At 36.3% G+C, this 72,089-nt stretch overlaps 1 pseudogene; it reads right to left on the bottom strand.

Moving 5' to 3' along the window:
- Positions 1 to 32,557: 32,557 nt before the first annotated feature.
- Positions 32,558 to 52,005, bottom strand: LOC100971510 (E3 ubiquitin-protein ligase RNF14-like; annotated as a pseudogene).
- Between the last annotated feature and the right edge of the window lie 20,084 nt (positions 52,006 to 72,089).

The following is a 72,089-nucleotide window of genomic DNA, read 5'->3' as shown; positions in this document are numbered from 1 at the left end:
TAGATCTATTTCCACTGGTAAACCTTCTTGATTTTTCAAACATGGGTACTTAATGGTTTTAAATTATTTTCCACTAACTGAAAAAAAAATAACGTTTAAAAGAGATTATTGTGTATTACTAAAGAAATATGTTCATTTTCTAAGACTCTATTTGCAAGCAGATATTTTTATTTTAAAAAGACAAATTTTACACACCAGATACAGTGACTATAAAGCTCACTGATTTGTAATTAGTGACCTACATATGCAATTTACCATCTCTGAGACCTTAAACCTGTCCTAGGTGTAATTAAATGAGTAATGTATGTAGAAGCACCATAACTTTCAAGCGTCATATAAAATGATAATTTTGTATTATTTATACACATATTATTAGCATTCATTCATTCAACAAACATTTTATTTAGAACCCTTATTTAGAAACTAGGCATTATTTTCTTCAAGTGGCTTTTCCTAACCTTTTCCTGCCTACCTCCCCAGACTAACTCTGGTTCATCTTTATAATGCCATAATTTAGCTCATGATCTGAAACATAGTAAGTACTCAATAAATATTTATTAAATAATTTCAGGCATTCTTAGCCTTCTACTCTCTTCTACTTCCGACAGTATTTTCTAAATTAGGTTGTGTTAAAGTTACCCGATAACTCCCAGTTTCATTCCATATGACCTGTAGTCTTGAACATTTTCATTTTGAATCAGTTTAAACTTGGCAGCATTATTAAGGTAATTAATGCGCATTCATACTTTGAGTTTTATATCTTCATTTAAACTCCATCTCTTTTTAAAAATTTAATTATGGAAGGCCCACCATATGTTTAAAAGCCATCATGATTGTTTAGATAGGGAGAGACTGGTGCTCCCTCTGCTGGCTCTGAAGAGAAAAAAGATAACTGGAAAACCATTGCAGAGTTAGACTGACATTCTGGCCAAGGCTTGCCACCCAAAGGATGATTTTAGAACTCTGAGATGCTTTACTGAATTGACTATATAACCTGAACTACACTAAAATACCACACTAACACCTATGCTTGTCAGACATGAAAGAAATTATAGAAAGTGGTATCTTAAATTCAAGGTTAGAAAAGCTTTTTATTGAAAATAAATCTATATTCTAAAAGCCCTGATTTGATTATTATACAATTTATGTATGTAACAAAATTGTACTTGTACCCTATACATTTCAATAAATAAAAAATAAATAAACCAAGAAGAATAAAACAGTAAAAAGCATAAAATAAAACTTGACAGCTGGTATTAAAATAATAGGTGTATAAAATAACAATGATAATTTTTTCTAGGTGTGAGTAGTTGTTAACTTTGCAACTCCAACATATTATGTGTGTAGGGTATTTTACAGTTGTGACATAGATTAATGAGTATTATGCCAATTGATCCACACAAATAAATGCTTACAGTTAATAGGCCAATAATATTTCACCGTTGTTCCCTCCATTTGAAAGAGAGGAATGTCACCAAGGATGTATAGCTCTTCTACAGGACCAGCAAAATAATCCCATGACCACTTCAGATACTGATAGCTAAACTCTAATGAATGCTTACTATGGCTAGACACTGTAACAAGGAGTTTATAAGCAATGCCTTCTTTAATTCTCGTAACAGCCCTATAAAGGAGGCATGATTATCATTCCCATTTTATAGATAAGGAAATTAAGCCACAGTCACTTTCCAGCCCAAAATTCAGGATGACACCCCAACATCCAAGGTAAATCATGTGAAAACTCACAGAAGCCAACTCAAACACAGGTGATAAGTTGCATGGAAATCACACACAATGTGGAGTACCATGAAATATTGACATACCGAAGTCTATTTTATCGACTAGAAACAAAATTTTTAGTGGTGAATATTACAAAAAAAAAAAATATATATATATATATATGGGTACCAACCAAGGTATATTTGTATTGCATATGTTTAAATATAAAAGTAATATATACATAGACTCTAGATTTGAAGGAGGATCTTAGGTCCCAGAATGTCTTCAGCTCTAATAAACATGGACACCTTATGCCTTGCAAAATTATTATTCACTTATTAAATTTAACAAAAGCTAAAAATTCTTCAGATTATGTTTCAACTCTTTTCAAATCAGTCCTGGAAGTCTCCTCATCTCCTTTTACACGATAAAGATTGGCATGAATTAAAATCTTTTGAACCCTCCCCTCACCATTGGGTACAAGCTTTGTATTTAGGCTCAACATGTTTTCTCTTTAGGTCTTCAAACAGACTTTGCTGAAATCTTGGCTTTTCAAATGACTTGAAATATCATGAGCCACGACAGTAAAAATTTACATGGTAACAGAAACAACATGAGACTGAAATCAAAGACCTCTTACTGATCTTAATTTTGGGTCACATCATCCACTTTGCTTTGTAGGATTTATCCACAAACTCATGAGTTTCTGTAGGAAATGCTAAATTTCTTTAACATCTCTAAAATGATACAGATCTCCACATTCTCAGAATACACAGAACTTTTCAGAAAAGGATATTTTACAAAGTTAAAACTATCTACAATGAACCCAATTACCTTATGAGGTGGTGAAAGGGCTTCATTAGCTGTCCAGATTGCCATTTTTGTGCTCATTGTTTATCTAGCTGCATACACCACTGAGTAAACAATCAGCAGCAGTTACCAAACTATTAAAATAACAGCAAATTATGAGGCAAAAACTTCAAATTCGGAAAATTCCACTCATAAACTTAATATTTTCTGAGCTTCTGAGAAGATACCAATGTGGTTAAATGTTTTAGCAATACCCCAGTGTTCTAGGGGAGGCTCATTTGAGAACCACGTCTTATGGGATTCATACTTTGATCCTCCACCATCGTCTTTCCTTCCATTGTTTCCCCAAAATAGAATCCACAGGAATTGTCATCACAAAAAAAATGCCATGTTGAATTGCTTTTAATTTTATTTTATATTTGAAGGAAATTGAATTAAATCAAGCACCAGTGGATTGGCTCAGAGAGGGCAAAGCATGGGAGAAAAAAGGCACTGGTTGCCATACAGTTGGCTGAGAAAGAACCAGCTGAACCTTAAAGGATTGGTGGAGGTTGAGTGTGGGCTGCTGTGACAGTGTAGAATCCCTGGCAGCCCCAGACATGGGAGGAGCTGCTGCTCACCCCCAGGCTCATCTCCAGGCACCTCCATGAGGTACTCATAAAAAAGATGGGGGCACAGTGGGTAACTGGGGAGAGTCCCTCTTAGATGATACAGGCCAGGAGAAGGGGAAAAGCAGCCACTATGGGGAAAGCTGAACCCCAGCCACCCTGCCCAGATCATCCTCTCAGAAAGAACAAAAGCCTTGAGCCTCTGTAACAGAGGCAGAAAACCTTGTCACTCCCAGGCACAGGTTAAAAACCTATTGTTGATGACGGAATAAAAAAGAAAAATTATCTATCCCTGGAGGAGGGCCAGGAAACAGTCTTGGGCCCAGCCTCAGGATCTTATATTCATGCCATTAGAAGTGAGCTGTCACCACTGGGGAAGGCCAAGAAACTCTCTCCTATACCAGGACATCAGAGAATGCCCTTTCCCCTTCCGCTACCACCCCACAACCACACCACCAACATACGATTATCATACAAGACAGCAATTTCATTCCTATGTATTTACCCAAGATAAAGGGCTAAGTGCCCACAAAACATGTACACAAATGTTTATAGCAGCATTATTTATAATTGCTAAAAAGAACCTAAATGGCAACAACCTAAACTTCCATAAACTGGTGAATGGATGACAAACTGTGTTTTGGCCATTTGGTGGAATACTATTCACCAGTAAAAAGAAATGAACTATTGTTTCACGCATTAATGTGGAGGAATCTCAAGTGCTTTATGTTAAGTGAAAGAAGGCAGATACTAAAGATGATATGATATATGCTTCTCTTCTTAAAATATTCTAGAAAGGCAAAACTATAATGACAAAGACTTCAATGGTTGCCTGGAGGTGGAAGAGAAGGAAATTGACTACAAAGAGGCACAAAATAACTTTTGGAGGGGATGTGAATGTTTTATATCTTAATTCTAGCAGTGGTTACATGCCTATATACACTTTTCAAGTCCATAAACAAGGTGAATTTTATTTTATTTATTTATTTTGAGACAAGGTCTCACTCTGTTGTCCAGGCTGGAGTTCAGTGCTATGATCATGGTTCACTGCAGCTTGACCTCCTGGGCTTAAGCTATCTTCCCACCTCAGCCACCTAAGTATCTAGGACTACAGGCACACATCACCATGCCTGGCTAAGTTTTTAACTTTTTTTTGTTTTGTTTTGTTTTGTAGAGATGAGTTCTCACTATGTTGCCCAGGCTGGTCTCAAATTCCTAGGCCCCAGCACTCCTCCTGCTTTGGCCTCCCAAAGTGCTGGAATCAGGCATGAGCCACCATGCCTGGCCTGATTTTATTATATTTAAATTTTCTCTCAATAAACCTGACAAATTATCAAGAGATATAGATCTAGCCTCATTTCTGTCATAGTCTGAGTGATCTTAAAAAAACTTTAGTTCACTTCAACAAGCTTTTTTTTAATTATTGTTTTACTTTACGTTCTGGGATACATGTACAGAATGTGCAGGTTTGTTATGTAGGTATGTATGTGCCATGGTGGTTTGCTGTACGTAGCAACCTGTCATCTAGGTTTTAAGCCCCGCATGCATTAGGTATTTGTCCTAATGCTCTCCCTCCCCTTAACCCCCACCCCTCAACAGGCCCTGATGTGTGATTTTCCCCTCCCTGTGTCCATGTGTTCGCATTGTTCAACTCCCACTTATGAGTGAGAACATGTGGTGTTTGGTTTTCTGTTCCTGTGTTAATTTGCTGAGAATGATGATTTCATGAAGTAACTACTATGTGCCATGCCAGGTTATGTCAAAGAGATAAGCTAGCTGTGTCTCTCTAGGAACACAGAGTAATAAAATACTTCTTAAAATATTGTCAGCAATTTACAGATTAAACATGAAATCCTATGCAAAATAAAAACATTTAGCACTATATGGTAATGAATTACATCATTCGAGAACCTGTGCGCTGTAACTCAAAAGGATTTCAGAGGAAAATTTATAACCTAAAAGGCATTTATTGAAAAACAATAAAGATTGAAAATATATGCAGGAAATGCTTAAGAAGCAAAATGAAAACAAACAAACAAACAAAAAACCCTCAAATAAATAAAAGGAAAGATATGAGCAAAACAAAAGAAACTATGCATTAAATTAAACTTAATGAATTAAGTTATAGATTCCTTTATGCACAAATATCTCAGTCTTCAGTACATAATATATACTGCTAATCACCAACAACTTATAGTATTCATCTTTTCCTAAACTAATTTGACCACTAAACCATGTGTGTGTGTGTGTGTGTGTGTGAGAGAGAGAGAGAGTAAAACGCCTGCCTTATATCTAACTGATTCATAGACAAAAATTCAGAAAACATTGGTCTAATGGCTTAATTAAATCATGCAACTTGTCTGAGCTCAAATTTACCACTCTAGAAAAAAACTGAAATGTAAAAGTCTCTCATTTCTATTTCTCAAAATCTAATTGGTTGTACAGAGGAGAGAAGACAGTAAAACCGGTATAAGAGATCCACAGATAAAGTTACATAAAGTGGCAAGGACATCAGCAGGATAGTGGGCTAGGACTCTCCAGTGCTCATCTCCCTGCAGAAACATCAACTCATTCAGCTATGCATGCACAAAGATACTTTCACAAGAGATAAGAAAACCAGGTAAAAGATTACAATGCCTGGGTGTAGCACAGAAACAAGAATAGACATATTGAAGAGGGTAGAAAGGACAGTTTTACATTCCTATGTCATCCCTTTCCCAGTCCTGGGCAGCAAAGCATGGAGAGAGCTATTCTCCAAGTGGGGAAAGGAGAGAGAATTAACTCCATATTTTGCTTCAGACCCAAAACCAGGCCTGCCCCAGTAAAATCCAGCACCAGGTAGGCCTCCATGCCCCCAGACCCCAGGGTAGTAGCTGAAGATGGAGGTTCTAGGCCCACCCTGGCACCCTGGCACCAGCCCCAAGGCCCAAGCACGCCAGGTAGATTCAGTCTCTGGGCTGCCCCACTACCACCCCAAGCTCAGTAGTCCCAGGCTCCAGACTGCCCTCAGCACCAGGCCAATCTAGGTGACCCCAGGTCCCAGACCACCCCCAGCACTGAGCTCGCCCCCATGGGCACAGGGTTCAGGCACCTGCCCTGACATGAGGTTGCCCCCTACATTCCTAATAATCAGGCCAGGACCCAAGGATTAAGCCTCCAGGCCATTCCTTACAGCCCCAAGATTCAGGCTGGTACTGGCAGACTGAGCCTCCAAACCCACCCAAGCATCAGGCAGAAACCTATAGCTCGAAGTGTCAGGCCTGCTCAGCAGACTTAGTTTCTAGGCCTTCCCTAACAGCAGGTTAACCCCAGCAGCCCCAGGCTCTAGGCTGACCCTAGCACCAAACAGCCCCAGATACGCAGGCACACCCAGGCTTCAAACCCATCCCAATGCCAGGACAATCCCACAGAATCAGGTTCCAGGCCCACCCCAAGACCAGGCCAACCCCAGGTGGCCCAGGCTCTGGATTTCCTCTGGCACTGAGCTGGCCCCTATAGCAACCCTAGATTTCAGGCTTATTCAAGCACCAGGCTGGCCCCCACATCCCTGGTAATCAAGATGGTACACACGGACTCAGCTTCCAGGGTAGACCCTGTAAATACAGAATTCAGGCCCATCAAGTACCAAGCTAGCCCCTGTATTCCCAGGTGTCAGACCTGCTCCAGCTCCAGGTCACAAAAGCTATGCAAAGTAGATATGCAGGTCACAAAAGTGATATACAAAAGATAAAAAGTAAGAAATCAAAGGACAACACTAGAGAAAATTACTTAATCACAAAGGAAGACAGTAAGAGAGAAAGGAACAAATTATCTACAAAACAATGAGAAAACAGTTAACAAAATGGGAGTAGTTAATTTCTGACTTAATAATAATTACCTCAAAAGTAAATAGATTAAGTTCTCTAATCAAAAGACATACAGGAGTTGAATAGATTACCAAAAAAGACTCAATTACATGCTGCCTACAAGAGACTTACTTTGCCTGTAAGAAGGCACATAAACTGAAAGTGATAAGATGGAAAAATATATTCCTATATTCCATGCAAATAAAAATGAAAGAAAGCAGGAATAGCTATACTTAGATAAAATAGACTTTAAAAAAACCATAAAATGGGACAAAGGTAGTTATTATATAATGATAAAGGGGTTTGTTTATCAAGAAGATATAACAACTATAAATATATATGCACCCAACATCAGAGCACTTAACTATATAAAGCAAATATTAATAGATACAGAAGGAGAGATAGATTGTCACACAATAATATTAGAGGACTTTAATACCTCACTTTCAGCAGTGAACATACCATCTAGACAGAAAATCAATAGGAAAACATTAGACATAAACTACACATTGGATGAAATGGACAAAACAGATGTATACAGAATATTTCATCCAAAAGCAGCAGAATACACATTCTTCTCAAGCACACACAGAACATTCTCCAGGAAGGGTGATATATTAGGCCACATAATAAGTCTTAGAAAATATAAGTAGATTGAAATTATATTGAGTGTCTTATCTGATCACAATTTCTAAATCTAGAAATAAATAACAAGAGAAATTTCAGAAAATTCATAAACATTTGAAACTTAGAAAACATGCCCCCGAACAATCAATGGATCAACAAAGAAATTTAAATAATATCTTGAAATAAATAAAAATGAACAATATCAAAATTTATTGAATGTAGCAAAAGCAGTTCTAAGAGGAAAGATTATAGCAACAAATGACTACATCTAAAAATAAGAAAGACTTCCAAATAAACAACCTAGTGTTATACCTCAAGGAAATAGAAAAGGAAGAACAAAGCCCAAAGTTAGTAGAAGAAAGAGAACAAGAAAAGTCAAAACACAAATAAGTTTAATAGAAACTAAAAAAAAAAAAAAAATAGAAAAGAGCAACTCTTACAAGTTGGTTTTTTGAAAAGATACAATCAATAAGTTGTAAGATAGATTACGAAAAAAGAGGGAAGGCTCAAATAAAAAAAATAGAAATGAAAGAGTACATGAACAACTAATGTCAAAGAAATTTAAAGGATTATAAAAGCTTAATATGTACAATTATGTGCCAATAAATTGGATAACCTAGAAGAAATGCAAAAATTCCTTAACCTATACAGTATACCAAGACTGAATTATGAAGAATGGAAAATATGAACAGACAATATGAGTAAGAAGATTGACTCAGTAATAAAAAGTCTCCTATCAAAGAAAATCTCAGGACCTAATGACTTCACTGTCAAATTCTACCAAATATTCAGAGTAAATACCAATCTTTCTCAAATGCTTCCAAAAAAATTGAAGAGGGAGAACTTCCCAACTAATTTTACAAGGCCAGCATTACCCTGATGTCAAAGCCAGACACAGACACTACAAGAAAAGAAAATTACAGGCCAATATCACTAACGAACGTAGATGCAAAAATTCTCAACAAAATACTAGAAAATAAAATTTAACCACACATTAAAAGAATAATTCACATGATTAACTGGTATTTGTCCCAGGTTGCAAGGATAGTTCTATATATGCAAATCTATAAATGTGCTCCAAAACTATCCATAGTAATTTACAAATTCATTGCAATCCCTATCAAAATTCCAATGATATTTTCCACAGAAATAAAACAAATCCTAAAATTCACATGGAAACCAATGACCCTGAAGAGCCAAAACAACCTTAAGCAAAGAGAAAAAGGCTGAAAGCCTCACACTACCTGACTTCAAAATATACTGCCAAGTTTTAGTAATCAAAATAGTATCATACAAATACTAACAGAATAGAGATCCCAAAAATAAATCCACACACTTAAAGTTAATTATATTTGACAAAGGTGCCAATAACACACATAGGGAGAGGACAGTCTCTTAATAGTGTTAGAAAAACTGGATATTTACATGCAGAAGAATAAAATTAGACCCTTATCTTGGAACATATACAAAAATAAACTTAAAATGAATTGAAGACTTAAATGTAATACCTGAAACTGTAAAAGTATTCAAAGAAAACATAGGGGCAAGTTCCATAACATCAGTCTGGGCAATTACTTTTTGGTATGAACCTGAAAGCACGTGTCACAAAAGCAAAAATAGACACATGAGATTATGTCAAACTAAAAAGCTTCTGCACAGCCAAGGAGACAGTCAGTAGAGTGAAGAGTCAACCTGTGGAGTGGGAGAAAACATTTGCAAACCATACATCTGATGAAGGGTTAATATCCAAACTACATAAGGAACTCACACAACTTAGTAGTAAGAAAATAACCTGATTTAAAAATGGGCAAAGGCTATGAATAGACATTTCTGTTCACAGAAAGAAAATGTACAAACGGCCAACAGGTATATGAAATAATGCTCCATATCACTAGTCATCAGAGAAATGCAAATTAAAGTCACAATGAAATATGACCTCATACCTGTTAGAATGGCTACTACCAAAGGTGAAAAATAACAAGTGTTGGTGAGGATGTGAATAAAAGGGAACACTTATACACTGTGGGTAGGAATGTAAATTAGAACAGCCATTATGGAAAACAGTATGGAAGCTTTTCAAAAGACTAAAGAGAGAACTACCATATGATCTAGCAATCTCATTTCCAGGCATATACACAAAGGAATTGAAATCAGTATGTTGAAGAGATATCTGTCTTCCCATGTTCATTGTAGCATTAGTCACAATAGCCAAGAAATGGAACCAAGCTCTGCACTAGGAAATAAAAAATCAACCTAAGTGTCCATCAGTGGATAAATGAGTAAAGGCAAAGGAAATGTGTGTGTATATTATATATATGTATATACATTTACTATATATATACTATTATTATTATATATAATATATATTATATATTATATATAGTATAATATATAATTATATTTAAATATATAGTATAAATATACTATACTATACTTAGTATACTAAGTATACTATACTAAGTATACTATACTATACTAAGTATACTATACTAAGTATACTATACACTATACACAGTATACTAAGTATATACTATACACAGTATACTAAGTATATACTATACACAGTATACTAAGTATATACTATACACCGTATACTAAGTATATACTATACACAGTATACTAAGTATATACTATACACAGTATAATAGTGTATATATAGTACATAATATATATAGTAAATGTGTGTGTATATATGTATATTATGTATATATGTACATATATGTATATATGCATATTTTTTCTCTTTTATATATATATACATATATGTGTGTTTGTATCTATATATACACACACACACATTTCCTTTTCCTTTACCCATTTATCAGCTGATGGACACTTAGGTAGATTTTTTTTTTCCTAGTGCAGAGCTTGGTTCCATTTCTTGGCTATTGTGACTAATGCTACAATAGTGTATATATAGTATATATGCTATATATACTATACACTATATATATACTATATATACACTATATACACTATATATACAGTATATATACTATATACTATATATACACTATATATACAGTATATATACCATATATACAGTATATATACAGTATATATACCATATATACAGTATATATACAGTATATATACCATATATACACTATATATACACTATATATACACTATATATACTATATATACACTATATATACTATATGTATATACACTATATATATACTATATACATACACACACACACACACACACACACACACACACAAAATGGAATACCATTCAGCCATAAGAAGGAATGAGATCATGTCATTTGCATCCAGGTGGATAAACCTGGAGGAAATTATGCTAAGTGAAATAACCCAGGAAAAGAAAGACAAATACTGCATGATCTCACTTATATGTGGCATCTTAGAAAGTCAAGCTCATAGAATAAAGAGTAAAATAGTGGTTACCAGGGGGTGAAGGTGGGGAGGTAGGGAGATGGGGAGATGTTAGCCAGAGGATCAAAATTTTATTAGATAGGAGGAATTAGTTCAGGAGATATATTATACAAACTGGCCTCTATAGTTAATAAGAATGTATTTTATGGCAAAGAGTAGATTTTTAAGTGTTCTCACCACAAAATATGTGAAGTAATGCATGCATTAATTAGCTTAATTTAACCATTCTACAATGTGTGTATGTATATATTTCAAAACAATATGTTGTACATATTAAATATATACAATATTTGTCAATTAAAAATTACATAAAGCAACAGATAAATCATCTTAAATAAAAATTTTAAAAAATAATAGCTGCATTATATGGAAACATTCCACAAATGAAAAGGAAAAACTGATCCACTAGAAAAGTGAGAAAAAGGAAATAATTTGGGGATTCACAGGAAATAAGCATCAATTACATTCATATTTTTTTAAAGGAGAAAAAGGCAATGCTGGTAGACTCCAGTTCACTCAAATCAGAAATATTCATCAAGCACCTAAGAACAAGTATATGTCAAATGGGCTAAATTTGGTCTGTTTCCCTAATCACAACTTTACCAACTTGTGAATCAAGTTCATTGTTACAGTCCCTCAACAATAAGAGTCAAGCTACCATAATTGTTTATTATTTTAAACTCATTTTTTCTCATACTGTTGTCAGTAAGATACCAGGTGAATTGAGCAGTGTCATTTTAACTAAACTAGTTCTACATATTTAGGAAATTCACCTAAAAATCAATTTTTAACCCAACACTAATTGAAACATTTAATAGATGCTGCTGCCTCTAAGAAAAAAATAATTCATAGTTAGGTAATAAAAGCATATTTAATATGACTTTGACATGTGCTAAAAAAAGAAAAAATAGAGAAACTATTCACTCTCTAATGAAAATGGCTTCATAAAACTAAAAAGATTTGGTAATACTGAGCAACAGTCCATGAGAAACTGGTTATTAAGCAGTCAGTGCCTAGTTTGCTAGTTAATGAGGTGAGAAGAAACCAAGAGTGGTTAATAATCCCACAAACTGATCATAATCAAATCATTACAATGTTAATTATGGAAGTAAGAGGATTGTACCATGAAAATAAGAATAAACATAAAAATCACTGCTTTTGTCCTATATGTGTTATAATAAAGCATATTTTTCTAAGGCTAGATGGGGCTCAAAAAGATGACACTTTCTTCTGCAGAGTTGTATTTAAAAAAAAATCAGTTGAATGAGTTTATTGATAGCACCTAAAATATTTCCTTATTTTCCCACCTAAGAAATATGTTTTTGAACAATTTTTGAGATATTTTGTTTCCTAGACATCATATATATTCACAGGGCAAGTCATTAGTAACACAAATTATCCTCCAATCGTGTTGGAAATTTAATTTTCTTTATTGGATTTGTAAGTTGGTTCTTATTCTCTGACTTATATTTTCAAGAGATAAATGAAATGTTTTCGTTCTATAATGTTGATAGAAATACTCTTGTTTGTTCATGTGGCCCCTATGGATTTGTCTAATTACACATTTTAATAATAAACTAATCTCAGAACAATTGCCTCATCTGTCAATCTCCAGAGCATTTTTCTTTTGGTGAGCAGACTATGTTACTAAGACTTAACTAAATAAAGATAATATATTTCCACTATGCTCTGAGAAGATAAAAAGCTCCACAAATTTTTAAGTTCAAATTTACTTTTATCTGAACGTAAGTCAATTCATTCTTGTTAGAAAAATGTAAAAAGCCCCAAAAAGTATAGAGACCAAAAAGGATGATTATCATAGTCCCACAAATCAGAGGCAGCTACTATTAATCTATATTTCTTCTCATTCTTTGTATTCACCTCCTTTAAATGGTTAAAATTATAGAAATATTCTAATTTGTTTTCACTATTTTTATTTAAAATGATTTAAGAGTAAGCATTTTCCATACCATCTCTGGCTGCATGGTATTATATGAAAAGCATCAACTATAGTTTATTTCACCATTACGTTATTAACAGACTTTAAAAGTATTTCTAAATTTTCACTTTTTTTTTTTTTCTTTTTTTTGAGACAGGGTTTCGCTCTTGTCACCCAGGTTGGAGTGCAATGGCGCCATCTCGGTGAACTGCAACTTCCACCTTCTGGGTTTAAGCGATTCTCCTGCCTCAGCCTCCTGAGTAGCTGAGATTACAGGCATGCACGACCACACCCAGCTAATTTTTGTATTTTTAGTACAGATGGGGTTTCATCATGTTGGCCAGGCTGGTCTTGAACTCCTGATCTCAGGTGATTCACCTGCCTCGACCTCCCAATGTGCTGGGATTACAGGCGTGAACCACCGCACCTGGCCAATTTTCACTATTACATTATGAAAGATATCTTGGGTAAAATAAAATTGTAATAAAGAGCCCACGCAGAATCTGAAACAGACAGATTCAAATCCTCACTCAGCCATTTAGAAGTTTTGTTGAGAAGTGAAAGTAAGGTAAGTAAAATGTGCCATGTGCTAGACAAACAATGAATTAAGGCTATTGTTATAATGAAGCTTTTATAAATTTTATAATATTTTGCTATCATAGATGACCTGAGATTGGATTTCTAAGTTTATCAATATAAGCATTTTTAAGAGTTTTCCTACGTATTGCAAAATTGCCTTTCAAAATGCCATCTACTTTAAACTCTCACCAATATTACATGAGCTGTGCATGAAGCCTGAGCCTTAGCAACATTGGGCTATTCTCATATTTTCTAATTCAATAGGTGAATATCTTATGTCATTTTGCCTTTTATCTTTTCAAGCTCTAAATAACATTGTATGCTTTTATAATAAATTATCTGTTCATGTCTTTTGCCCATTAACATTATGGAGTCATATCAATACATGTAACTGCTTTAAATGTTAAGATAATAATTTGGTATATATGTAGTTAATTAACTTTTAGTTTTTCTACCTTTAAATTCTGTTCATAATACCCAAGATATTGAGAATTTTCATATTTTTCTATAGTTGAATCTATTATTATTTTCTTTTATGAATTCTTCCACCCTGATCCAGGAATTAGAAAATAATCACTTCTTATTTCTACCGGGTCTAATTAGGTTTGATATTCTACATTTACCTTTTTAATCCTAATAAAATATTTTTTGGTTTATGCTGTTAAATAAAAATACAAATTGAATTTTTCCCCAAGTAGCTAAACAATTGGCCAAATAAGATTTACTGAATAATCTTTCTCTTTCTCATTGTTCCACATCTCCTTTATGATGGATAAAGCTTTAGCACATAATAAAGCTTAATTTTATAAGGCATCAAAATTTATCAAAGATATGATCCATTATACCTGATCAGCTTTTGGAAGCAGATCTCTGATTAAAGATCCTTGCTGCGACCCTCACCCAAATTATCTCACATACCTACTGGGTTCAAGTGGTTTTCAAGACAATAAAGGAAGATGTACAAAGAACACAGAATAAAAGAATTCTACATTTTAATTTATGGTCTGATTTTTTTCTTTTACTTTGCCCACATCAAACTTACATCATTAATGAAATGGAATGAGACAGAAATAGGTAACAGTTGCCTAGCATCTATAGTGTTCCAAGTCCCTTTAGCCCCTCAAACTTCATGAGGTAAACATTCTTCTCCTAATTTTGCAATTATAGAAACCCATTTAGTAGTTTTAACTAAACTTCCCAATACCACACAGTCAACAAGTAGCTAAAAATGGGATTTAAACCTGGATCACACTGACTAAAAAATTATGTTGGTTGAAAATGGCCTTTAGTTGGAAAGAAAAATACACACACAAACACACACTCAGACAGATACTCTTTTTTCCCATGGTGTATAATATTAATCTTCAGAAATCACTCCAAAGGGCTATTAAATATTTGTCCAGTAGCATATACTGCAATTTAGAGTCTTTATACTTTTCAAGAGTAAGTGTATATTTGAAGCTGGAAGGATAAAGAGGGAAAAAGCTCATGGTTGGGATGAGGGAATCTGCAACAGAGAGTGTGGAATGTCCCATGGAAGGTTAATCTGTTGGTTAAATCTCAACAGATCACCAGTGTCAATGAGGACTATGTTAAGACCAGATAGTATGAGTTATAACTTAAAGGATGCAAGAATAGTGTGAAACAGAGTACTAATGAGCAATATTTCCTCTTTACTAATGCTACCAGTGATCGTTGCTTAAGGCCTTCAGCAACACAACCCAAGACGAAGGAGTCCAACAATCCTGATTATGACAGTTTCCAACATGAAATGACTGACTAAATTAGACTGAATCTTTAAATTTTATTTTCTGAGTCATGAAGAATAGGGATAGAGGTTCAGAAATTTAAATAAGCTACAGAAAATCATGTCAAAAATTATAATAGACACACACAGAGCTGAGCACCATGAAAACTAGATGAAAAGAGATGACTGTAAGGAAGGCATAGCCAGGCTACAGGTGTACTAGAAGTAAGAAGAGGAAATCAGAAAATCAGTCTTCTCTCTGTATCTCACAGGGACTTCAGATCCTTTCTCTTGGCTTCTCCTTAGGTAGCTGCCTGCTGCTGTCTCTCCTGGCCTCATCCTAGAAAAGGATGAAGAGCTGCTCTGCTGCTGACTGCAAAGTCACAATGTCATTCAGAAGTCTCCAGCTCATAATACCAGTGGCCCCTGCCACTTCAAATCCCATTTCCTCATTCCCTGCTTGGCATTTCTGACTTACGCACTCCTACCGATTTCTTACTCATCTCATTCTTCCTCTCTGCCAGCACTTTTCCCTCTATTTTGTATGCTGATGGAAATGTCATTTATATTGTATTTGGTGGAGATGAAACTCATGAATTCCTTGTCAGAATGGGGTGTGTGTGCACACATGTAAATGTTATACATAAGACTGGACATATGGACTCTTGTTGTAATCCACATAATATAATGGATCTATCTTATTATATGAGGTGGGTGCAATTCTCAGTCCAAAACTTATGTTTTGCAAGAACCGTAACATATGTCTTTTTCTACGACTCAGCTTAATTTCTATTTCGAGTTCCCATGCTGCTGTAGTGGTAGAAACTCAATGTTAACCAGTTTGTTCCCACACCCCTCTCTTTCTCCAGGATTATGCCAAAGTTGTAGAGGCTTGTACAGTGCCAAAAAGTTTGAGTGAGGCTCTTCAAAATCTTCCATTTTTCTACTCCATGTCCATACTAGATCCCTCCACACCAGTCCCTGCCCTGGGGCGTGAACTAAATAGATCACATCCATGAGGTTCCCTTCCCTGTGGCTCCCAGATGGATTCAGCCTTCTCTACCTGATTCTTTTCTTTCTAATTTCCAGAATCACACCCTCCTCTCCTCATTTCAGGCCTAGCAGTGGCAACAGCTCTGCTGCTACAAGCCCCAGGTTCCTCAACTCTACACTCTTGCCTACACCTTATAATCAGTCCCCTTTGTAAATAATTTCTCCTCAAATTATCCAACTATGAGGGCACCAGCTTTCCTGCTGTGACCTTGACTGATTCAATTCTAGATGTTCATTGTCCACATAGATTCCCAGATATCTTTTATTCTGTCTGGTACCTGGTTGTCAGACCTCAAGATTTACAACATCCCTTGTGTTTGTCTACCTCCCGCTGCAGGCCTTGTCACTCCCCTGCTGCTTTGTCCATGCCAACTTTGGCTCAGAAATATCTGTTGGGTTGTCAAGGCTCTATCTGCCTGGACCTGTGTTACTCTCTCCCTCTCTGAATCCAAGGTTGTAAAATACAGTGAGCTCCCTGTCTCTAGGGAAGATCCATTCTGCACACTTCCCACCCCTGCCCTGTCTACCTTATGCAACCCATACTAGGTGACAGGTTTCACTGGTGGGAGATGGGGAGAGGAATGAGGTGCATAAAATACTGGGAGAGGCAATATATATGTCCTAACATATAGAAGTTGTTAATTTAGGTATTTAAACATCACCACCTTGTAACAAATCCATGAAACCCAACATTTACATAGCCACTAGAACCATACAGCTTGTGGGTTCTGAGAATAAGAACTTAAACAGTTCTTTTGCCAAATGCCAGGCTTTTCATTCATATAGCAAATTATACTTTGAAAAGCACATTGCATATAAAAACTTACTGGATCCTCAGACAACCCAAAGAGGGCTATAAAGTGTACTTCATTCTATAGCTCAGAAACTGAGGTTTAGAGAGGTTAAATGGCCTGCCAAAAACTCACAGGCAGCTTTCCAGTAAATTATTTACTGTGAGTTATTACAATTATAATCCTAATACTTGAAGTCAGACTGCCTCCCACCCTATATTACGGCTCTCATGAGATGACTGCAAGTGCTCTGTAGCTGCACGATATTATTGTCATATGAGAATATTCATGAGAATATGTGTATAAACTTCTTCAAAGTCAAGCAATGCATCTGTGGGCTTAGGCCACCAGGTTGTGGCTGCCTCCAGGCTGTTTCCAGACTCCCCACTTCCCGCCCTCCCTCCACTCCATCTGCTGCTTTTCCACCCCTTTCACACTCCCTGTCAATTTCCTGAATCACAGGTCCATTCAGAAGACTGTACAAAGAAGGAAAGAGGTAAGGAAGGGACCCTGGAGCAGCAAGTGAACCGCACCGAAATACTATGAGGTACATAAAGGAGAGGACGCTACTGGGGGCATTGAATTCCCACAATGGAGCCAGGCTGAAGAAAATGAAGAGACAGCAAAAACAAAAGGAATTTCAATTTAATTCTGAGTCTAAGCACAGAAACTTGAGCCTGTGGACTGCAGTAGGGTGGGTGGGCTAGGTGGAAATAAGAAACCCTGGGTTATGGGCTCAGATCTATGGCTTGCTTATAAGGAACCTTGGGGAAATTAATTACTGGGCCTAGGTTTTCTTACCACTGAATGACTAGGTTATATTTGCAGTTTCTTCTAACTCTAATATGTGGTAAGATGTCTACCTGACACTGTAATTTTGTGTTTTTCATTGAAGCATAAAATTGCTTCATATGGTTCAGCTGCCATTTGAACTTCAATGTCAAGTTTTGATGCTCTTGGGGAGTAGGTTTTTAAAAAATAGTAAGAATTTTAGCTGTAAAAGTATTATTTTGAAGTTAATCTTACTCCAATTTCAATATAAGAGGAAAAATATGACTTGACTTATTTCATTGTGATCACAGCAAATATTTCACTCATTTCCTTATTCATTTAGCCAACACTGAAGGAACACTTACTGTGGGCCGAGTCCTTACTGTACTTATCCTTAGGCAATCTGAGTCTTTTTAGTTGGGGGACAGAAACAATACAGAGTGGATAAGGCTGTGGGTCATTTTAGAATATAGGTAAACCCAGGATGGCATGGCAGGTATAAAAGAGCAAAAAGGGCAACTAGCCCGACTTTCCCATGAAGAATGAATAGGAGCCCATCCGAGACAAATGGAGTAATATGTACTGTGTCCCAGCAAGGACTGGATATAGTCAAGGAATCTTAGGGAAGTAGGAACAGTCTATCAAAAGGGCTGGATATTTTGATGACTAAATCATGAAAGTCTCTCATACACTGCCTGTAATTGACCTTATACAATTCCTTTGCTATTTGTTACCCTTGTGAGGTTTCCAAATGATGTGAATCTTATGGCAGTGCCTAGTATTTGTTACATCCTGACTTGTTCTTAGAAGCAAACATGCCTAAAGTCACAGAAAATCAGATACGAAAAGGACCTAATAAATCAACTATTCCAACCCATTCACTCAGAGAGATAAACAAATTGCTACTAGACTTCACAGCAGCAGGACCAAATCTAGTTACCGAATATCTGGGCACCTATTTCAATGATTTTGTATTTTTTCTACTGAACCTCCCTGCACTTCCTGCCAGCATTTATGTAGAAATTCCAGGGAAGGAAGTCAAATATTCTCTGTCATTCTGTGAATCAGCTACCAATCATTTAGGAAGTATGCCAGACCATAGAATCGATCATGGCTATATTTCAGTTGTGCTACCATAAACAGAATTGTGTGTCATATAATTGATATTTTGGTCAATGATGGACAGCATGTGCAATGGTGATCCCATAGGATAACAACGGAGCTGAAAAAATCCCGTTGCCCAGTGACATCATAGCACAATGCATTGCTCATGTGTTTGTGGTGATGCTGGTGTAAACAATCACACTGTGTTGCAAGTCGTGTAAAAGTATAGCACATACAATAACATATAGTACATAATACTTGATAATAAATGTCTATGTCACTGGCTTATATATTTACTATGCTAGCTTTTTAATCATTATTTTAGAGTATACTTCTCATTCTTCTTATAAAAAATGTTCACTGTAAAATAGTCTCAGGTAGGTCCCTCAGGTGATATTCTAGAAGAAGTCATTGTTATCATAGGAGATGACTGCTCCACGCATGTTTCTGCCCCTGAAGACCTTCCAGTGAGACAAGTTGTGGAGGTAAAAAAACATTGATACTGATGTTCCTGACCCTATGTAGGCCTAGGCTAATGTGCGTGTTTGTGACTTAGTTTTTAACAAAAGAGTTTTAAAAGTCAAAAAAATAAAAATTTTAAAAATAGAAAAAACTTATAGAATAAAGATATAAAGAAAGACAATATTTTGTACAACTGTAATAATAGGCTCATATTTTAAGCTAAGTGTTATTACAAAAGAGTTAAAAGGTTAAAAAAATTAAAACTTTGTAAAGTAGAAAAGTTACATTAAGCTAAAGTTAATTTAGTATTGAAGAAAGAAAATTGTTTTTATAAATTTAGTGTAGCCTAAGTGTGCAATGTTTATAAAGTCTACAGCAGTGTACAGTAATGTCTTCAGACTTCACATTAACTCACCGACACCCAGAGCAACTTCTAGTCCTGCAAGTTCCATTCACAGTAAGTGCCCTGTACAGGCGTATCATTTTTATACTGTATTTTTTATACTATATTTTATACTATATTTTTACTGTGCTTTTTCTGTGTTTAGCGATGTTAGATACGCAAATACTTACCATTGTGTTACAGTTGTCTACAGTACTCAGTATAGTCACATGCTGTACAGGTTTATAGCCTAAAAGAAATAGGCTATACCATATAGCCTGGGTGTGTAGTAGGCTATACCATCTAGGTTTGTATAAGTTCACTCTTATGTTTGCACAATGATAAAATCACCTAATGATGCACATCTCAGACTGTATCTCCATCATTACGTGGCTGTATTTATATGTTCAATATTTTGATTTTTTTTTCATTTAAAACAGTCTTAGCTGAAAAGACTTATAAATGCAGACAGTGAATGAATATTGCAAAAATTTCATCAGAGCTGACTAAAAAAGTGAAGTGGCAGATGACACTGAACTCAGATTCCCTGATCATTTGGCAAACATTTAATGAGCACCTAATATGTGCCAGGCACTGTTCTAAGAAGTGAAAAAATGGAACAACTGTAATAAGGCAGTGTCCTGGGCCACATGGTGCTCATCTACCGAGTGAGATAAAGCATAAGCAATGAAATGCACATTATGATGAAGTTGAACAGTAACAACCGTATGACAAAGATTCAAAATACAGAAAGCGAAGAATGTTCTTTAAATTCTAAAGGAACAAAAAGTGCAATAAGAGGAAACTGTATTGACTCTTACTTCCAGAAAAGACACTTGAATACACTGAAGCCTTTTGCATTCACCTTCCTCTGTCACAAAGTCATTCTTAGAAACATAGTGGGAAGAGATAGGAGGCACTGTCAAATTTCTTCTGGAGTGTCAAGAACCACCCTCCTATTTCTTATCAGTTTGGTTTTGAGAGATATCAAGCCTCATCACTTTCTCCTCTAAATACAAGGGAGATCTTGTGTTTTTATATTATTTGGGCAATGGTTCTTCTTTGCAATACCTGTACTGCAGTTTCTTCAGGAACACAAAACAGAAGAAAACAGTCTACCTGTTTTGTGGGTTATATGTGAAGTGTAGGGGCCTCTTCTTTAACCATTTGATCCTGGTGACACATGGCTAGGGCATTTTCCATACCTGTAGGGGATCCTGAAGCTTTTAGATGCATTGGTAGCCTGAGGTCCATGACTGCACATGGGCTCCCTTCCTTTCCCAAAACACCCAGGTTACAAAATGTTGCATTAAATTTCAGAAAGTTCATTGAAGACCATCAATAATAATCTTCCTGAAGACCCCTTCAAAACACAATCGTGTTTCTCTGCATTATGGAGAATGAGTTCTAACTGGCTTAGGCAGGGAGAATTGCAATCCAATAATGCACATGTTCAGAGGCCTCTTGGCAAAAGGGCTTTGGGCCACCAGTCTGCACTGTTCAGGGAGCAAAATTCACAGGGATGACTAGTAGTACTATTAACTGCTGTTATTAAAAACAAAAGAAGATACCAATTTTCTTAATTTTAAAAAGGAGCTTTAAATATATATGTAAAAATGGTTGCTCCTGAAATTCATAGAATAAATACAATGGAATCCTTTAAATATTAATTCTCAACTCTACCCATATATTAGGATTAGAAAACCCTACAAATGAAATTAAGAAACTAAGTAAATAAAGAGATATTCTATGTCTACGGATGGAAAGACTCAATATTGTTAATATGTCAGTTTTTCCTGACTTGATCTACAGAATCAATGTAATCCTAATCAAAATTCTAGCAAGTTATTTTGTGGATAAACACAAACTAATTCTGAAGTTTATATGGAGAGGCAAAAGACCCAGAATAGCCAACACAATGTTAATGGTAAAGAACAATGTTGAAGGCCTGACATTAACCAATTTCAAGAATTTTCCTGTAAAGTTACAGTAAACAAGACAGCATGGTATTGGTAAGAGAACAGACAAAACAGGGTAGAAAGCCCAGAAATAGATCCACGTGAATATAGTCAATGGAAATTTGACAAAGGAACGAAGACATTTAAAGAGAAAAGATAGTCTTTTTCAATAAATGGTACTGGGGCAGCTGGACTTCCACATGCAAGAAAAAAATGAATTTAGACACAAATCTTACATCCTATACAAAAATTAACTCAAAATGGATCATAGACTTAAATGTAAAATGCAAAACTATAAAACCCTTAGAAGATAACAAAGGAGAAAAAATAGATAACCTAGAATTTGGCAATAACTTTTTATATATAACAACAAAGGCACAATCTAGGAAAGAAATAACTGGATTTTATTAAAACTAAAAATGTATGCTCTGGAGAAAGGAGGTGGAGTAATATGGCCTGACCAAATATAAACTTCTACTGATCATCACCCCTGACAGGAACACCAAATTTAACAACTATCTACACAAAAAATCACCTTCAAAAGAACCAAAAATTAGGTGAGTAATCACAGTACCTGGCTTTAACTTTCTATCACTGAAAGAGGCACTGAAGAGGGTAGGAAAGACAGCCTTGGATCACCAATGCAACTCCTCTCCCACGCTCTGGCATAGAGAGAATATGTGTGTTGTGGGGAGAGAGACTGCAGTGACTGTGGGACTTTTCCTTGGACCTTAGTGCTGCCCCGTCACAACAGAAAGCAAAACTGGGCTGAACTCAGATGATATCTATGGAGGAAGGGTTTAGTCAAGTGCTAGCCAGAGAGGAATCACCCATGGAACTTGAGTTTCATCAAGCTTAGCCACCACAGGCTAAAGTGCTCTGGGGTCCTAAATAAACTTGAAAGACAGTCTAGGCCACAAGGACCGTAACTCCTAGGCAAATCCTAACACTGTGCTGGGCTCAGAGCCAGTGGACTTGTTGGGCATGTGACCTAGTGAGACACCAGCCATGGCAGCCAAGGGAGTGCTCTTGCCACACATCCCCAAACCCCAGGCAGTGCAGTTTGCAGCCAGAAAAGTGACTCATTTCTTCTATTTGATGAAAGGAGAGGGAAGAGTAAAGAGGATTTTGTCTTGCAACTTGGATGCCAGCTCAGTCACAGTAGGATAGGGCAGCAGGGAGAGTCATGAGGCCATTACAATACACCCTACCTCCTGGAAAATGTTTCTGTATACACCCTGAGCCAGAAGGGAACCTGCTGCCTTGAAGGGAAGCATCCAGTCATAGCAGGATTTATTCCCTGCTGACTAAGGAGCACTTGGCCCCTGAATAATCAGCAGTGATACCCAGGTAGTAAGTCATGGTCCTTGAGCGAGATTTTGAGACATGCTGACTTCAAGTGTGAAACAGCACATTTCAAGCCGTGGTGGCTGTGGTGATAGACTCTTTCTGCTTGAAAAAAGTAGAAGAAAGAGTAAAGGGAACTTTGCCTTGAACCTTAGGTACCAGGTCAGCCACAGTGGGAGAGAACATAGGGTAGGCTCTTAGAGTCTCTGATCCCAGGCCTAGGCTCTTGGATGGCATTTATAGATCTGCTCTAGGCCAGAGGGAAAGCTCACTCCCCTGAAGGGTGAGTCCTAGGCTTCACAGCATTCACCATAAGCTGACTGAAGAGCCCTTGGGCCTTAAGGGAACATAAATGGTAGCCTGGCAGTACTACCCATGAACCTGAGGTTGTGGTGGCCATGGGGTGAGGTTTCTCTACCTGTGGAAAGGGGAGGAAAGAGTGGGAAGAACTGAGTCTTACGGTTTCAGTGCCAGCTCAACTGCAGTACAATAGAACACCAGGTAGGCTTCTAAGATTTTTGACTCCAGTCTCTGGTTTCTGGATGGCACCTCTGAATGTACCTGGGGCCTGGAGGAGCTCATCTCCCTGAAGGGAGAAACACAGGCATGGCTGGCTTCACCACTTGCTGATTATAGAGCCCTAGGACCTTGAGCAAACATAGGCAGTAGCCAGGTAAGGGTTACAGCAGACCTTGAGCGAGACCCGGTGCTGTGTTGGCTTAAAGTCTAACCCAGCACAGTCCCACTGGTGGTGGCCACAGGGTTGCTTGTGTCACTCCACCCACAACTCCAAGCACAGAGAGACACTGCATTTGTTTGGAGAAAGTAAACGGAGAGAACAAAAGTTTCTGGTAATCCAGAGAATTCTTCCAGATCTTATCCAACACCACCAAGGTGGTACCTCTATGTGTCAGAAAGAACCACAGCATTACTGGGCTTGGGATGCCTCCTAATGCAGATAAAGTTTAGATCACAACACCCAAACCCCTTCAAATACTTGGAAAGCCTTCCCAAGAAGAATGAGTACAAACAAGGCTAGACCACAAAGACTACAATAAATATTATACCTAAGTCTTTAATGCCAGTCACCAATAAACATCTATAAGCATCAAGAGCATTCAGGAAAACATTACCTCACCAAACAAACTAAATAAGGCACCAGGGACCAGTCCTGGAAAACAAAAGATATATGATCTTTCAGACAGAGAATTCAAAACAGCTGTTTTAAGGAAACTGAAAGAATTCGAGATAACACAGAGAGGAATTCAGAATTCTATCAGATAAATTTAACAAAACTATTGAAATAATTTAAAAGATCAGACAGAAATTCTGGAGCTGAAAAATGCCAATGGAATACTGAAGAATGCATCAGAGTCTTTTAATAGCATAATTGATCAAGCAGAAGGTAGAATTAGTAAGTCTGAAAACAGGCTATTTGAAAATACACCGTCAGAGGAGACAAAAGAAAAAAGAAAACAAAAACAATGAAGTATGCCTACAGAATCTGGAAAATAGCCTCCAAAAAGCAAATCTGAGTTATTGGCCTAAAGAGGAGATAGAGCAGGAGGAGTACAAAGTTTATTCAAGGGATAATAACAGAGAACTTCTCAAATATAGAGAAAGATATCAATATTCAAGTACAAGAAGTGTATGGAAAACTAAGCAGACTTAACTCAAAGAAGACTACCTCAAGGCATTTAATAATGAAACTCCCAAAGGTCAAGGATAAAGAAAGAATCTTAAAAGTAGCAAGAGAAAAGAAACAAATGACGTACAATGCAACTTTAAGATGTCTGGCAGCAGACTTTTCAGTAAAAACCTTATAGGCCAGGGGAGAGTGACATGACATATTTAAAGTGCTGCAAGGAAAAAAAAAAAAAAAAACTTTTAACCTAGAATAGTATACCTGGAAAAAATATCCTTCAAATCTGAAAGAGAGATAAAGACTTCCAGACAAGCAAAAGGTGAGGGATTTAATTAACACCAGACCTATTCTACAAGAAATGCTAAAGGAAGTTCTTTAGTCAGAAAGGAAAGGATGTTAATGAAATCACCTGAAGGTCCAAACTCACTGATAGTAATAAGTATAGAGAAAACACACGATATTATAATATGTAATTGTTGTATATAGAACTACTCTTATCTCAAGTAGAAAGACTATAAGATGAAGCAATCAAAAATAATAACTACAACAACTTTTCATGACATAGCAAAATGAGATATAAATAGAAACAACAAAATTTAAAACCAGGGGGATTAAGTTAAAGTTAAGAGTTTTTATTTTTCTTTTTGCTTATTTGTTTATTTGTTTATAAAATCAGTGCTAAGTAGTTATCAGATTTAAATAATGGGTTATAAGATAGTATTTGCAAACCTCATGGTAATCTTAAACCAAAAAGCATACAACAGATTATGTAAAAAATAAAAAGCAAGGAATAAAGGAATAAAAACATACCACCAGAGAAAATCACCTTCACTAAAAGAAAGACAGGAATGAAAGAAAGAAGGAAGAGAAGTCCACAAAACAACCAAAAAACAAATAACAAAATAGCAGAAGTAAATCCTTATCAAAAATAACATTGAATGCAAATGGACTAAACTCTTCAACCAAAATACATAGAGTGCCTGAATGAATTTTTTTAAAAAGACTCAATAATCCATTGCTACAAGAAACACATTTCACCTATAAAGACACAGACAGACTGAAAACAAAAGGATGGAAAAAGATGTTCCATGCCAATGGAAAACAAAAAGGAGCTGCAGTAGCTATATTTACATCAGACAAAGTAGAGTTCAGCACAAAAACTGTAAGAAAAGACGATGAGGGTCTTTATATAATAACAAAGGGGTCAATTTAGCAAGAGGACATAACAATTGTAAATATAAATGCATCCAACATTGGAGCACCCAAATATATAAAGCAAACATTATCAGAGCTAAAGAGAGAGATGGACGCCAACACAATTACAGCTGGAGACTTCAACACCCCCATTCAGCATTGGACAGATATTACAGACAGAAAATTTCATGAGACTTAACCTGCATTACTGACCAAATAGATCCAATAGCCTTTTACAGAACATTTCATTCAACAGCTGCAGAATACACATTCTTCTCATCAGCACATAAATCACTCTCAAGGATAGACCATACGTTAGGTCACAAAATGAGTCTTAGAAAATTCAAACAAATTGAAATAATATCAAGCTTCTTCTCTGACCCCAATGAAAGAAAACTAGAAATCAATAACAAGAGGAATTTTGGAAACTCTACAAACACGTGGAAATTAAACAATATGCTCCTCAATGATCAGTGGGTCAATGAAGAAATTAAGAAGAAAATTGAAAAATGTCTTGAAATAAGTGATGCTGGAAATATAACATTCCAAAACTTATGAGATACAGCAAAAGCAAGTACTAAGAGGGAAATTTATAGCTATAAGTTCCTACCTCAAAAAAGAAGAAAAACTTCAAATAAACAATCTAACAATGCATTTTAAAGAGCTAGAAAAGCAAGAGCAAACCAAACCCAAAATTAGTAGAAAAAAATAATAATAGAGAAGAAATAAATGAAATTGAAATAAAAATGCAAAAGACCAATTAAACAAAAAGTTTGTTTTTTGAAAAGAGAAACAAATTGACAACCCTTTAGCCAGACTAAGAAAAAACAGAGAAGATCCACATAAATAAAATCAGAAATGAAAAGAAAAACATTACAACTGATACAGCAGAAATTAAAAGGATCATCAGTGTCTACTATGAGCAACTATATGCCAATAAATCGGCAAATCTAGAAGAAATGGACAAATTCCTAGACATCAAGATTGAACCAGGAAGAAGTCCAAAACATCAAAAGACCAATAACAAGTAATGAGATAGAAGCCATAATAAAAAGTCTCCCAGTAAAGAAAAGCCTGGGAACTGATCGCTTTATTGCTGAATTCTACCAAACATTTAAAGAACTAATTCCAATCCTACTCAAACTATTCCAAAGCATCGAGGAGGGAATACTTCCAACTCATTCTACAAGGCCAGTATTACCCTGATACCAAAATTAGCTAAAGATGCATCAAAAAAAGAAAACTACAGGCCAATATATCTGATGAATATTGATGTAAAAATCCTGAGTGAAATTCTAGCAAACTGAATTTAACAATATATTAAAAAGATTATTCATCATGAACAAGTGGGGTTTATACCTGGGATGCAAAGATAGTTCAGCATATGCAAATCAATCAATGTGATACATCATAACAACAAAATGAAGGATGAAAACCATAAGATCATTCCAACTGATGCTAAAAAAGTACTTGATAAAATTCAACATCCTTAATTTTAAAAAACTCAAAAAACTGAATATAGAAGAAACATACCTCAACATAATAAAAGCCATGTACAACAGACCCATAGCTAGTATCGTACTGAATAGGAAAAGACTGAAAGTCTTTCCCCTAAGATCTGAAACATGACATGGACGGTCACTTTCACAACTGTTTTTCAACATAGTACTAGAAGTCCTAGCTAGAGTAATCAGACAAAAGAAAGAAATACAGGGCCTCCAAATTGGAAAGAAAGAAGTCAAATTATCCTTGTTTGCAAATAATATGATCTTATATTTGAAAAAACCTAAAGACTCCACCAAAAAACTATTAGAAATGATAAACAAGATCAGTCAAGTTGCAGGATAAAAAAATCAGTATCATTTCTATATGCCAACTGCAAACAATCTGAAAAAGAAATTAAAAAGCAATCCCATTCACAAAAGTCACACATAAAATTAAGTACCTAGGAATTAACTTAAACAAATAAGTGAAAAGCCTCTACAATTACAACTATAAATCACTGATGCAAGAAATTTAAGAGGACACAAAAAATGGAAAGACATTACATATTCATGGATTATAAGAATCAGTATTGTTAAAATGTCCATACTACCCAAAGCAATCTATAGATTAAATGCAATCCCCTATCAAAATACTCATGACAGTCTTCACAGAAATAGCAAAAAAAACCCCAAGACTTATATGGAACCACAAAAGATCCAGAATCGCCAAAGCTATCCTGAACAAAAAGAACAAAACTGGAGAAATTGTATTACCTGACTTCAAATTATACTACAGAGCTATAGTAAACAAAATAGTATGGCACTGGCATAAAAACAGACTCATAGACCAATGGAACAGAATAGGGAACCCAGAAAAAAGTCCATACATTTACAGGAACTCATTTTCAGCAAATGAGGACATACATTGGAAAAGTACGGTCTTTTCCATAAACGGTCCTGAAAAAAATGGATATCTATAGGCAGAAGAAGAAAACCAGACCCGTATCTCTCACTATGTACAAAAATCAAGCCAAAATAGATTAAAGACTTAAATCTAAAACCTCAAACTATAAAACTACTACAAGAAAACATTGAGGAAACTCTCCAGGACATTGGAGTGGGCAAAGATTTCTTGAGTAATACCCCACAAGCACAGGCAACCAAAGCAAAAAGGACAAATGGGATCACAGCAAGCCAAAAGGCTTCTACATAGCAAAGGAAACAATCAACAAGGTGAAGGGGCAACCCACAGAATGTGAGAAAATATTTTCAAACTACCCATCTGATAAGAGATTAATAACCAGATGATATAAGGAGTTGAAACAACTCTATAGAAAAAAAATCTTGTAATCTGATTTTAAAAATAGGCAGAATATCTGAATAGACATTTCTCAAAAGAAGATATACAAATGGCAGATATAAAAACATGCTCAACATCATTGATCATCAGAGAAATGCAAATCAAAACAGAGACATTATCTTACTTACTGTACACTTTCTGTACATTGGGGAAAGTACAGAAAGAGACTGTATTTCCCCAGTGATGTTTATCCAAAAGTCAGGCAATAACAAATGCTGGCAAAGATGTAGAGAAAAGGGAAACCTCCTACTCTGTTGGTGGGAATGTAAACTAGTAAAGCCACTATAGAGAACAGTTGGAGGTTACTCAAAAAAAAAAAAAAGGAAAAACAGAGCTACCATATGATCCATCAATCCTATTGCTAGGTACTCAAAATAAAGGAAATTAGTATATAAAAGTGATATCTGCATTTCCATGTTTATTGCACCACTTCACAACCACCAAGATTTGGAAGCAACCTAACTGTCCATCAACCAGTGAATGGATAAAGAAAATGTGGTACATATACACAGTGGATGATTATATACACATTTCAGCCATTAAAAAAATGAGATCCTGTCATTTGCAACAACATGGATGGAACTGAAGGTCATTATGTCAAGTGAAATAAGCCAGACACAGAAAGACAAACTTCACATGTTCTCACTCATTTTGGAAGCTAAATTTAAAACAACTGGACTAGTGGAGATAGAGAGTAGAATAATGGTTATCAGGGGCTGGGAAGGGTAGTGGGGGTGGGGGCTAGCATAAATGGTTAATGGGTATAATAAATAGAGCGAATGAATAAGATATAGTATTTGGTAGCACAAATACAAGAATATAGCACAAGGGTGACTACAGTCAATAATAGTCAAATATAGTCAAATAGTCAAATATAGCACAAAGGTGACTATAGTCAATAATAATTTAATTGTACATTTTAAAATAACTAAAAGAGTATAATTGGTTTGTTTGTAATACAAAGGATAAATGCTCGATATGATGGATACCTCATTTACCCTGATGTGATTATTACACATTGCATGCCTGTATCAAAATATCTCATGTACCCCATCAATATGTATACCTACTGTGCACTCACAAAAAATAAAAACTTAAAAAACTTCTCTGTGATAAACATTGTCAATAGAATAAAAAGAGAAGCCTAAAACCAAAAGGAAGTATTTGCAAATAACATATCTGATGAAAGACTCTTATCCAAAACATGCAAAGAACACATAAAACTCAACAATAATAAATAACCTGATTTAAAAATGAGCCATAGACCCTAAAAGACACATCATAAATGAAGATATACAAGGAGCAAATAAGCAATGTCATAATCAGGGCAATGTAAATTAAAACATAAATAAGATACCACTACACACTTATTAGAATGGCCAAAATCCAGAACACTGAACACCACCAGATGCTGGAGAGGATGTAGAGCCATGGGAACTCTCATTCACTGTCGGTGGCAATGCAAAATAATACAGCCACTTTGGAAGACAGTTTGGCAGTTTCGTTCAAAGATATATAAACTCTTACCATATAATCCAGCAATTGTGTTGGAGGCCAAAAGATTGAGGGTCATGATCAACTCAGTATATCACTGGAGGCTATATGAGTAAACAGCAAACAGTTCTTATAAATGCAGAATGTTGGCAAACTGACAAACTGCGTCTGCCGCCCAGAAGGAATGCGGAAGGCAGTCACGACCCAGGCACAAGTGTTGCTTGTGATTAGGCACATCTGAAGCCTGTTAGCAATAAATGAACCTGTGATCAATTAAGCAGCTGACCAATCATCACCTCCTCCCCGCTCTTTCTCCCCAGTAAATACGAAAGGCTGTCGAAGCTCAGGGGCTGCCTTTGCTCACCAGAAGCAGGTAGCTCTCTTCTTCTTCTCCTGACCCCTTCTTTTAAAACAGTTTCTTTTGTCTTAAGTTTTCATTTCTATGTTCGTCCCTTCATTCAGTCTCATAATAATGGTCTCAAGTAGTACCAGTAGTGACAGTCTCAAGTAGTAACTGTGGCAGTCAGCCACACAATTGCACTCCTTGGTATCTATTCAAAGGAGCTGAAAACTTACTTCCACACAAAAACCTGTACATGGATGTTTATTGCAGCTTTATTCATAATTGCCAAAACTTGGAAGCAACTAAGACGTCCTTCAGTAGGTGAATGGATAAATGATGGTATGTCCAGGCACAATGAATTGTTATTTAATGTCAAAAAGAAATAAGTTATCAGGCCATAAAAAGACAGGGAGGAAATACAAATGCATATTACTAAATGAAAGAGGCCAATCTGAAAAGGCTACATACTGTATGTTCCCAATGATATGACATTCTGGAAAAGGCAAAACTATGAAGATAGTAAAAAGATCAGTGGTCTCCAGGAGTTAGGGGATTAGTATAGTGTCATACTATAGTATCACAATCTGCATGGTGAGTATGTGTAATTAAAAATTTGTCCAAGCTCATAGGATGTGCAGCATCAAGAGTAAACCCTAATTTAAACTACAGACTTTGGGTGATGGTGATGTGTCAGTGTAACCTCATCAACTGTAGCAAATGTACCACTCAATGGAGGATGTTGGTAATGGAGGAGGCCACACAAGTACAGGGGTAGAGGGACATATATCTCTGTACCTTCTGCTCAGTTTTGCTGTGAATCTAAAACTGCTCTAAAAAATAGTCAATTTCTTAAAAAGAAAATAAGTACTAGTGCTATAATGTATATGAATCTTGAAATATTATGCTAAGTAAAAAGCCAAACACAAATAACCACATATTATGTTATTTCATTTATTCAAAATGTCCTGAAATGGCACATCTATAGAGACATATCTAGATTAGTGGTTTCTATAGACTGGGGTTAATGAGTAAGGAAAAGAGAAAGCTAATGGCTATGGGGTTTTGGCGAGGAGGGAAGATTAAAATGTCCAAAAATTAGTGTTGATGGTTGCAAGGCACTGTGAATATACTAAAAAGCACTTAATTATACAGTCTAAAAGGATAGATTTTATAAGATGTAAGTTGTATCTCAATCTGTTTTTTAAAAAGATCAGCCTCTAAAAATTTCTTCACCAGGAAAGTTCTATTAAGTGTGTAGTCAACGATAAGTGTGTAGTCACTATTAAGTGTGTAGTCACTTAAGCACGACATTAAGGTAACTTTTTTCAATCCATGGGCTCCACCCATTTCTTTTTTTAAACACTTTATTGGGGATGATTAGCATACAAAAAACTGCACATAATTAATGTGCACAACTTGATGAGTTCAGAGATAAGTGTATAATCTTGAAACCATCATCACAACAAAGGTTATAAACTTGAACTCATCACTTGCCAACATTTCTTCCTGCCATCTTTATTATTTTTATTTTTATTCATTTATAAGCATTTTCTTTTGTGGTAAGAGGTCTTAATAAACGATCTACCCTCTCAGCAAATGTTTAAGTATACTATACATTATTGTTAACTATGGGCCCTTCGTTGTACAGTAGACCTCCAGAACTTACTCATCTTGCATAACTAAAATTTTGTACTCTTTGAATGACACCTCTTCCTTTCCCCTCCCCCCAGCCTCAGATGACCACTATTCTACTCTCTGGTTCTACGAGTTTTACTATTTCAGATTCCTCATAAAGGTGGTTTTATGCAGTACTTGCCCTCCTGTGCCTGCTTATTTCACTTAGCATAATGTCTTTTAGTTCCATTCGTATTATCGCAATGGCAAGGTTTCCTTCTTGTGTAAGGTTAATCATATTCCATTATATGAATATACCACGTTTTCTTTATCCATCCATTTGTCTATGGACATTTAGGGTATTTCTATATCTTGGCTATTGTGAGTAATGCTGCAATGAACATGACAGTGCAGATATATTTTTGAGATCCAGATTTCAATTTCTTTGAATAAACACTCAGAAATGGGATTGCTGAATCATATGGTAATTATATTTTTACTTTTTTAGGAAACTCCATACTGTTTTCAATAGCAGCTGCACCAAGTTATTACATTAATAATACATTAATACATTCCCACCAACAGTGTACAGGGTTCCCTTTTCCCTACATCCTTGACAAAACTTGCTACCTTTTGGGTTTTTTAAATAATAGCCTTTTAAACTGGTGTGAGGTGATATACCATTGTTTTGATTTGCATTTCCCTGACAATTAGTGATGTTGAGTACCTTTGCATATACTTATTGGCTATTTATATGTCTTCTCTGGTGAAATGTCTACTAAATCTTAATATGTTTTTGATATTAACCCCTTATCAAATGGATGGTTTGCAAATACTTTCACCCATTCAGTAGGTTGTCTTTACTTTTTGTTGAGTGTTCTCTTCGTTGTGAAGAAGCTTCTTGGTTTGATATAATCCCACTTGTCTATGCTTGCTTTTGTTACCTACACTTTTGGTGTCATATCCAAGAAATCATTGTCAAATCCAATGTCTGGAAGCTTTTACTCTGTTTTCTTCTAAGAGTTTTGCTTCAGGTTTTGCACTGAAGCCCTTAAATCATTTTGAGTTGATTTTTGTATATGGTATGAGATAAGAATCCAAAGTCATTCTTTGCCTGTGGGTATCCAGTTTTCCCAATACCATTTATTGAAGAGACTATCTTTTCCCCATTATGTATTCTTGATACCATCATCAAAGATTAGTTGACTTTATGTGTATAGTTTTGTTTCTGGGCTCTCTATTCTGTTTCATTTATCTATATGGCTGCATTTAAGTAAGTACCATAGTGTATTTATTTCTGTAGCTTGTTATATATTATGAAATCAGAGAGCATGAACAGCTTTGTTCTTTATTCTCAAAATTACATTGGCTATTCAGGATCTTTTGTGGTTCCAAATAAACTTTAGAATTGGTTTTTTTCTATGCCTGCAAAAATTGCCATCAGGATTTTCATAAATATTTCATTGAATGTATAGATTATTTTCAATAGTATAAAGATTTTAACAATATTAACTCTTCCAATCTATGAACACAAAACATCCTTCCGTTAATTCATGTTTTTAATTTTTTCAACAATATTTTATAATTTTCAGTGTAGAAGTCTTTTGCCTCCTGGGTTAAGTTTATTCCTAAGTATTTTACCTGTTTTGATGCTATTGTAAGTATAATTTTTTCTTAATTTCCTTCTCAGGAAATTCCTTGTTGGCATATCAAAGTGCAATTGATTTTTACATGTTGATTTTGTGTCCTGAAACTTTATTGAATCTATTTATTAATTTTTATATTATTTTTGTGGTATCTATAGGCTTTCTACAAATAAGATGACATCATTTGCAATCAGGACGATTTTCACTTCTTCCTTTGTCACTTGGGTGTCTTTTACTTCTTTGTCTTGCCTATTTGCTATGGCTAGGACTTCCAGTATTATGGTAAATAGGAGAGGCAAGAGTGGCATCCTTACCATGTTCTGGATGCTAGAGGGAAAGCTTTCAGCTTTTCACCATTGGTATGATGTGAGCTGTGGGCTAATCATAAATGGCCTTTATTGTATGAAGTCATTTCCTTCTATATATAATATGTTGAGTTTTTATTATGGAAGAGTGTTGAATTCTATCAAATGCTTTTCTTAAATCTATTGAGATTATAATGTGATTTTTACTCTTCATTCTGTTAATGTAAACCATCCTTGCATCCCAGGAATAAATCCTACTTTGTCATAGTGTATGATCCTTTTAAACGTGCTGTTGAATTTGGTTGGCTAGTATTTTGTGAAGATTTTTGCATCTATTTTTATAAAAGATATTAGCCTATAGTTCCTTTTCTTGTGGTGCCTTTGGTAACTGAATGATGCCTCAAAAACTGAATTTGGAAATGTTTCTTGTTCTTTTATTTTTTTTAAGTTTATGACAAATTGGTATGTCTTCTTCTTTAAATGTTTGATAAAATTATCCCTGAAGCCATCTGGTTCTGGGCTTTTATTTATTGAAAGGTTATTATTATTATTATTATTATTATTACTGCTTCAATGTCCTTACTTGTTATTGGTCTGTTCAGAAGTGCTATTTCTTCTTTATTCTGTGTTAGTAGGTTGCATGTTTCTAGGAATTATCCATTTCTTCTAGTTTGTTCAAACTCTTGATGTATAATTGTTTGTCAGAGTCCCTACAATCCTTTTGATTTTGGTGACATCAACTGCAGTATCTCTACTTTCATTTCTGATTTTATTTGAATCTTCTCTTTTTTCCTTAGTTAGCCTAGGTTTGTTAATCTTCTTTATCTTTTCAAAGAACAAAGAATTTCATTGATTCTTTCTCTATTGTTTTCCTATTCTGTATTTCATTTATTTCTACTCTATTTTTTTTTTCTTCTGCTAAGTTGGGACTTCATTTTTTCTTTTTCTAGTTTCTTGAGGTACAAAGTTACCTTGTTAATTTGAGATCTTTCTTCTTTTTCAATGCAGATGTTTATTTCTATAAACTTCCCTTTTAGTACTGCTTTGCCTATATCCCAAAAGTTTGGGTATGTTTTGTTTTTGTTTGTTTCAAGATATTTTTTAATTTCCTTTTTTATTTTTATTTGACCCAATAGTTATTTAAGAATGTGTTGTTTAATTTCCACATTTTTGTGAATTTTTCCAGCTTCTTTCTATTATTGATTTCTAGTTTCATTCCATTATGATCAGGTAAAATACTTTAAATGATTTTAATTTTATTGAATTTGTTGAGAATTGTTTTGTGATCTAGCATGGACTCTATGCTGGAGAATGTTTACGTGTATTTGGGAAGAATGAGTATTCTGCTGATATTGAGTAGAATGCTCTATATATGTCTGTTAGGTCCATTTAGCCTATAGTATTCTTCAGTTCTGCTGTTTTATTGATTTTCTATCTAGATGATCTATCCTTTATTGAGAGTGGGGTATTAAAGTTACTTATGGCCAGGAGCAGTGGCTCACGCCTGTAATCCCAGCACTTTGGGAGGCTGAGGCAGGCAGATCACAAGGTCAGGAGTTCGAGACCATCCTGGCCAACATGGTAATACCCCGTCTACTGAAAATACAAAAAACAAAATTAGCTGGACATGGTGGCACGTGCCTGTAATCCTAGCTACTTGGGAGGCTGAGGCAGGAGAATTGCTTGAACCAGGGAGTCGAAGGTTGCAATGGGCCAAGATCATGCCACTGCACTCCAGCGACAGAGTGAGACTCCATCTAAAAAAAAAAAAACCTTACTTACTAGTATTATGTTTCTATTTCTTCTTTCAATTCCAAAATGTTTGCTTTATATACTTAGGGTCTTTGATGTTGGGCGAATATATATTTATAATTGTTAATCTTTTTATAAAATTGGCCCTTTATCATCATTTAATGACCTTATTTGTCTCTTATGTAATTCTTTGATTTAAAGTGTATTTTGTCTGATATAAATGTAGCCACTCCTGCTTTCTTTTGGCTACTTTTTACATGGACTATCTTTTGCCACCCCTTCACTTTTAGCCTAAGTGTGTCACTTAAATTGGGTCTCTTGTACACAGCATATAGTTGGCTATTACCTGTTCTTTTAAATCCACTCAGCCATTTATGTCTTTTGATTGGGGAGTTTAGCCCTTTAAATTTAAAGTAATTAGTGATAGGTAAGTACACTACAATTAACTTGACATTTTGTTAATTGTTTTCTGTCTCTTTTATAGTTTTTCTCTTCCTTTCTTCCTCTCTTGTTATCTTTATTGTGTTTTGATGGCTTTTGTAGTTATATACTTTGATTCTTTTCTCTCTATCTTTGGTGTATCTACTGGAGGTTTTTTCTTATGGTTACAATAAGGCTTGAATTGAACATTTTATAATTGTGATAGTCTATTTGAAGCTGACAACATCTTAACTACAATTACATACAGAAATTTACACTTTACTCCTCCACAACTTTATGTTATTGATGTCAGATATTACTTCTTTTTTATGTTTCCATTAACAAATTTCTGTTGTTACAGGAATTCTTAATAATGTTGTCTTTTAACTCATTATAGTGTTAAAAGTAATTTATGTGTCACCATTACAACATTACAATATTCTTTGTTTATCTTTATATTGACCTTTATAGTGAGATTTATAATTTCATATGTCTTGGTGTTGCTGTTTAACTTTTTTTTTTTTCATTTCACTGTTAATACCTCTTATAAGGTAGATCTAGTGGTGACAAACTCCTTTAGCTTTTGTTAGTTTGGGAAAGTCTTTATTTCCCCATCTTTTTTTTTTTTTATTTTTTTCATTTTTTTTTGAGACGGAGTTTCACTCTTTCGCCCAGGCTGGAGTGCAGTGGCGCGATCTCGGCTCACTGCAAGCTCCGCCTCCAGGGTTCACGCCATTCTCCTGCCTCAGAGGCCTCCCGAGTAGCTGGGACTACAGGCACCCACCACCATGCCCGGCAAAATATTTTTTTAGTAGAGACGGGGTTTCACCATGTTAGCCAGGATGGTCTCGATCTCCTGACCTCATGATCCGCCCACCTCAGCCTCCCAAAGTGCTGGGATTACAGGCATAAGCCACCGCGCCTGGCCATCTCTCCATCATTTTTAAAGGACAGTTTAGTTGGGTATAATACAGATACCCAGCATCAGCAATATAATACAGATTTTTTTTTTCCTTTCAGTATGCTGAATGTATCATCCCATTCTTTCCTGGCCTGTAACATTTCTTTCTTTTTAATAAGATGATTTTAAAATTTATTTTTATTTTTAAGATTAAGCATCCCCTTTGACAATCCAGAAACATAGTCCTTGCTCACTCTTTGGATACACACACCTAAAACAGTTAAAAGTGATTCCTCAATTTTCAATGACACAGTAGGAAAAAAGAATATGTTCTCAAGCAGCAGTTCAATTTTTCTGTCCTCTTTTCCAAAAAAATCTTACTTTGCTACCAAGCCACTCACCAAACTATAAGAAAAGACAATTTTTCAAAAAGCCAAGAAAACCCAGAAAAAAGAATAGGTATCAATCCAAAATTATCACCCAAAATACTGCCATTGCAAAAAAAAAAAAAAAAAAAAAATGGAAGCCAAATTCCCATAGCTTGTTAGAGAAGATATTTAAAAAGAATTCAGAAAGTCAGGACTGGAACTACAGTGGTATAGACAGATTATACTGTCACTACAGGCATATACGGTGCTAAATGTGGATAATTCAAGAACTTTCAACTTGGGAATATATTAGGCTTTCTCCTATTCCAGCAGAGGAAATAAAAACAGACATTGCTGGAGTTAATATTAAAAGTGTCCTTACAAACAGAAGGTAGGGCAAAGGTAAAGAGGGGGAATGTGGAACAAAAGTAGTAAAGACAAGTCATTTTGAATCTAGGCTCTGATGCCCAGGAAGGTTGAATAGAACTTAAATTCTTCTGAGCCAGTATCACTAAATTCTAGATTTGGCCTGAAACCAGTGGACCATATACACCACTAATAAATATCAAGTGCCCAACAGTATTTGTGGTATTACAAAATATTTTTAAAGTATTATAAATTTCCATTCTGAAAAGCAGTATATCAAAATAACACTGGACCACCCAGTCAGTTACAGAATACAGGGCTCCCTCCAAAGAGAACTGACTTGGCCAAAATTTAGGTTGGAAAGAATGTGAGTAACATGGAGTAAATTAGATCAGACTCGCAGCATAATTTTCATAAGCCTTCTACCCACCCCTGTTGTAAGGAGTAGTACTGAGGGAGCTCCAACAGAATGCCTTAGAGGGATGCTTCTCAGAGACAAAAAGGGTCTCTAAGTTTAACTCTTGACCCCTCTTTTCCTACCTAAAGCTTTGGGGAGAAAATAAATATTTAACCATTCAGTGCTTTGCACACATTATATTTAATATTCTGTTGTTTCATTTTCTGAAGCTTTGGCTTATAATTTTGCTCAACTTACAATACATTAAAAAATGTATGAATGCACCTTCATCAGTAGTACCACATGAAAATATAAAACTTGTTCTTCCATATCTTCTATACAGGAAGAGTGAATAAATAGTGCCATAAATATCCTGCAAGGCTACTTTGTGTACTTGACAAAAGATTAGGGAAAACAAATCCACTTCCATATCTTGAGCAGTCATTAACTAGTCTTCAATCCCATCTTCCCAAATATCTCCATTAACATCCACAGCATGAAACAGCCCATTAAAACATGATGAGGTAGGATCAGTGAAATGTTTGTAAGAGTCTGCTCTAGAGAAAGAACCCATGAAAATCCAACAGAAATATTGCATACAGCCAGTACATGTCATCTTATTACATTCATCAATTTCTCTATGGGAGTTCCACAACATGGCAGCTCTTTGAGTTCTTTTCTAGCCCCTCCTTACTTTCCATCTCTTCCAGTGCCTTCTGAATCACCCTCTTACGATACCTTTGTTACAAAAATCTTTTATTGGCCTCATATGCATTCAGGGATTTATTTCATAAGTCTATTAATTTATCTGCAGTCACCTTACATAGAGAGACCCCATGGTAGGTCAATTTGCCCAAGGTACAGAAGGCAAAATTGCAGCTAGAGCAGATGCCCATGCTGCAGCCAGGATTCTGCATCACGGGCAGCTGGGCAGCATGAGCAGGGGCAGTACACCACATGTGCCATCAGGTTCAAAGTGAACTGGAGGAGAAGGCAGTGATAACAGGCACTAGCTCTTTGACCTGACCAGGAGTGGCCATCGAAGGACACTTTGGTTTTGGGCAGTTGAGGCATTGGACCTGACCATCTCTGATCTGGAGTTCAAAGTCGTCCTTCAGACAAGCTTTGCAGTATACATACCTGCCCTCCAAGAAGTACATGCATTCACTGCCCAGCTTCTCACAGAAACATATTGCACAGGAAAAATTTACTATTAAAGGATTTTATGTGCTGAGCTTGATCAAAGTCCAAGATTTTCTGGATTAGACTTGACAGTGATTCCACATCCGCACAGCTCTCTCATCCACAATTTCCTCTTGGCCTACATTAGATCCAGCAGCTCCTCCAGTATCTAGCTCTGTGCTGGGAGAGGCTTGGGCTGTCATTCTCTACACTTATTTCTGAGAACCCATCTTGAGCTCAAAAGGAGAGACAATATTCAAGTACACTAGGGTCTCTTCCTTAAGAAACTGCATCCAGGCAAAAAGGACCACGCTGCCATGGTGTTCTTCCCATAGGATGTCTACGTGCTTGCATAGAGCAGATAGCACTCACAAATATCTTGAAATTCTGTGGCAAATCCAAATGGAACCTGGTTTCTCCACTTTGAACAGACTCTGCTTTTCTAAATTCATCCCCATCATAAATACTCTCCAGGGCCAACAATTCACCCTCCTGAGCTTCTCTGTCTTCTGACAACATTTAATTTTCTGAGGAACTGTTAATAACAATCAGAAGAAAGAGATATTAACACTGCAATCTCTGTTTCAGTTCAGAGTGGAGTTCGTGCAAATCCCATTTATTCTCCAGCTGGTGGAGCTGAGACTGCTGAAGCTGGATATGCTGGCCTGTAACATTTCTGCTGTGAAGTCTGCTGATGGAAGTTCCCTTTTGTGTGAAAAGTTTCTTTCTCTTGCTGTTTTTAAAATTCTCTCTGACTTTTATAACGTAATTATAATGTTTTTCCAGTATACCTCTTCGGGTTCAGCCTATTTAGGAATCTTTGGGTTTCATGAATCAGAATGTCTATTTTCTTACCTAGATTTGGAATATTTTTAGTCATTTTTTTTCTTTTTTTTTCTTTTTGAGACAGAGTCTCGCTCTGTCTCCCAGGGTAAGGTGCAATGCCACAATCTCAGCTCACTGCAACCTCCACCTCCTGGGTTCAAGCAATTCTCACATCTCAGACTCCCAAGTAGCTGGGATTACAGGTCCCAGCCACCATGCCTGGTTAGTTTTGTATTTTTAGTAGAGGCGGGGTTTCACCATGTTAGTCAGGCTGGTCTCGAACTCCCGACCTCACATGATTCACCCACCTCGGACTCCTAAAGTGCTGAGATTACAGGTGTGAGCCACTGCGCCTGGCCCATTATTTTTAAAAATAAGATTTCTTCCCATTTCTCTTTTTATTTTCCTTCTTGGACTTCCATAATGGGTATATTGTTTCATTTGATGGTGTCCCATAACTCCCATAAGATTTTTCACTCTTTTTTGTTCTTTTTTCTTTTTGTTCTTCTGACTGTATAATTTCAAATTAACTGCCATTGAATTCACCGACTCCTTCTGTTTGATTTAGCCTGCTGTGAAATGAAGATTGCTAGTAAATTTTTCAGACCAGACATTGTATTCTTTAGTTCCAGGATTTCAGTTTGATTCTTTCTTATGGTTTCTATTTCTCTGTTGAACTTCTACTTTTGTTCATGTATTGTTTTCCTGATTTAGTTTCATTGTCTATGTTCTCTTGTAGCTTCTTAAGTTTCCTTAAGTCTACTATTTTTAATTATTTGTTAATTTTTTTTAGATCTCTGTTTATTGTCATTTACTAGTGTTCTATTGAGTTTCTTTGATGGTATCATGGTTGCCTGATTTTTCAGGATTTCTGTAACCTTTTGTTAATGTCTGTGCACTTGAGGAAGCAGTCACCTCTTCTAGTTGTTACTAACTGCTGTTAGCAGGGAAAGATCTTTGCCAGTCAACTCAGTCAGATATTCCAGGTATATAAACTGGCACAGTTCACAGGTCAGCTGGGGGACAGTGTTCACAGGCATGTGTGTCTTTGGTGGGCCTGTTGCAGGTATTTGCAGGGGGCAGTCCTACTGTTGGGGTCTGTGGCTGGCCTGGGCTGCCACTGGAGTCCACAAATGGGTGTGGCTACCTTCAGGGTCTATAGGAAGGTGGGGTCACCATCATGTTCACAGGTGGGCCTGCTGCTGAGTCTACTGCCACGAAGCTCCATTTACTTTCTTTTTGCCTTACACAAATTATGAAAGCTTATTAAGTTTGTAATTTTCCATCAGTTATGGAGATCATACTTAAAGTACAGTTGTGACAATTTAATATTATATCATAAAGTACCTGGCATGAGTTTTTGTCATTGTTGTAGAATAAAATTACCAAGGAATGATGAGGAAAGGCTAAAATAAATCCCATGATACTGAATTACAGTCAGAGATATCAGCATAAACCCATGTTTATTTTAAAATATTTGCAAATAGATATAGGAATAATTATTGATATGTATGTATGCATGACTTAACATACATATACATATTTCCTAGCTTTGTGAGCAGAGAGGACTTAGAAGCAGATATTCCAATATCAATCAGCACATCTAATATCCATATCTTAATTACTAAATACTATTCTCCAATAAAGAGAATAAGAACTCCCTGGAGAAATGGCTGATTCTAGGACCAGGGCAGCAAAAATACAAATAAATCTGGACCATCTTGTAGTGCCAGAAAAAAGAAAGCACTTTAACAATAACAAAACAAAGGATGGGTACATAACAATAGGACATAAGAGCCACCTGAAACATTTTTAAATGGGCAAAGATGGAATAATTTTAACAAAATAAATAGAGATAATACTAGATTATGACCACCCAAAATTAAATAAATATCCAGTTCATACTGATCTAAACAAATGATTAAATACATAAATAAACTGGGGAAAATAAACGAATATTCTTTAGAAAAGAATTTTAAAGAAGAAACAGAAAGGAAATTAAGGAAAAATAATATCACCATTACATACTATGATACAGGCTGGGAATCCCTTATCTGAAATGCTAGGAGCCAGAAGTATTTTAGAATGTTTTTTGATTTTGGAATATTTTTATTATATTTACTGGTTGAGCATCCCAAATCTGAAAAGTCAAAATTCAACATGCTGCAATGAGCATTTTGTTTTAGCATTGTTAGTGCTCAAAAAGTTTTGGATTTTGGAATTTTATATTTGGGATACTCAACCTGTGATGGCTGTAGGCAGGATCCATAGATGAATGCTAAAATTTGTGGGTGGATCTTTATAAGGAAAGAGTATATTTGCTTAGACTTAAAGTATCATGCTCAAAATATTAATCAATTACTGTGGTGGTTTTAACATTTGTTCACAAATTCCTCTTAAGTTTTCAGTGAAGAAAGCTTATATCACTAGTAGTAGTCATGTTGATATCACATACCTCTGATAACATGATATGATGCTATCAGAGAATGTATCACCTCCGTGATATTCTTCTTGCCCAGAACCTCAGTCAAATCATGAGAAAACATTAGAAAACCCCAAGCTGAGGGACCCTCTACAAGTACCTGACCAATATTCTTCAAAACTGTCGAAGTAAACAAAGAACAAAGAGAGACTGATTAGAGGAGACTATGATGATGTCATGATGACTAATGCAATATCTGATATCCTGGATTTAATTCTGGAGCAGAAAAAAGACATCAGTAGGAAAACTTGTGAAACCTGAATAAAGTCTGCAGTTTAGATAATATAATAGTATGCCAATGTTAAGTCTTGGTTTTAGTAAATATACCATGGTTACATAAAAGACTAATGTTAGGGGAAGCTGGATGAAAGCTATTCAGGCATTCTCTCATCTGCACAATTCTTCTGTAAATATATAATCAGTTTAAAATAAAAACGTTTTTTTAAAAACTGCTGTATATCCTTAATAAATAATAGCTATTATCATAGCTTTCTAAGATGATTCCTCTTCTATTGATTATACAATCCACTTTCCCCTTTTCTGAGAAAAAACTTTCTCCTTGGCCTCCAGATCCCTTTGGTTATAATGGTGAGTTTCCCAGAAATCACATTAGTGAATATGGTGCCTCCTACTACATACCTCCTATGCCCTGCCCTGTCATAGTTGATTGGACCAGGAATGGGGCCCTTGACTGAAACTGAGCCAATGAGCCCCTTTCCCAGGGAATTTCAGATTCCAGATACATCTGTCTGACATCTTGACTAGGGAGATCTATTTAAGAGCTTTTAGAAGCTATTTTCTAATATCTTGCCTGAGAAGCGAAGAAGCAATTCTATAGCAAAGGAGCAGAATAAAACAGACATGCCCTGAGAGGGAGATAAATCGGTAGAGAGAAGACTACCTGGGTCACTGTGGAACTCCAGCCTTTAATTCTGAATTCTACCTGCTTCCCTACCCTTAGATTCCACAAAATAACCACTTTCCCTGTTGCTCTTTAGGTATAAACTGGCTAGATTTGGTTTCTGTTAATACAACTAAAAAGTGTTAATATAACCACTTTGTAGAAAATGACATGCAATGCATCTAGACTCTATTTCCTGTTGTGTTTGCTTTCCAATAATTCAGGTCAGTAATTTTTTAGTCATATTTTATATAAGCTATCTGGTTAAATTGCCTCTATGTTTACATGTATACCACACCTTTTCTATTCTGATCATTTGTTTATTCTGTGTTCACTCTCCAAAATGCCTTCATTTTATCTCACGCCCCAATTCTATCTATACTTCAGGGCTTGATTAAAATGTCATCTCTTTCATGCAGACTTCCCTGTCACCCGCCCAAAAAGAGAAAGAAAAAAAATCCGATGTCCCCTTATCTGCACCTTTTGTGGCAATTATTTCTTTTTATTTGCATAATTATTTACATATATTTATTTTCTTTCCTCTTAGATATGAAGCTACTTGAGTTCACTATCCCTGTTCTTATTCAGGCACCATTTCAAGAAATATTTATATAATAATGTAAACACATACATTAATTTCAACTGCTTTAAATAAGACAGAAATGCAAGATATTAATAATATTCAACAGCATCTTTTTCCTATACTTAATAGGAAAAAAAATTTTAAGTAAAGTTATCTCACACATACTTCTAAAAATATATTGGAAAATAGCTTCATCACCCTGGGTTTGGCAAAGATGTCTTTTTTTTTTTTTTTTTTTTTTTTTTTTTGAGACGGAATCTTGCTCTGTCACCAGGCTGGAGTGCAGTGGTGCAATCCCAGCTCACTGCAACCTCTGCGTCCCAGGTTCAAGCGACTCTCTTGCCTCAGCCTCCCAAGTAGTTGGAACTACAGGAGCATGCCACCACACCCAGCTAATTTTTGTATTTTTAGTAAAGATGGGGTTTCACCATGTTGGACAGGATGGTCTTGATCTCTTCACCTTGTGATCCACCCGCCTGGGCCTCCCAAAGTACTGGGATTACAGGTGTGAGCCACCGCGCTTGGCCAGATTTCTTAAACAGGACACACAAAAGTACTAATAAAATAAAAGTGAATACATTACACTATATTAAAATTAAGAATTTCTGTTGATCAAAAAAGTATAATTTAAAAATGTCATTAAGATGGGAGAAAATGTTTGTAATATACATAAAAGACTAAAACCCAGATATTTAAAAATGTACAAATCAATTTTTTATTTAAAAAAGGACATATTCTAATAGAAAAATGCACAAAGACTTGAGCAGGTCCTTCACAGAAAGGGATATCTAGATGGCCATTAAACTTATGAAAATGTGCATGACATCCATAGTCACCAGAGAAATAATGCCTATTAGCCACAGTGAGATACCACTTCACACCTGCCAGAAGAGCTGAAATGAAAAAGATGGAAAAAAACAAGTGTTGACCAAGTGGGTGAGGAAGTAAACCAGGAGGCATTGCTACTATGAGTGTAAGCTGATGCAATTATTTTAGAAACTAGCTCAGTATGATGAACTAAAGCTGAACACAGGCATAATTTATGACCCAGTAGTTCACACCAATGCATGTATACGTGTGTACATCAATAGACATGTATAAGAATGTTGATAGCACCATTATTCATCATAGCCAGAACCTGGCTATGTTCATACAGAAGCACATTATACAACATTCACACAGAGGCCCATTAAATAGCAATGAGAATGAACAAATTATTGCTAAACTCAAAATATATGGATGATTGTATAAACATAATATTGAGTGTTTGTTTTTTAAAGCAGGAACAAAGATTTTTCTACTGTGGGGTTCAGCTTACGTAAAGTTCAATACTATGCAAAACTAATCAGCGATGTTAGAAGTCAGATTGTGGTTATCTTTTTTCAGGTGCTAGTGCCTAGGGTGCTGGTATATTTCTTAGTCCAGAGACTGACTATACAAGTGTATTCACTTTGCAAAAACCCAGCAAGTTGTAAACTTATAATTTGTACACATTTCTTTATGATGGTTATGCCTTAATAAAATATTTTTAATAAAAGGTTTTTACACATTATTTGCAGCAACAATTTCACTGCCTTAGGCACCATGCCAAAGAGTTGTGTATGTATGAATTACATACCCTTTTAATAGCACAAAAACTATTAAAATCAATATTTTTATATTACACCTTTAAGAATTAAGAGGTAAAATTACACAGTGATTTATTCAGCAGTACAAATGGAAACAATAATAAGTGTTTATTGATTCTGAAATTATGGAGGCCTGAGAATTTAAATCAGAGTTTCAGTATGCTGAAGCAATTCATTTGTTCAAATCACCTTGGCATTTATGATTAGCTAGAATTTGATTAATCGGGGGTATATGTCATCATCTTGCAGTGTGAAAGTATCCCCCCAAGTCTCTTTTCTTTTCCTTTGGTGTATTTTGATCTGGGGCGTTCTGGGACTGTCCTTAACATTATAAGCTCATTTGGAAAGGCAGATAATGCTTAAAATCTAGCCAAGTGGGTTATGGCTCCATTAAAACTATCAGAAGGATCAGTAGAAAGAAGTAATAAGAATCTATCTAGGCCAAGAAACAAAATCTGCTGTATGCTATGGAAATCTCCAGAAAAAAGGTGCTTCCTTCCCACCTCCAATCCATAGTGAACTTAAAACAATCCCTAGGACTTCAAGGCCTAGTACAAAAACATTTTGTTAGGTTTTCTGGGTTTCAGCGATTTTTCTCAGTAATTAGATTTAAGTTCAAATAGACATTGGTACGCCTGGAAGAATCACAGAAGGCACTACAGGGCATAAAGCAACAAGGAACTGTGCACCTCAGAGTAGGAGTGGTTGCGAGTTAAGGAAAGGAAAAGGGAGCCCTTTATATTGTATACATTTTTTGAGACTCAAAGATGTAAGTGATGGTTCAGGCCAGTTAACCCTGGCATGCTAAATATTTGCTAGTCACAACTCACCATCTTGTTCCTTCAAAATGGGCACTAATGTTATCAACAACCTTGCCATTTCACACACACCCTCAAAGAGTTCAGGCTTCTTCCTGGGTTTCATACTTTAGGGGTCTTCACAAATTCCTAACTCTCTCTCTCTCACACACACATACACACACACATACATACACATACACACACACACACACACACAAGTATACCTATTAAAAAGCACATATGTGCCTCTGCCACTCAAGACCCTGTCCTTGACACTGACATCATGTCACTAGAACCCTGTACTGCTCAGTTCCCAGGTAATTGCTATTCCACACCTCTTGCCCTACAAACTCAACTGTGCCCTTATGTGGTGAATGTATGAGGACTGTGCTAATTCCAGTATCAGAGTCAGAAGCTGCCTCCCAGTTGCTGTGGATTGAATGTGTTCCTCCAAAGTTCATGTATTGGAAACAATCCCCAAAGCAAAAGTGTTGGGAAATGGGGCCCTTTGGAACGTGAATTGATTAGTGCCACCATAAAAAGGGCTTGAAGGAGTGGGTTCACTTTCTTCTGCTCATCTGCCATGTGGGGACACAGCAAGAAAGCCCTAACCAGATGCTAGCACCTTGATCTTAGACTTCCCAGCCTCCAGAACTATGAGAATATAAATTTCTGTTCTTAATAATTATATTCAGATGTCTTTGGTATTTTACCAATTTTTAGTTATGTAAAAACCATGGATGTAATTCACATATCTTTTAATTTGGTTTTATATGTGCTATAAAAGTTATATTAGAAACAATTGGAAGATAAAATATATGTTATGTAACAGCTTTTAGGATGATTTATCACATTTAAATATTAGCATATGGCATGTAGGCCTCCATTTCTTTATCTTGCTGCAGACTTCACAAATGTAAAACGAAGGTCTGCAATAAGTCAGATAAAACTCTATCACCTCATTAATACCATTTCTAGTTTTTAGTCTTCATATTTATTCTCTGATGTGAAGGTTATTTTTTAAAAAGTAAAAACAAAAGAATTATTAGGAGTTTTAGCACCAAAACCTAATGTAATATTATACCAGTAACTTTTTTATCTTCCTAAGTCTTTTAATAATCAGAGGTGGTTTTTCCTGTTTTCAAATGTTAGAATCTGATTATCTTTTAATCAAACATTAGTTTATTCATAATCATCTGCATTTTTATTTTTTATTTATAGGATACTTTATATGCATAATATTTCCCAAATCTGCCTAATCCTAAAAAGTCACATGGACCACTTCCAACACACAAATTTCTACATCCCAACCCATATCCATATTTCCTGTATTGAAATATCTAGGAAAGAGAAGCTTGTGTATCTTTTTTTTTTCCTTTTTTCCCTCTTCTCCCCTCCCCTTTTTAATGAACACCTGAAAGGATTCTCATCAAAGAAGTCTGAGTAACACTGTTTTGTAAGGAAGCATTTTTCAGTGACGAATCACAGATTATTATTCAACTTCTCCCAGCTTGTTAGGTCAAAGAACAAACATAGGTCATCTCTTTTATGACCTAGAGTTGGGTCATATAACATCTGTCTCTCTGTCTCTTTTACTCTCTTTCTCTCTCTCACCCTCCTCAAAACCAAATGTCTTTTAGTAACATCTTACAGTTATTCAAAGCACTTTCACATCTATAGTATTGTCTTAATTTATTCTCAAAACCAGGCTATGATAGAGGTGTTATTATCCTCAAGTAGTAGATTGAGAGACTGGACATAGAAGGGCTGAGGATCCTGTTGACATCGTCATGTATCTAGGCACAGATGAGACTAAACTAGGTCTCCAGTTCTAGTGTCAGTTAGCTCTTACAGTATGATACACAACCACAAAAACTCAGTGGTATTCAGCAAAGAGCATATAGTTTGGGTTCAAGTGCCTGAGACTGGGCTGGGGCAGCTCCTCTTGTGCATCTCATACTGGAACTCATGCTAGAGGCACCTGGGGCATAATCTTCTCCTGGCACTGCAGAAGCACAGTGCAGAGGGAAACAAGCCTAACCACTCATAAAAAATTTCAAGCCTCTGATTACATCATACTTGCTAATTTCCCTTTGGCTAAAGCACACCCAAGTCAAGGAGGCAGGAAGCACACTCTAAAATGCTAAAATGAAGCCATAGCAAAGGAATGAATCGATTATTTTACCAGAGCTAAGGAAAACTTTGCATCAGTTATTCAATCTACTTCACTCAAAGGCACAGTTCTTTCTACTAGATCATACTACTTTGACCTTCAAACTTTGACATTGGCTTATTTCCATGGCTTACCCTGGCTATTTTAAAATTTGCTACATAGGAAAAAAGTAATTTTACAAATAATGTATAATTAAAAGTTCATCACAAATTAGTGTATTACCTTATACAAAAATAATAAATATAAAACAAATGTTTCAGTAAATAAGAGAATATATTACTAGTTCAGCTTGCTGAGTCTACCATAAAATAATGTTTCATGCTAAAAGTTTTGTCTATTGTTTGACTAAACACTAAAGAGCTTTCTTTTAAGCAAATCCACAAGTAATAGTAGAATAGCTAAGAATTTGTACAGTTATGAAATATAAGCTTAGAAAATGAAGAAAATGTTTTTAAATGTTAAATTTCTAAGTCTATACCTTCAGGCAATTGCATATCTTGAATTTTGAAATTTTCTTTTTCAAATAATGACTAGGAAATTTGTTTTAAAAAGTCAGTTTCCTGTTATATTCTGTAGACAAATATTTTTCAGAAAAAAATTTAATATTAACATTTTAATCACTAAGCAGGAGTTATTAATAATGGAATTCCTTGAATGAACTATTGTTTTCAAAAGACACATATATACATTTTTTCAATTTAATTAATATTTAATCATAGGAAGCATGTTTTTAATTGGACAAAAGGTAGACTCTGGCATCATGAAATTTGGGTTCTAGTAGGTCAGTTCAAATATAGTTAGAGCACAGGCATAAAACTGACTCTGTTATCAAGTTGCTTGTGAAACATGTTGAAATAAAAGTGATTGTATTATTAGTCAAAATATTATCTGCCCCTACATTTGGGAGGTTACACTTTCACCTTATGAAGTATCAGGCATAGTTATTTGCCCAGCAGTGACCTCCCTGTGAATGCATTATACAACCCTGCCCTGCTGACTTCAGGCATATATACCTTGAGGTATCCCTCCCTGCAGGAGGATTGTGTGTCCCTGTGATGGTGAACCCAGGACTTTTTTAACCAATGAAATATACTTGGAAATGACCTGGGCCACTGGAAGAAGATATTGGGTACCACTGTATGGTTATGCCATGCTCCGTTCCCTCTCTATGATGAGGCTGTACACATTTCCCATTGATACTGCTTCCTCTGCCTTGATCACAAGCAGAGATGTAGAACAAAGTTTCAGCTGACCTTTGATAAGCCAGCCGTAATGTGAATGAGAAATGAATCCTTGTCTTTGTAAGCAACTAAGATTTGGCTTAACATTCTACAGACTAAACTTATACTCTACAGCCTAAACTTACTGGTATAGAAATTGATCCCCAAAGTGAGTGTTATCATAACACAAAACCTGAAATACGTGGCATTAGCTTCACTGCTGGACAGTGGATAACCAGGAAACTTATGTACAGTGGAAAGATGTGACCCCTACCATGTAGTGGTAAATTGGAATAACTAGGAAGAAAGATAATATACGAAATGAGCTCATGGCTTTAAGTGGAGAGGTTGGGAGACATAATGTTAGGACCATTCTTTGGTTGCTATTGGATGCATTTGGTAAGGTACTGCAAAGAAATGAACTCAGAAAAGGACTGATGGCTTGTAAATAAGAGTCAAAGGAAATAAAGAGAGCACAGAAATTTGTGGGCCTTTCAGTTTTGAAGGATGCAACTGTTTTTCATCTCCAACTGGTAAAACATTAAACCAAAAGAGAAAGCTTTGGGTGACAAAGGCCAATTTGAAAAGAAGTTTCATGGGAAAGACAAAATCAAGCATGTGACCATAAAACCCATTGTGAAACTTCTGAATCAATTAAGAAATCAAACAAAAATCCTTTCAGTTAGACAAACGGCAGAAGGAGAACATACTAAGGATGTGCCTTCTGTGAAAATCTCATCAGCTTACAATGCCCAGAATTAATATTAGGAAAAGGAGCACGTATCAAGAATTGTTGATGTAGGTATTGGTACAGGAACTAAATAAAATAAAATAGACAAAAGGCCATGTAAATTTTTGAGAGAGTTGTACTCAAAAGATCATCCAGTCTGGACTAAATAAGAATGACTGAGACATAAAGTAACTCTTGGTCCTGAACTTTCTGTGAGTAGTATATCATTTGAGGTTAAGTCAGGAAACCAGACCCACTATATGTATCACAAGGAGAGCATCCATCGAAGTACAGAGAAACAACAAAAAAAAGAAAAGAAAAAGGAATAAGAGATTTAATATGGGAATTAGAGTTTATACAAACATGAGTGGAGCTGGGAAAGTAAAGGGGTTGGACGTAGAACTTGAGAAATTGTCACTAATGATTTTATCCTGATGTGCTGGCATGGGAGCACAAGTTGGAGCTTGCAGGAAAATATAAGTAACCTGTGTGTGTCACTGCCAAAGAGGAACTGGAGAACCTGGCAAAGAAGGAGCACAGGGAGAGTCTTGTGTAAGCCTCTGTGGATCCACAAGCCAAGATCAGGTGGGCTTGAGGCAGCTGTTGGTCAGTGTGGCCAGCCATCAAGATGAGATGGAGCAGCAGAGTTACAACCAGAGACTCACCAGGCACCTCTGCAGATGATGCCTGATGCCAATAACCTCCCAAGAATGATGTCCTCTACTCTTATCTGCCTTCCAATCTCACAAAATTTCTTTTAATGGACCAATCCATCTGACAACCATACAGAGAAGATTCTGAGAAATGTAGTTCCTAATTTTAGACAGGAGCCCAGGTGCTAAGTCAACAGTAGACAATTCAACACAGAAAGGAAGCAGGCTCAGAAGCAGCTGGGGGTGAGGGGAGGGCAAGGAGAGCATTTTCAAATGTGGCCAAAGATGATCATGAAAAACATAGGAACTCCCAGAAGATGGGGCTAAAAGTCATAGAATACAATGGACTGAAAATCTACTTACATGAACAGAGACTAGGTGACTAGGCTGTGAACTTGGAACAATTCTGCACTGCCCCCCAACCACCCCCCTTGCCCTGCCACTGCACCCCCGGCTCAGTAGAAGAATCTTGCTTAATAGGATTTCAGAATATCTATGGACCAGTAACTGCTCTGTGCATCTTATTGTTCTCCTTTCCAAATAGAAGAGTTAACTGTCATTATCCTGTCCCTGTTCTTCCATCCACTCAGTGTTCGAGTCATTTTATATACTTTTTAAATACAGCTTGACAGGTACCTGCAAACTGTAGCCTTCAGGCCAAATCTGGCTGTCTCCCATTCTTGTTAAGTACAGATGTCTTGGAATGCAGTTCATTAGGCTTTCTATGGCTGTTTTTGCATTATAAGGGCAGAGATGAGTAGTTCTGACAGAAAATGTAGGACCAACCCACAAAGCCTAAAATATTTACCAATCTGGCTCTTTGCAGAAAAAGTCTGTCAACTCATAAATAAGATCTACACAATGCAATTGGTGGCTGTTGCAGGAAGTCAGGGACCCCGAACGGAGGGACGGGCTGAAGCCACGGCAGAAGAAGATAAATTGTGAAGATTTCATGGACATTTATTAGTTCCCCAAATTAATACTTTTATAATTTCTTACACCTGTCTTTACTGCAATCTCTGAACATAAATTGTGAAGATTTCATGGGCATTTATCACTTCCCCAATCAATACTCTTATAATTTCCTATACCTGTCTTTACTTTAATCTCTTAATCCCATCATCTTCGTAAACTGAGGATGTATGTCGCCTCAGGATCCTGTGATGATTGTGTTATCTGCACAAATCGTTTGTAGAGCATGTGTGTTTGAACAATATGAAATCTGGGCACCTAGAAAAGGAACAGGATAATAGCGATTTTCAGGGAACAAGGGAGATAACCATAAAGTCTGACTGCCTGCAGGGCCGGGTGGAACAGAGTCATATTTCTCTTCTTACAAAAGCAAATAAAAGAAATATCACTGAATTCTTTTTCTCAGCAAGGAACAGCCCTGGGAAAAGAATGCACTCCCAGGGGCAGGCCTCTAAAATGGCCACTCTGGGAGTGTCTGTCTTATGCAGTTGTAGATAAGGAATGAAATATGCCCTGGTCTCCTGCAGCGCCCCCAGGCTTGTTAGGATTGGGAAATTCCAGCCTGGCGAAATTCTAGTCAGACCGGTTCTCTGCTCTTGAACCCTGCTTCCTGTTAAGATGTTTATCAATGACAATATGTGCCCAGCAGGACATGGAAACTCTAGTTAGTAATTCTAATTTTGCTCTGGCCTTGTGATCTTGCTCGCTCTGCCCCCAACTGTCTTGAGATATTTTATTGCCTTTGAAGCATGTGATCTCTGTGACCCACACCCTATTCATACACTCCCTCCCCTTTGAAAATCGCTAATAAAAACTTGTTGGTTTGCAGCTCGGGGGCATCACGGAACCTGCCGACATGTGATGTCACCCCCAGAGACCCAGCTGTAAAATTTCTTTCTTTTGTACTCTTCCTCTTTATTTCTCAGACTAGCCTACACTTAGAGAAAATAGAAAAGAACCTACATTGAAATATTGGGGGCTAGTTCCCTCAATAGGTGGCTGTGTCTCTCAAGTCTCTCCTTTAATCTATTAGTTCCAGAGATGGCTTCATTGTAGTATGTTAATAATCTTTCTAACTTCTTTTTACCACTACATATTACTCCATCATGTGTATGTAACACAGCCTTCAACCAGTCCTCTTATGATGGGCTCTTGGGGTTTTCTAAGCCTTTTGCTGCAATGAGTAGCCTGTGCAAATGTCATCTTGTTTTTTCCCTCCATTTTATTCAAAATAGGTTCCTAAAAGTGAGATTTCTGTGCCAACTAATAAATATTGCCCACTTGCCCTCTGCTTGAAATTGTACATTTCTTTATTCCAACCAACAATGTATAAGCATGCCTCATCCAGCTAGCAGAGATACTGTCAAACTTTTGAATTTTGGCCAATCTCCTAAATGGGAAAAGGGATCTAAGTATAGCTTTAAATTGTTGAACCCTTTACCAATGATGCTGAATACCTTTGCAAATAGTTAAGGGCCATTTGTATTTTTTTCTATCTTACTTAAATCTCTTGCCATTTTTCTATAGGATTTATAGGATGTTTTTCTTCTCTATTGTTATAAACTCTTTGTATACTCATAGTATTAAACTTTGTCTTTGATATACATTGCAAACACTTTCCTCATTTTCACTTTCCTAGTGTTTCCTTGTTTTTGCCATGAAAAGTTTTTGGATGTTATTATTTTGAATTTTTATGCTGTCAAATTATTAATATTTTTCCTTACTGCTCTTGTATTTTGAGTTACATTTCCAAGAGTTTATCTTATGCCTAGGATATAGGTTTGCACCTATGATTTGTTTCAGTACTTCTTTGATTTAATTTAACTCTCTGGCGCATTTGGAATTTGTCCTAGTATGCAGTAAGGAGAATGAGACCAAATTTCTCTCTATTGCCATCTACTTATGCCAACACTAATTTATTTAAATAAGTTATTTACCCCACTAAGATTATTTTACACTACATTTGCGTATGTATTTGGGTCTATTTTTTCTTTCAACCTTTGCTATAATGTTATACTCTTTTAATTTAGAGATTTTGTAGTATGTTTTAATATATTTCAGGATTAGTCTACCTTTTTTGTTCTTTTTTAAGGTTCTTATGTCTACTCTTGCTTCTTTTTTTTTTCCAAATAAACTTTATAGACAAGTTTTCTAGTTCCAGAAAAAAAAAAGATGGCATTTTTATTAGGAGTGTATTAAATGTATTAATTAACTTAGAAATAACTGATATCTGTATTATGTCAAATTTTACTAACCAAAACATATCTCTTCTGGTTGTTCAACTGTACCTTTGAATCTTCCAATAGTGAGTTATAGTTTTCTTTACAAAGGTTGGAGACATTTCATGTTGAGCTTATGTATATATAGGTGTGCCTGTGTTTCTGTTTTTAAGCATAAATTGGGTCTTCAATTTTATTATTACTTTAAATAATCTCTCTCTCTATATATATATGTTTATTCAATTTTGTATGTCAGTTTTAACTCTGCAATTTTATTACACTATTGACTATAGTAATTTTTACATAGATTATTGATTTTTTGTCACATAATCATACCATCTGAAAATGGAGATAATTTAACTTAATGCTTTATTCTTTAAAATATCAACTCTTAATTATTGATTTTTAAATTAGATTATCCAGAAATGAAGAGGTCTGTTTTTACCTTTCAAAAAACTACACAAGAATCTGAGATGATACATTGGCTTTCTTTTCTTCCTTTGTTGTATTAATTAAATAAGTCAAATGCTAATTGAGTGGCAATTTATAAAACAATTTTACAGTGAAATCTTTAAAATATGTTAAAAGCTCTCAAGTTTAAAAAAATGTGTAACCTCAAGTTTGCAGGTTTTATCTATTACTTAATTGGAAAAGTTACAAATAGAAAAAAGGATCAGCTCTAGGCATAACTATCAAACGGTTAAAGTTTAAAGTTTTCTCTCACAATTTGTGACCCTTTCTTAAACCTCTATTTCCCCCAAGGATGTTTGGTTATCATATTCACCCCTTATACTCTAAGAACACTTATAAAGAAAGCCACCCAACCTTGGATATCCTTTTTATTCCTGTCCTTCCTGGCTCCCATCTAACGTAGCAGAGGCTGAGCTGCTATCAAAGTAAGAACTTTACCTAAGCACTACAAGCATAACCTGACTCTGTTTAATCTGGCATGTAAATATGATTCCCAAAAGGAACCAAAAAACAAACAAACCAAAGCAAATGATATGGTTTGGCTCTTGTGTCCCTACTCAAACCTCATCTCGAATTGTAATCTCCACATGTAGAGGGCGGGAGGTAACTGGATCATGGGGATGATCTCCCCCCTGCTGTTCTTGTGATAGTGAATGAGTTCTTACAAGATCTGATGGTTTTATTAGGCAGATTTCCCTATTCTTGCTGGCACTCTCTCACCTGCCACCATGTAAGACGTGCCTGCTTTCCCTTCCACTATGATCATATTTCCTGAGGCCTCCCCAGCCATGCAGAACTCTGAGTCAATTAAACCTCTTTGCTTTATAATTTACCCCATCTTTACACCAGTGTGAAAACAAATACAGCAAACAAACAAAAGCTAATGTGAATGAAGCACTGATGACTAAGTAAACTCAGAATGACTTTTCAGACTTTCAACAAAAATGGTATTTCTTTTTCTTTAGCTAGCACTCTTTCAACCAGCCATAAGGAGGGCCACAGAGTTTCAGGTATGAAAAATATTGTAGCCTCATTTGACTCACCTCCACCCCTTTCCCTTTACAGGCTTATTCTCCAACCAACAGCCCAATAACTGACAACAAAAATGACTGGCTGGACTTAGGACAGAAAATCTGTTCTGTGACTTCTTCCTATCTCCTTAGTTCCAATTGAAAATTTGAAAATGAGAACCTTTCAGTTCAAGTGGGACCAAGCTAGAACATGTGCAAAAATCAGTACAAATCCATTCTTGTGACTTCTAAAACATAGTAGATACTACGTGCTATCTATTGCATCAACGTGTTGATATGTTTATGTCAACAATATTATATTTGACTATGAAGGATACTACATTTTATTAAATATCCAGAGATTACCAAGGGGACTTTATGATCAATGTCAAACTCTACAGTAAGCTTTGTACATTCATTTTCTCTGGTATGCAGACATAGTTATAAGTAAAGGTTTTCTCCAACTTTGGGTAGAATCACTTTAAAAATTCAGAGTTGGCCGGGTATGGTGGCTCACGCTTGTAATTATAGCACTTTGGGAGGCCAAGGTGGGCGGATCACCTGAGGTTGGGAATTCGAGACCAGCCTGACCAACATGGAGAAACCTCGTCTCTACTAAACATACGAAATCAGCCGGGCATAGTGGCAGGGGCTGTAATCCCAGCTACTCAGGAGGCTGAGGCAGGAGAATCACTTCACTTGAACCTGGGAGGCAGAGGTTACAGTGAGCCGAGATAGCACCATTGCACTCCAGCCTGGGCAACAAGAGTGAAACTCCATCTCAAAAAAAAAAAAAAAGAAAAGAAAAATTCTGAGTCAATAAATAAACTTAGAGAGTCTCGTATATTGTCAGTAAAGGTTTTGATGAGTTGGAATTTCCAGAACCCAAGAAATGAAAATGGAAGTGTAAAATAGTACTCATAAGGGAAAACATCAAACAGATTTCTCTTTGCCACCTATTTCAGCAAGTTTTAGATTTCAATTAGGGTCTGACTTTGGATTAAAGTTAAAAGTCATAGTATCAATGACTGAATCTCAAATTGCCTCTGAAATATAGTGACAGGCCCACCAAATGATGAAAGCACTTTCAATCACAAGGAAATCTTCCTTTAGGTTTCCTTCTCTGAACACTCCTTAATATTTAGCAAATATATGTGGTATTAGTGCTGATAGTATGTAATATTTAAATATGTGTTGGTTAATAAACTCTTAGTTCTTAGAATTCAGAGTCTGTTGTATTTTTCTTGTGCTATCTACTAAACTTAATAAAAGTCAGAGAGAACAATGTGATGTTCAATATATGTAGAAGATTGATTTAGACCATTAAGTCTTGTGAAATAACAAATATATTCAAATTATAGATGAGGACCCAGAATTTAATCTAGAAACAGAGATTCAAAGGATTTTTAATAGACTTTCATGAGGCTAGGAATTATATTTTTCTTATCCTTGCCTGGTATTGTAGGAGTTCATAGCGCAAGGATTTTTTTAAAAGGCACAGTAAATATATGCTAAATAAATTAATTAATGAGTTAATTTTGTTCTCAAACTTGGGTTTAGAAAATACTGAAAATCAGTAGAGACCTTCATGAATGTTATACAGAAAGGGAAGAAGGTCTTCAGACATTTTCTTCTATGCTGCATAAGCACAGATCTCTGCTCCTGTTTTCCCTCTTTCTCAGATACCTGTAACTTTTGCAAGTTAACTCCACACATCTGGTAGCTGATAAGTTCTAACTGACATTTTCCAGAAACGTTTGAAACACCAGTGTCCCTTTAACAATCCAAATGGAGGGTCTGAATAGTGGACTTTAAGCACGAAACGAACGTAGGGTTCTAGTGTGGGGTGTACACGCACAGGTGAGAAAGTCAGCTTGAGGTTCTGTCTCCAAACCTTATAACAGCCTAATGAGGTAGATACTATTATCCCCTTTTAAAGATGCAAACACTGAGACTCTGAATGGTGTTTCTCAAAGTGTGGCCCTGGACTGATAGCATTAGCATCACCTGGAAACTTGTCAGGCAGATGCTTGGGCCCATTTCAGACCTATCGATTCAGAGACTCTGGGATAGAGCCCCACACATCGTGTTTCAGCAAGAAGCCTGGGTGATTCTGGTGCATACTAAAGTGTCAGAATCACTGCATTAGAGAGCTTAAATGATTTGATTTGCCCAGGGTCCCACACAGATGGGAAAGGCAGAGCTGGTAACTGAATCCAGGCATCGAATGCCAATATCTCACTTTATTTCACCCCATTTCCTCATGTTGGAGAGTCAGTCACCCTCCACTCTCTCAAAAGGCCAATCCTGTGCTAGAGCTGAAATTCAACAAGGAAAAAGATGAAGCCACTTCCTAGGAGAGACTCACAACTTCAGAATGTTAAAGACTCTTAAAAATCAGTTTACATATAAAGTCCAAATAAGTATATAATCTTCCTGATTAAAATGGAACACATATAATGGTTTTTGCTATGAAAATATAGAGATCAGGAAGGACTTTTCACTCATTTCATTCAGAGCTTTCTCTAAAATTGTTGTTTATAGATCTTAAAAATGACTTTCTTCTCTTTATCTAATCTGATCCTGACAATGAGTAGATGTTTAAAAGAGGTAAAGTAATTCATAGTAGGATACATGTATTTCGTGTCTTAATAGCAATTTTCCCTTTCTTGACCTGAGCTGACCTACAAAATTCTCTAAGAAGAGAACAAAAAGTAAAAAAAAAAAAAAAAAAAACTCTGAAATGACTTTGTTGGAAGTAGCACAGTACATTGGTTAAGAATCTAGGTTTTGGGCCAGGCAGTGGCTCATGCTTGTAATTCCAGCACTTTGGGAGGCCGAGGCGGGCAGATGACCTGAGGTCAGGAGTTCGAGACCAGCCTAGCCAACATGGTGAAACTTGTCTCTACTAAAATACAAAAATTAGCCGGGCATTATGGTGAATGCCTGTAATCCCAGCTACTCAGGAGGCTGAGGCAGAAGAACTGCTTGAACCTGGGAGGCAGAAGTTGCAGTGAGTGGAGATTGCACCACTGCACTCCACTCCAGCCTGGGTGACAGAGAAAGACTCCGTCTCAAAAAACAAACAAACAAACAAACAAACAAAAAAACTAGGTTTTGGAATTAGAATCACCTGGATTTGATCCAATTCTGACAACTTACTATGTCCAATAATTTATTTAGATTTCTCGTGCCTCAGTTTTACCATCTAAAATGAAGATAAAAACTACACCTACTTCATAGAGTAGTTGCAATAATTTTATGAACTTAAAAAAAAAAAAACTAGGTTCTGGAATTGGAATCACCTGTATTTGATCCAATTCTGACAACTTACTATGTCCAATGGTTTATTTAGATTTCTCGTGCCTCAGGTTTACCATCTAAAATGAAGATAAAAACTATACCTACTTCATAAAGTAGTTGCAAAAATTTTATGAACTAATACAATGAAGCACTTAGCACAGTTTCAGCACAGAGTAGATGCTTAATAAATGCTGGCTTATTGTTATTAGTGTTACTACTATCATTAGCCATGTGAAAATACTACAGCTAAGCTCCAGGTTTGCTATTTCTGCATATAGTTATTCATTCAACACGTTCCTCCCCTTTATGTCATTCCTCAAGATGTTTTGTAGGGCCCCTTTAATTTTCAGTAGGTATTTCTTCTGCCTGTGTTTCATCTCCCCGAGGACACAAACCCACACATTCACACACCCACTCATTCTCATGACTCAGGTTGTCACACTCACATCCCAGAGTCTGGGCCTTTTTACCAAAGCTGATTATAGGAGTGAAGATAACTGCAGAAGATCTTTTCCCTGAAAGTGTCCTTGCCACCAATCATCACCACCTGTCATTTTTAGTGATTCTTTGGTGTTAAGACGAACTATTTCCTCACCACATACCCCTTTTTAAACAAAAATGCCACGAAAATGGGTAACTTACTAAATCATCAGTGTAAATAAATTATCGAATTGAATGAAAGAAAAATGTAGATCTTGAGTATGTTGGATTCTTCAGGGAGAGGAAGTAAAAGTTCTCCAGTGGGTGACTGGAGGTGTCAAGAGCAAACCTGTGCATTAGACATTAGTCTGTAAAAGCTGACAAAGGCCTTTGCCTTTGAAATCAATACAAAGTTGCAGAAGTGTCTTTCTATGCACACATTTTCACCTGAAAAATGTTAGCTCCATGATTTACCCAGGATCAGGGTAAAAATACTGAGGGCAAATATCTACAGTCATATACACAGCAGTGTCATATGGGTAACCTCTAACTAGCCTAAGCAAACCAGATAAATAGAATGATAATAAAAGAGAGAATATATAATTTCACATACATGTACCTCCATGAAACCTTTAAACAGAACCAAATACACAAAGACTCCAAAAATTTAAATAAAGATAGTCAGTACCAATCTTTCCACCTACACATATTAACCCAGCAACATTGGTCTAATTCATACCATAGAAGTACCCAACCTAGGCAAGTTCAATGCTAACATTAAGGAGACAAACAATCATGATGGTTAATTTCATGAGAGTCTCTTTTGAGAGTAAGGAGTCTGGGTCCTCATTAAATTAGCTGACTTTATATTCCCAAAGTTGCAAAATTAGCATCTCCACCCTCCCAAAGCCATCACCGTGTAGCATGGCCAATTACACTCAACAAGCATCAGCATGTTTGGGCTTTAAAAGCTGCAGTCAGTTGCTGTAGATGAGTTGGGCATGTTTCCAATGCCTTCCTAAGTATGAAAATAAACATATATGGGAAACATTCAGTGAAGCATCTGACAACCAGTTCAGACTGGCACCTTTATCCCTTTCAGTTTCATCTGTCTCTCCCAGTCAGTCAAATGACTAGGCACCAGTAGTGCTGTGGTGGGGAGGGGGCTGGTGGTCCCTGCAGAAGTCCAGGTGTTTTGCCTAAACACTGATTATGACAATGTATCCTACGATGGTAGGCATTCTATCTGCAAAAGCCTGATAACTCTATCAGACTCTGCTCGATCAAGCGACTCCAGAGGCCCCCTTTTCATCTTCAGCTTGAGGCAGATCTCAATGGGCTGAAAGAGTATGAGAAACTGAGATAAGTGCAGGCTACAATTACAGAGATATGTCTGTGCTGCTGCAATTAGAGTTGTGTCAGCGCTTCTATTAACCTTTGCATTGCCAGCATTTTCCCATTTGGAATTCCAAGTGAGTAACAGCATTTAAACTAAGAAGAAACACAAGCCACTGCCTGAGTTGCAGACCCGTGAAAGGGGTGAAAATGGACAGCAGCGATAGGACAGTATCTATTGAGCTGCTAAACAAGCCAAGCAGGGATTGGGAAAGTTTACGAGAGTGGCTCCCACACCACTGTTTTTTTGTACTGTGATGTTGAAACAATTTCTGGGGATAGGGTGGACTATTACTGTGTCACTGAGAGAAGCTGGGCACTGGTAGGATCTCAATAATTTACTGGGCCTTTCCCTTGCCTGTATTAGATTCCCTAACCAAATACTCCTTTTAAACAGTTTAGAATAATGATTTTCAGCTGATTTTGAAATGAAATATACAGAATTTGTGATTATCCAATGAGTTTAATAACTCTTTGTATTTATGCCCATTATGGCATTCAAGCCTCACAATAATCTGTATGATGCATGGAATATGTGTTGTTATGTCCCATTGATAGAGATTGAAGATAAAAAGCAGAGAAGCTAGGTAAATTGCCCAGAATCACACAGCACATTAATTGCAGGACCAACACAAACCCAAGTCTATTAATTAATATCTGGAATAGATTACATTAGTTTTCACCACTAAGGAATAGAAAACTAAAGTATCTTTTCTTCTCTATACCACAAACCAGCCGTCAGTTGCTTCATCAAAAAAAAAAAAGAAAAGAAAAGCTCTGGTTTTGAGAAAAGTTTATCATAATCTCCACTGAGAAGTATTTATCAATTGTATTATACATAACACAGTTTTTTTTACTACCCTCCTCAAGCACCTAAAATCTTTTTCACTAAAATTATTGTTCACCCCTTTGTTATTCAGCTCTTAAACTCCATTAAAACTGAAAACAAGACAATGATCTTCTCCTAGAAACCAGATTCTGTCTCTCCTCCATATTTGATTTGCTTCAAGTATCCAAGCATAAAATTAAAATGAATGATACAGCCACTGTCTTTTTACTTACCCCCATCTGATTCTCTTGCCCCAAAAGCTTAGTCTTAGGAATGTAGAAATGGAACAAATTTGAGTTTGGTTGATTATTATTTTTTTATTAATAGGATTAAATATTAATTATGTTAAACTTTGTTTATAAATCTGGTTTGGAATGCTGTTTTCCCGTCAAAACTTAAGGGCAATTTCAAGTTTATCTGGCCCAGTGATCTGACTGACATTTCAGCTGTATGTCAAACCAGTTTGGATTGTACAGGCCTGAGCTGATTATCAAGAAATCTAAGGCTAAATTTCAAATAGCTTTGGGCTAACTGAGTGATTCCCAAACTTGCTAAAATAAAAATAACCTGGAGCTATTGTTAAAAACATAGATTCCCAGACTTTTCTGGAATCTACAGTTTTAAGATGTGCCCCAGGTGACTACTTCTCTCAGCTACATTTGGGAAACATTGTGCTAAATGTTCATTTTAAGTGGAAACCAAAAATAAAGCAGGGATTTTTATTGACTTTTTAAAAGATCTTAGAAGCTCCTCTTAAATCAAGAAATTCAAATTAATGTTTGTCAAGAAAACTTGGGAAAATAAAGACATTATCAAACATGGTCATCGCCTACTATACACATATTTCAAGAAGTTTTTGTTATAATCTTTCTGTAGGCATCAATTCTTTCTAAAATTTGTATCACCAGCAGCTAAGCCAGGTCTACACACTGTGCTTGGTATAGAATGCTTAAAAATATTTCATTAAAGAATGAATGAAAAAAATGACTCAAGTCCCCACTTCTTCAAGAAGTTCACACTCATCTTTCCAACCACCTGTGATATCTTACCTCTCTTTCTCATATGCATGTTATAAATAGAGCCTACAATGCACTTGATCCCATTGTATGCAATTGTTCCTCTAAGGCAGCACATTGTGGTAAAAAGAAATATGACTTTCGGTTCAGGCACCCATAGACAAATTTCTTAACCTAGAATCTACATGTGGATATGATAAGTATTTTACAGGGTTGGTGAGGGGATTCAATGAGTAATGCCCACCAAGTATTATGTATAACCTCTTTAAAACTACCTAAGTCTTCTTATACTTAATACAATGCCAAAGTCACTGCAAGAGCTTGGTTTATTCTATTTTCCTTCCATTCTTCCTTCATTGAATAATCTACAAATCCTTCAAGATCAGGGACCAAGTCTTACATTTCTTTATATTCCTTTGCCTCTATCCTTTGTCAGTTATTCTGAGCATATATGTTCAAATAATTGCGAATTTAGAAAGATCAAAATGAAATGGCACAGGAAAATAACAGTACAGAAATAAAGAGAGAGCACTGAAAGAAAAAAATACTTAAAAAAATTAAATGCTGGAGGCCAGGCGCGGTAGCCTCACGCCTGTAATCCCAGCACTTTGGGAGGCCGAGGCGGGTGGATCACGAGGTCAGGAGATCGAGACCATCCTGGCTAACATGGTGAAACCTCGTCTCTACTAAAAATACAAAAAAAAATTAGCCGGGCGTGGTGGCGGGAGCCTGTAGTCCCAGCTACTCAGGAGGCTGAGGCAGGAGAATGGCATGAACCCGGGAGGCGGAGCTTGCAGTGAGCCGAGATTGCGCCACGGCACTCCAGCCCAGGCAACAGAGTGAGACTCCGTCTCAAAAAAAAAAAAAAAAAAAAAAAAAAAAAAAAAATTAAATGCTGGAAAGAGTTGTCTTCTCAATAATTATCCCACGCACCATGGAACTAGCCCTCAGTGCAGAATTAGAGTTGACATCCTAAGACGGCCCAGCAGGAGTTGTTTCTCACAGCAGTAATTGTTTGCAGTTTTGTTCACTTCCAGTAACTTAGATTTCAGAACAAAGAGTAAATGTTTGATTTTTACCTACACTGCACAGTATTCTCTCTGCAATATCATTTTTATTTGCTGAGGCTTTTCTGCTTATCTGCAAAGTTCAAAGTTTCTTTCAAATATAATTCATGTAATTTTTAATCTTTAAAGTCAAATGGAGAGGAAAAGTAATACTATATACTGCCTGTAGCCCAGAATTCTCCACATTCCTAGCTCCAAATAAAAACTAAAAACAAATGGGAAGACATGTTTTTGTTAAATTTTTTTAAATATTTTTTATTTTTTGAGACAGGGTCTCATTCTGTCACCCAGGATGGAGTGTAGTAGTGCCATTATGGCTCACTGTAGACTCAACTTCCTGGGCTCAAGTGATCCTGCCTCAGCCTCCTGAGTAACTGGGACCATAGGCAAGCACCAACATGCCTGGCAATGGAAAAAATAGTTTTTCAGGTTGCTTTCATTAATTAACTAAAGTAATTTAGAGCTAAAAACCCACCAGAAGTCTTTTTACAGATGAGTTCCAAACTGAGACCTAAAGAAGGTAAGTGAACCACCTAAGAACAAATCAATCAAAATTCCAACCAGGAGGAATAATTTATATCTAAAGAAATTTATAAAATCATTACATTTTAGACCCACAAATGGTCTTAGAAACACCCAGGTCTAAAATATCACTCTCAAATAGAAACACGCAATACAACATTCCTGATGGTGCTGCCTGAATATTACCTCTGAGAGTTAATCACTTGTCACAATTAGACAGCTCATTCAATTTGTGAGATATTTTGTTTTCATATCTAGCCATAATATCTTTCCTTCTACTCTTTGTTCCTGGTTCTGTTATTTGAGAAACTGGTTAATGCTGCTTCCTTTTCTCTTTAATATTTTCACATTTCTTTTAGGCATTATACTCCAGATTTTTTAATAGTCAAATAATTGTATTTTATTATTTTTTAATTTATTTTAAGTTCAGGGGTACATGTGCAGGTTTGTTACACAGGTAAACTTGAGTCATGGGGATTTGTTGTACAGATTATTTCATCATCCAGGTGTTAAGCCTAATACTAATTGGTTATTTTCCCTAATCCTCTACCTCCTCCCACCCTCCACCCTCCAATAGGCCCCAGTGTGTGTTGTTCCCCACCATGTGTCCATACGCTCTCATCTTTTAGCTCCCACTTATAATTGAGAACATGCAATATTTGGTTTTCCATTTCTGTATTAGTTTGCTAAGGATAATAGCCTCCAGCTCCATCCATGTCCCTGAAAAGGACATGATCTTGTTCTTTTTTATGGCTACAGAGTATTCCGTGGTAAGTGTGTGCCACATTTTCCTTATCCAGTCTGTCACTGATGGGCATTTGGTTTGTTTCATATCTTTGCTATTGTGAATAGTGTTGCAATGAAAATATGTGTGCATGTGTCTTTATAACAGAATGATTTATATTCCTTTGGGTATGTACACAGTAATGGGATTGCTGGGTTGAATGGTATTTCTGTCTTTAGGTCTTTGAGGAATTGCCACACTGTCTTCCACAATGGTTGAACTAATTTACACTCCCATCAGTAGTGTATAAGCATTCCTTTTTCTCCACAACCTCACCAGCTGTTATTTTTTGATTTTTTAGTAATAGCCATTCTGACTGGTGTGAGATAGTATCTCATTGCGGTTTTGATTTGCATTTCTCTAATGATCAGTGATTTTACTATAAATTTTTAAATATTTCATGACCTTGGTCCCCTCCAGATATTCTGTAATTAATATTGATGAAGATAACAATAGAGAAAAAAATAATTATCAGAACAACCTATATTTATTGAGCGTTTTCTATGATACGGCATTGTAACAAATAATTAGCATTTACTATCTGTTTTGTCCAGTGCTCTATCCACAGCACCCAAAACAGTGCCTGACATACATTAGGCATATGATGAATGTTGGTTGACTGAAGCCACCTTCAACAAACCCTTCAAAGTAGGCATAATTATTCCTATCAAAGAGCCAATATATATCACAGTTGGAATTTGAAGATAAGTCATTTTGACTACATAACTTGATACATGCAATTAACCATTGTGCTTTAGGCTTACAAATGTTCTTCTCTCAAATTGATTCCATTTATTAACTATTACAGTAAGTCCTCACTTAACATCGTCAATGGATTCTTGGAAACTGTAGGTTTAAACAAAGAGATATTCAACAAAGCTGATTTTACGATAGGCTAATTGATATAAATAAGAGTTAAGATCCTGTGGCATATTTCTGGTCACAAAAACATCACCAAACTTCTTAATAAAGACCCACTTCTAATAGTAAACATTGAAATAAATGTGGCCTACATGTACATTTCAGAAAGATTAATAAAAACAAGTAAGATAATTACTTAAATCTAATTTTTAGTGAATCAGTGAGTCACAGCAGTAGTAGTCGTGGTGGGTTCAATCGAGAAATAAATGTTTGCAAAGTGAAAGTTGTAATGAGCACCTCCAACCACCACACAGTCCAAAAAACCATAAATATGGTATGCTCACTGAGTGCTTTTATGCCAAATTGTTTATTGTCCTGGATTTGTATGATTATTGTATACTTTACTAATTTTTATTTTACCATCATTTCTATTCATTCTTCATTTTCCAACCTGATTATTCCAGTTCAGGGTCTCAGGTAGCTGGTGCCTTTCCTGGTAGCTCAGGGCACCAGGAGGGAACCAGCTTTGGACAGGACACCATTCCACTGTGGGGCACACACATGCACACACACACACAAACACACACATATACATACACTCTCTCAGATTGGCATCATTTAGACATACATGTTAACCTAACATGCACAGTCTTGGTATATGGGAGGAAACATAAGTACTTGAGAAAAAAATCCATGCAGACATAGGAAGAATATGCAAACTCCACACAGACAGTGACCCTGTCCCAGAATTAATTTTTTTCATTGATGGCATAATAAAATGACTTTGCACAAAACGATGTTATTTGAGGATATGCTGTATAAGTAAAAGTTCTGCATCTAGAAGTGGACTGTATAGTATTCCAGAATGCTGTTCATGGGAGTTGATTCCTATAATATACAAATAAGCTGTTATTTCTTGATTCCTGACCCCTGCAAGCTACTACTCTATTTCTTTTATTCCCTTTTCAGAAAAATCCTTTAGAGTTATCTGCCTTGCTGTTTCCAATTCCTCCTCTTCAGTTACCTTGTAAAACCACTTCATTTACTTTCTCCCCAAATCCTCCATGAAAATTGTTCATTAAGATCTTCAATGACTTTCACTGTACTAAATCCAGCAGTCCTAGTTATACTTGACTTATCAGCCACATGAAACACAATTCATCCCTCACTTCTCTCCAATACACTTCATTCCCTTGCCATCCAGGACAACTTTCTTGGTGTCCTTGCACCTCACTGAGCACTCCTTCTCAGTCTCAATCCTCTTTAATCCAGAGCTCTTGGTATTAGTGTGCCCCAAGGCACAGTCCTCTTTATCTATATTCACTCCCTTGTGATCTCATTCTTTCTCAGGGCTTTAAACACAATTTCAGTGCAAAGACTCTCAACTGTCACATTCCTGCCCATAACTCTCTCTCCACTGCCTTATTTTAATGTCCAACAGAGAACCAAAACAAAATTCCTGCTCCCAACCATTCCAAACCCACTCTACCCACAGCCTTGCCTGTCTCAGTTGATGGAAACTCTATCCTTGCTGAAGGTCAACACTCTTGGAATCAACATTGACACTTCTCTTTCTTTAACATATAATCTGTCAGAAAAATCCTAAACCTTGATTGTTTTCTTTTTTAAAAATCTGATCATGTCACCCTTCCACTCAAAACCTTGCAATGGCTCTCCACTTCACTTAGAGTAAAAGCCAAGTCCTTAACTGGCCTTTCATGTTCTGCCTGATCCATTCCTCTGTTACATTAAACATCACCCTCATTAGCTCACTTAATCCTTGCAAAAACCCTATGACAGTTTGTTATCCCTACATTGTAGATAAGGAGACTGAGGCTCAAAAAAAGTGTTTTTTTTGTTGTTTGTTTGTTTGTTTGTTTTTTTGAGACAGAGTCTCACTCTGCTGCCCAGGCTGGAGTCCAGTGGTGTGATCGTGGCCACCAGGAGTTGCTCAAATCTCTGCAACCTCCGCCTCCTGGGTTCAAGTGATTCTCCAGCCTCAGACTCCCAAGTAGCTGGGATTACAGGGACATGCCACCATGCCAGGCTAGTTTTTGTGTTTTTAGTAGAGATGGGGTTTCAACATGTTGACCAGGCTGGTCTCAAACTCCTAGCCTCAAGATTCACCCACCTCAGCCTCCCAACATGCTGGGATTAAAGGCATGAGCCACTGGGCCAGCCAGAAGTTAAGTATTTGATCTAAGATTAAAAGACTAGTGAATGATATAGCCAAGATGTGAACTTAAGTAGCGGTACTCTTTATCATTCCATTCACTGAACCAAGAAGAACAGACGTTCATTGCAAAACCCCAAGGAGGCAAAGAAACAGATGGTACCTGGTACCTCTAAAAATGAGAGGTGGATGTAGGACTAAAAACAGGTAGAGTCATTGAAAATATGATTAAAATTTTAGTCTACACTTTGCATAGACAGATCCTCTCCAACCTTGGAAGAGGAACTGAGACTTATATGATGGTAAGGGAGGGCCAGAGAGACACAGAACTGGGGAATACTGGACATAAAGAGCCAAATCATTCCCCAGTCTAAAACGAGATCGTATTTTTCCTTGTATTTCCCATAACTTTTTCCATGAACATTTCAAAAACAATTTTTAGAACATTAGCATGGAGTAGTATAGACCTGGCTAAACAGCTTAGTCCAAAAATAATGAAAATGACAAGTCTGCATTCAAAGACAAACTACTTAATGACTAATTTTTTTAATTGGTTCTAGGCTGAGACCTTTGTATAACAAGTTTCGGCCTAGAGAAAAATTTTTATGCTGTAGTTATGAACTGCTGATAATAGAAGATTTAATGGAATTTCAAATAGGCCATTAATTGTAACATGCCAATATAATAACAGGAAGATTAAAATATGACTAAACTAAACAAGTTCAATACAGCTTAAGGACTTTGTTTGAAATTAAACTTTCCCAAGTATATATTTTGATATCAAATCTTGAAAAGTTAAATACTGAAACAGCAAAAGGTTTTTGCGGCAAATTTCCATAATATTCCTGAATAGCTTACTCTAATGACTTTGCAACCGTATGAATTAGAAATTAGATCAAGCATAAAATAAATTGGGATAAGACAGTTTTGTGTGTGTGTATTTATAATTTCTTATCCTTTTCAAAAGAAAATTCTGTGAAATGTGATTCTTGAGGGTAAATTTTGAGGTGTTTGTGACTTTTAATTTATTTCTCACAATATGGGGTTGCAAAACAGTAAAAAGGATTGGATGGAGTATTGTTGCTGAGTATATTGAGTGTAAACCTTGGAAAGGACAGATGGTGTATAGAGGGATTTCATTCTGTTTGGGGAGAACAAAGAAAAAGATATGGTGGTAATAGCTACTGTGTTGTTGTTTTTCTTAGGATGGTACCATGTTGGAAAGAATTACATAGATTCCAGCTGTATTTTGTATTACCATGTGTATACCAAAAAGACTCGCTGGTGGGTTGGATGTGGGAGGTGAAGAGAGGAAGAAGTTAAAAATGATGAACAATGCCGGGCATTGTAATTCCCAGCACTTTGGGAGCCAAGGCAGGCAGAACACCTGAGATCAGTAGTTCAAGACAAGCCTGGCCAACATGGTGAAACCCCGTCTCTACTAAAAATACAAAATAAGCCGGGCATGGTGCTGCACACCTCTAGTCCCAGCTACTCAGTAGGCTGAGGCAGGAGAGTCGCTTAAACTCGAGAGGCGGAGTTTGCAGTCAGCTGAGATTGCACCATTGCATTCCAGCCTGGGTGACAAGAGTGAAACTCCACCTTAAAAAAAAAAAAAAAAAAAAAAAAAAAAAGATGAACAAGTTCCTGGCTTGAGCAACTAACAAAATGATGATGTCATTTGCTGAAAGAAGATGAGTAGAGCAAATAAGTTCATGGGGTGTGGAATCACAAGTTCTGTTTGGGACTTCTAAAGTTTGTGATGCTTGTGAGTCATCCAACAGGTGAAATCAATTAGGATGCTAAATATCCAAGTCTGGAGTCATTACCTCCACTAAACTAAGGACATTAGCAACAGTGAACACAAAGTTGGTCAGATTCAACATTATATAAGCACAGAGTAGGTGGTCACCTTGAAAATGCTATGACGTAGTAGCAAAAGTCTAGTAGGAAAGTGAGGAAATCTAGATTCTTGTTTTTCTCCTCATTCCACTATCTAGCTGTGGGATTCATTCTAACTTTCTAGAACTCACAATGGTGCAATTGTTTATAATATACACTCCCAATTCAGAAAACTGGGGCCAAGTTCTAGTTGTGCCTCTTACCAGCTGCGTAACTTCAGAAAAGATAAAATATTTGTCCCTCAGTTTCCTCATCAATAAAAGGGGGATATCATTATAACTATTTCATAAGATTGTCTTGAGCATTAAATTACCATGTGTGTTTATGCACACATATACACCCAAGCATAACTTAAGGTTGTTTCTGAAACATAATAAGTGCTAATTAAGTGTTTGTTATTATTATAAGATGGATTAGATTATAATAACATCTTTTAGATTTTATCTATTAATAAGATCCTTTCTTCTAAACAATATTATGTAGAAACTCAATATGTAAATATATATATAAGTAATAAAGAGGGAATCGCTACGGCTGGAAGGTAGAACCCATATCCTACCAGCTTAACAGTTTCCCCTTCCTTTTCCCTGTCAATAGCCTCAGTGGAAGATCTAGAAAACTTCTGATTCTCTTTTCTGAAAACCATCAGACTAGATAATCTTTCCAAAGTGAGAGAGAAATAAAGATGTTTTCAGACATAGAAGCAATAAAGAGTCTAAAAATAGATCCTCACTAAAAGAACTCAGTGCTTTGGCAATAACAGTAGTGAAGCTGGAGGTTCAGTCCATCTTACTGGAGGGATGCTTCTTCTCTACTCCTATATTCCCTTCCATATGGTGGGTCTTCCACTTGCATTACAGCCCGGGGCTTCCTCTCCCCACCCCACCCCCAGCTCACTAGTCCTCCTCTGAGAAAAGTATCTTAATATGATGGGAAAATTTGAAAGGAGAGACTGGGTGTAAGCACTGCAGCCACTTCCTCTCTCCTTCTGCTTGGGAGCCAGTTGTCTATAGGAAGAACCTTATGCTGTGCTGCTTCCATATGGTACTATCCGGGCACATTGCCACCCACTGTCAGGGGGCTTTTGCTATCATCCAGAACTGCCTGTGACGTGGTTTGTATAGTTATCTAATTCTGGGGACTGGTATTAGAAAGCCCACTTGTCCACCAGTAGGCAATTTTTCAAGTATCAGCTCTGTCGGTAACAAATATCACATTTGGGTTCCCATATGCCTTACACTTTTGTTTTTGTCTTATTTTTAATGTACTCAGAACTTGGATGACAAGATGTGTGCTATTTAGAAGACCCCCTTGACCTCCAATAGTGTGGGGCAAAAACAAAAACAAAAAAACAGTGAACTCAAAAATACATCAAATACGCTGGCAAATTCCTGAGATAAGAAGGTTCCAGATCACAAAAACAAAAGTTATCATGCTAAAGAGGTTGGATTTTATCCTGTAAGGAGTCAAAGGTCATTAGAACACTTTAAAGAAAAAGTAAATGGCCAGATTGGTATGTTTGATTATTTTCTCAGA

Source organism: Pan paniscus, chromosome 13 (genome assembly GCF_029289425.2).
Source record: "Pan paniscus chromosome 13, NHGRI_mPanPan1-v2.0_pri, whole genome shotgun sequence".
NCBI classification, from domain to species: Eukaryota; Metazoa; Chordata; class Mammalia; order Primates; family Hominidae; genus Pan; species Pan paniscus.
This window is presented reverse-complemented; position numbering and strand designations above follow the sequence as displayed.